The following is a 72,089-nucleotide window of genomic DNA, read 5'->3' as shown; positions in this document are numbered from 1 at the left end:
TAATGATAAATAAACTGTACAAATGTCAAATAGGCGAAAAATTTGCAGTTTGGGGATAAAAAATGAATATCTAAAATAATTATTTCAGAGAGTAATCACAAAAGCCCCTGCGGGATTGTTTACATGCCAGAAATTTTCGCATGGTTCGCGAGAGTCTCGTCGTTGCGAATATTTCTCGCTGCGAACCAATCTCAAATACGTTCTAGATGATCTACATCTTGATAGCGAAAATTAGTCGCCGCACTTCTGATTATCTGTGGTAACTCGCGAAATTAAATCGTCGCGAATAAAAAATTGGCTTACAATAATTCTGTATAATGACCTACGGACACTACGGTGACACCTATATAATGTGAGATCGATTAAAATTGTTTGTCTTTTAAGTATTTTGTATTTAAGATTTTCCGACTTTGTTTTGAGATTATAAATTAGTCATCAACGTTTAATTCATTTTTCAAATACTGTAGGTAATACCATGTCATTCAAACATTCAAATTAATACATTGAATTATTTTAAGTGTAATAAAACTTTCTTGGGTTATATGCCATGGCATGGCTAATGGTATGCTGGTAGCATTGCCAAAATAATTCAAAATATGTATGGATGTATAGATTAAAGTTTTCTTTGGATAAATGAGTCATGAATGTGAATTTAATTTTTCAGAATGGACAGCAAAGCAATGCAGGATGCATAATAAGAGTTGAAGAACTTCATGAATTAATACAGAATGATAAATTAGATAAAACTAGATTTTGACCCGTGCGTGCATGGGTTGACATTGCATATAATATCGGACATTTACGAAATAGATACATCGACACACGTATTGTTGACATGTACATAACCAAGCTTTAAGATTACAAAAATACTATTTATTTCACTACACTCTGCTTAGTTAGAGTAATCTAACTGTGTCTCGGAAAAAGGCCTTCACCACAGTTAAGATGTCTCCCATATACCCGTTATGTAGCAAAGAAAAAAATGCAGAATCGCTCCAAAAAGATTTTGAAGAAAATTTATGAGGCTTTTTTGAAAATAACAGTCAAATTTTCATCTTAAAATTTAATGAAGAATTCAACATTTTTTCACAAACGTTTTTTACTCGCTTCGAAAAATTTACACACTATGTTGACATTCGGAACTCTCGGGGTATTTCGTATTAAATGCACTGAGTTAGTCAGAGTTATCTCCCGACCCGTTTTCCTTTGATGAACAGAATATAAGACAAATTTTCAATTTACACGTACTTGTAATATCGTTTCTGAGTTTATATATGTAAATGTGATATTGTGGAAACGTAAACTAAAGAGTCTCCCGTGGTTTAGCGTGAATGTAATGCGGATGTTCAAGATTGTAAAATCGAAAAAATCCAGATAATTTCCGGGTTTTTTAAAGGAACTTCGTTGATTATTAATTGGCGAAGCTTGAGAGAAAAATAAAAACAAATTGGTAATCTTCAAATACTATTGATGTTTAAAATATATAAAACAAAAGACAGTACTTTTCCGATTTCTCGGTATTAAAGCTAAAAAAATTCGGGTCTATTATTTTAATATAGTAGTTTATCTATACTACTATAAATGAAAACGATTCGGGTCAAAATTTTTTAATTTGTTTCCCTGATATTATGCATTTTACACTGGTTTTCCAAAATTCAAAAATGCAGAATCGCTCCAAAAAGATTTTGAAGAAAATTTATGAGGCTTTTTTGAAAATAACAGTCAAATTTTCATCTTAAAATTTAATGAAGAATTCAACATTTTTTCACAAACGTTTTTTACTCGCTTCGAATTTACACACTATGTTGACATTCGGAACTCTCGGGGTATTTCGTATTAAATGCACTGAGTTAGTCAGAGTTATCTCCCGACCCGTTTTCCTTTGATGAACAGAATATAAGACAAATTTTCAATTTACACGTACTTGTAATATCGTTTCTGAGTTTATATATGTAAATGTGATATTGTGGATACGTAAACTAAAGAGTCTCCCGTGGTTTAGCGTGAATGTAATGCGGATGTTCAAGATTGTAAAATCGAAAAAATCCAGATAATTTCCGGGTTTTTTAAAGGAACTTCGTTGATTATTAATTGGCGAAGCTTGAGAGAAAAATAAAAACAAATTGGTAATCTTCAAATACTATTGATGTTTAAAATATATAAAACAAAAGACAGTACTTTTCCGATTTCTCGGTATTAAAGCTAAAAAAATTCGGGTCTATTATTTTAATATAGTAGTTTATCTATACTACTATAAATGAAAACGATTCGGGTCAAAATTTTTTAATTTGTTTCCCTGATATTATGCATTTTACACTGGTTTTCCAAAATTCAAAAATGCAGAATCGCTCCAAAAAGATTTTGAAGAAAATTTATGAGGCTTTTTTGAAAATAACAGTCAAATTTTCATCTTAAAATTTAATGAAGAATTCAACATTTTTTCACAAACGTTTTTTACTCGCTTCGAATTTACACACTATGTTGACATTCGGAACTCTCGGGGTATTTCGTATTAAATGCACTGAGTTAGTCAGAGTTATCTCCCGACCCGTTTTCCTTTGATGAACAGAATATAAGACAAATTTTCAATTCACACGTACTTGTAATATCGTTTCTGAGTTTATATATGTAAATGTGATATTGTGGAAACGTAAACTAAAGAGCCTCCCGTGGTTTAGCGTGAATGTAATGCGGATGTTCAAGATTGTAAAATCGAAAAAATCCAGATAATTTCCGGGTTTTTTAAAGGAACTTCGCTGATTATTAATTGGCGAAGCTTGAGAGAAAAATAAAAACAAATTGGTAATCTTCAAATACTATTGATGTTTAAAATATATAAAACAAAAGACAGTACTTTTCCGATTTCTCGGTATTAAAGCTAAAAAAATTCGGGTCTATTATTTTAATATAGTAGTTTATCTATACTACTATAAATGAAAACGATTCGGGTCAAAATTTTTTAATTTGTTTCCCTGATATTATGCATTTTACACTGGTTTTCCTGCACATTCTGTTAATATAGCATTTTACAGTGCAATTAAACAGACTGCTCTGAAAATGAGAACTAAATACTTTACAAATACAAACACTATTTATAATATCTTTAATAGGGAGACCATAATTAATCTTGTAGATGTTCCATTTATCAGTTTTGTTGCCAAAAGGTCCAACCTATGACGTCATGGCTTCAAGCCCCCTGGAAATTGTTTCATTGCACTATGTCGTGAGAATTCACCCCTCCAACCAACTGCCAATAAATTTCGCCTACCTACTGCCAACCTACTGCCTACCTACTGCCAACTCACTACTAAATATTTAATCATTAAATTCTCTTTATATCACACAAACCAATTTTACTATATTTGATTCGAATTTATGAAGAAAAGAAAGACAATACCAAAAAAAAAAAAAAAAAAAAAAACCACCAAAAAATCAAGACGTTATTGCTTTCGACAAGTCGAAAAATTATATTAGAAAATTAGAAATCGACGTATTTTGTATAATCAATTGTAGTTCAGTAAAATTAATCTTTTATTGCATGAATGATTGGAAAATACGAAAATTTAATCCCCACCGAAAAATCATATTTCCCTCGAGCAAAGCCCTCGGGAAATATGGTTTTTCGGGGGGGGGGGGGGGGGAATAGATCTTCATATTTCCCTCACCATCATGCAATAAATTTATAGCAGCAACCTCTAATGATACAGTATCCACTCATGATATAACATAGCATTTATTTAGTGGTCAGCCTCCTAACCATTTATGATATAATTTTAACATTAACGAACTACTCACCGTCCATTAATGATTCAAGTTCAAAATTATATCATTAAGGGTCAAAGTTCACATCAGCAAATGTCATAAGAGAAAAACCCAAAATAATTATACTCTCACTGACTATTAATGATATTTTTTTTTATTTTCATTAGTGAATGAAATTCAACCATTCATGAAAAGTGAAAATTAAATTCAGATCTTGTTTTGCATCTGTTTCATTTCTTGTAAAGATTTTTACAATTGTACGGTATTTAAATGATAATTTAAATTGGCATTTGTTAACAAAAGGGTCATTCTGAAATTCAAGTTAACATTTGAAGAGGCTGCGTGTTCAACAAATTACTCTTCAGATTTGCCTTGAAATATTTGCCATTAATTATGAACCCAAATATATTAGATTCAAAATTTGACTATTTGCATGCAGGTGTTTTCAGAGCTCTTTGCCTAAAAAAAATGAACATACTAATTAATAGTCTACAAATGGCCACCGCCATCCAGCCCGCTTAAATAATGTTTTCTTTGCAATTGGTGTTTCATGTCTGTATGAAGGTAACGTTCATGACTTAGTTTATTTATTTTTTTCTTGAATCGTCGTTTTTTTCTTGAATCATTTTAGCCAACGTTAATCGTTAATGAAGCATTGAATTGTTTATATTAACATTTTTCTCTTAGGCTTTCTTATAGAAATAATTGCATAGAGCTGTAAACGACAAGTCTCTCTAAATCAACTTTTTTTTCGCTAGAGATAAAATTCCGAGAGGTTCGCGAGAGCATCGTTGTAGCGATTACTTCTCGCTGCGAACCAGCCCTTGTCGTATGGTTGTCATATCATCACAGGTTTGTATAAGGCTTACTCGCGAAAATAAGTCGTCACGAACCAATTTACCTCCAGTAAATCGCGAAATGATGTCGTCGCGAATAAAAAGTGATTTATAGTAGTTAAAAACGCTTAAATAATTGTTATTGTAGATAAGTACGTTTTAAAGAAGGAACAGTCAATTGTTCCAGAAATGGAAAATTGCAGTTTTAAAGAAGCTACAGTAAAATATGAGTTATATAGTACAAAATCGATACGTAGTGTTATCACAGGCAAAGACACTGAAGAATGTAACAAGTTGCTGTCCTTTAAAAAACGTTGCGTTACGTATACATGTATGTATAGCCCTGACTTCTAAAACAATTATGATCTATATATGAATGAAGTTTGCATGTATAGTATCAGGCATTCAGTAAATTCTACTATATTTACATCATCCAGTGTGTTTGTCTGTGATAACACTACATATCGATTTTGTACTATATAACCCATAATACAAATGACGCCAAATTGAGGCGCCGGCGGGGTTTGCTTATTTATAGTTAAGGTTTTAATTGTACGATGGCTTAAAATTATATAAATGTAAGTAATAAGGAATCATTCTTTGAATATTATGAGGTGTTAATTTCGGTCGGGGCGTGATCAAATCTATCATAAAGCCCTTCGGGCTTTATTGGATCTGATCACGCCCCGACCAAAATTATGAGGTGATAATTTCGGTCGGGGCGTGATCAAATCTATCATAAAGCCCTTCCGGCTTAATTGGATTTGATCACGCACCGATCAAAATTATCACCTCATAATACTCAAAGAATGATACCTTATTCCTTATATAATTTGCGCACACATTACGATTTGCACTACTTTGTTAACTAACGTTATGCAGTGAAGGCTTTGTGTAAATTAAAAATTTCATATTTTGATGCATTTTTCTTGAGATTTAAACTTTTATACAGTGACATAATTATTCATTCATACTTAAATGCTTAAAAAAGTTTAATCGAGAAGTTCTCTAGCCTTGCCTACTATAAAAGTAAAGTTACATGTGTATAAGGAAAACAACAAAACATTGCAAAGTATATGTTATTTGATGCATGTTGTAGTTTCGGCATAACATGTTTCTGTACTGTTTACCGACAACTTTACAATTACAGCGCCTTTGAACTTATGTGTGCATATGGCACGGAATCCCGATCCCGATTCAGATAAACGTGTGCTAGCATGGTTCCCTGAGCTACCCATTACGCACAGGAACCAGGCTAGCTCATGTGCAGGCCAAATTTTCCCCATAGCATCCGGTTTGACCTCGCTTATATATTTTCTGCGTGGACACCAGGGTCCACGCAAAAACGCTTAAATCATTGTTATTGTAGATAAGTACGTTTTAAAGAAGGAACAGTCAATTGTTCCAGAAATGGATATTGTCAATGTAACGAAGTTTAATCGATTATCAGTCTTCTTTAATAATATTTAATTAAACACGCCAAGATGAAAGTTTTGATGCAGAATGAAAACGAAGTGATGATATATAATTTGTTTCTAATATTAAATTTTTGTTTATTTAATATGATTTGCTTTTTTACATATAAAGTTATATTGTTCATGAATTGAGACAAAAGATTTTTTCTAGTTGAAATGGTTAGATTATAGTCTTGCTCATTGTGTAAGCAAAAAAAAAATTGTGGTTTGTTTTACCGTATACGGACTAGACATTCGATGGAATTGCGATTTTTAAAGCGAGGAAATTTTTGTATTTACATAGTAATTTTGTCATTAAGTTTCATATTCGATATTGAAACACAAATACTTATAGGGATCTTGTACCAAAGTTTGCGAAAGGTGTCAAACAACAGATAACGTAAACACGGTGATTCTATATTCTGGAAGAACACCTTCCGCGTAAATGCGCACAATGCGCATGTAATTACATCAGAACTAACAGGGGAAGTGTATCACAATCAATCCGAGCACTCATGAATCTCAGCCAGTGTCATATAATGAACAGACGGGTATCAGCGATTCAATCAGACAGGTATGCTCAAGGTGTGGTTTTACCCTCTATGACGTGTCACTATCCCCATGAACACTCACAAAACTCAGGTAGTTGTATTTAATGCATAGATAGGTATCATCAATTCAACGAACCTCGTGTGACAAAATTATGGTTCTCCACTCTCATAAGTCGAGAAGAACGCGATGATTAGCAAACAGTTCAGTTATAATTATTATATCTTTAAATGAATACTATAATATTTTTTCATATATGATTCAAAGGATAAAAGAGAACTAGATTTTAAATACATACAGACTGTACACTTGTAGATGACAAACTAAACAATAGGATACTTATTGATCTTTCTTGAAAACTGCAGTTATCAGCGGAGTTTTGTTTGCCAGAGTGTCCTCTTTATGACAAAAAAACAAATTAGAAAGACTTGGATGAAGTCGTTTACTTTAAACACATAGAGAAACATAGCAGCAAAACATTTTCATTTGCTTAAAGTAAGAAAAGGGGTTTGTCATACTGATATGAATAAATAATTTGCTTTAGAAAGATTGTTGACTGGTTCAAAATTTTGGACATCAAGTTTATCAAATGAGCATCAAGTGAAAAAGTTTACATCTCGTTTCTCACTTGGAGCCCTAGCGGTATTTGATAAGCAAATAACAACATTCGGTCTTGGTCAGATTGTATTAAGCCCATACGTTCAATCTTCAAGATATATTTTGTAATTCAATACATATATAGCAACATTTGTACGTACAAGTAGCTTGACATCAGGTAGTTGATTTTTAACAGTGATAAACCTTATCGAAAAGAAATAGAAAAGATCGGCAATCAATACACGTTTCAGGTACTTGAAATGTCAATTTGTCTATTCCTCATACAGCATTTTGGCTTTTTAACGGTCACAATGAACACCAAAGGAAAGATGATTGCGTGAAGGACGCTAAAAAGTGAGATGACAACATCTATCGAAGGATTCATAAAATTTGGATCGAAGTATTCTCCCGTCTGTAGCCCCAGCATTGGTATGGATGGAATGACGGTCGTTAAAATGGCGGATCGAAGCATTTTCAATGTCCTTGGCTTCCACTTTCCACCTTGTTTTTGAGTTCTTGATTCGTGGTTTGGTTGCTTACACGTAGTTTCGGAATTGACCGTTGGTTTTTGGTCGATTTGACGATTTGTTGCACGAGAGTTTGCTGTTAAGAAAATATTTGAATTTTCTGGAAAAGCTTTCATTTTTCGGCCCGGTCCTTTTGAAACTGTCTTTGAATTACTTGAGTTATCTGATTGTAACGGTTTCACTTTGACAATGAAAGGCCGAGAATGGCTTATAGCTGGCTTAGGAACATTTAAAGTTGTAATTGTACGGATTTTCTTTACTATGAAAAGGTATATCCCTAGCATGGAAACAATTTCTATAAGAAAAACTGTTCTGAAATATCGCAGCACAAACCTAGCATTATTTTCAAACATCGTTTCTGGTCCGCAGGAATAAGGATCTTTAACACTATTAATGAAAATAGGTGGTGCGGTAATGAGAGCTGATATCGTAATAGAGAATAAGAACACAATTGACCTCCCTTTTAAAGTTATCATCTTACGAAAAATGTTGTTAAGAGTCACAATTAGGGCAAAGCATCTTTCAATACAGAGACTGAGAAGATGAACATGGATGTTTTCCCTACCTAGAGCATACAGAAAAATGACAACCTGACAAAAGTACTCCACACCTCCGTCTCTCCAATATAGAAGGACGATATACAACGCGTCAATAAATGCCTCTGTCAACGAAATATTGATGTACACGAAAAATTGGTTATGTTTCCTCAATTCCTTATTTCTCATCATTACCAGACAGTTGGTAATATTAAGTAAAATCGCCAGGGACATGACCATTCCCAAACACGAATAAACAATAGTCCTGTTCTCTCCTAAAGGATCCACAAAAGATGTATTGGAGATTATCATTGTTCAACCTCTTCTTCCTTTTTTTTTTTAGATCGTTGCCGATTATATGCAGCCTCCCTGAACACAAAACGTTGACAATGAACGATGTTGTATATTGTGATTTTAATACCGTTAGTATAGAAGCAAACACGCCTACAAGAGGAATCTATTGGATAAAAATTCAAAACAATGATAACGAGGAAATAAGAGATTTAGAGTTCAGCAGGCATGTTCACGAAGCTGTCTTAGGACTATGGTGTGTCCTAAGTACGTCTTAGGATACGTCTTAGTCTTAAATCCTCCTAAATTTAGGAACAGCCATAACTTTGTCCAAACTTTAGGACATCACCTACCTTGTCCTAAGACCATCCTAAAACTATAAAATCACGTTTTTGGGGATGTTGGGATGTTGTGAAGCCTTTTCTTAAGACCGGTAGAATAGAGCAATATTTTCCACAGTTCCAGCATTTTCGACATCAAATTCCTAATCCGGGAAGGGGGGGGCATAGTCATTTATTCTATCATGTATGTTCATTTTAACGAAATGATGTGGAGGAGGACCCCGAACTCTCACCACTTCCCTGTTGCTACATGCCTGTCTTTGAGCTGACAAAGTAAGATTTTTTTTTCGCAAATACTATCTCTGTTTGACGAATGAAAATTATTCACTAATTTTTTTTAATCTACACTTTACATTAAATGAGTTACATTCATTGTTTTGATTATAATATTTTTTGATAACAATTATTTAAATGTCCTTTGCTAAAAAGTAAATTTACATCGGGTTATATAAGCCGTGCGTGATCATTCCTAATTTTTATCCCTTTATTCTAAAAAAATAATCTTTAAAAAATTTGTAATGTTGAATGAACTGTATTTATATATTTTCGAGATATATTACAACTTATTTCTTATTCAACATGTTCGTGTATTCTATATATTGCAGATTATAAGGAAATTGGTTGTGTTTGTACGAGTACATGTGTTTCCTCATGTAACGGTCAAATTCTATGAAAATCGCATGTTTATGTTCTACATATACTTGAATGACAAGATTCTCAAATGTTAATTATCAAATGACAATACACACGTGTTGTTGACATAATTATCTGCTTGGAAGCCAGTTCTGTCCTACAACATATTTTCTTTTTTAAAAAAGAACAGTTATTTGAATTTATGGGGGCGTGGTTTTAGGCCTATTGTGTTAACTACCGAGACGTACAATTTTCTCTGGCAAAAAGTTTAATGATTCATCCCTACACAAGTCTCTCAAATTCGATGTGAATGAGTAAATGTGAAAAATAAAAATGGTTGTAGAAGGTTTTGATATCTTAACTTAAGATGTTCCTAAGTAACCGTCGAGCTACATCTTAAGACGTTTCCTAAGTTGATCTTAGGATGTTCCTAACTTTTTTCCTAAGTCATATCCTAGAAACGCACTTAGGGCATATCTTATGAAAGTTTCGTGAACATGCCTGCAGGACTGCATATTACAAAAGAACTTACGACAAAGTCGAAATGTTTTCAGTCTTATGGAATGATATTAAAAGAACAAATTTAAACCATATTTAAACAACTATTCTGGTATTCATAATTATATTTTACTGCCATGAGAACAAAATATTAGTTTGTGATTAATTAACATTCATATATTTGATTGCAAGTCATTAGTTCTTTTGTAAAACGCAGCCCAGTTCCGTAATTATCATGATAAGCATAATAAACACGACGTCATTGATTGTTTTTTTTGTAACACGATAGTACATACAAGTAGTAGTATTTAGAGTCGTTTTTAGCAAATTAATTTTAGGATACCTGTTTAGGGAGCGAAGTTCCAATACTCGTGTCGGTAAAGAAATATTCAAAAGTTACAGTAACTGTAAGTATTTTCTGTCATTGCGTCATAGATATTATATCATAATTTAGCCAATAAACACTTGATCTAGGTGCACATCAGTACAATATGGCCGATATTCTCGCTCTGTGACAAACATTTCAAAATTGGGTAAAATAGTAAATACTTAAACACATGACAATTTTTGTGTTGAATGAAGTTTTAACTTTGTAGATTTGGCTTTAGTCAGAATTCTCTTTAGATTTCTTGTCCGTCTTCTGTTATTTATCTTTTGCGAATTCATGGTTATGGGTTTCAAACTTTACATATTTTATAACAAATAAAACTCTCCTGGTTATCTTCTTTGAATATAATAGGAATGACAATGGTGTTGAAAATTCCCACATTTATACGTTTCTTTCGATAATGTTGTCGTTTAAGGTATTATTTCCTTGGCCTTGAATTTTTATCGTAGAAAATCGTCATATTTTGTTGTAAACACTAGGTTTCTTTATTTCGATGCAGCACGGAATATATAGTTTAATTTAGAACGGATGACAAGAACGGAAAGCAACATATTGGTGTGAATTTGTTCTTGGATTATATTGGTTTCATCTTTGATAATGAGGATATCCGGAACTAGTAATCTGTTCTCACTTTTTTTAGTAATCTATATCGATTTTTGTACACAGGTAACTAAATAAACACAGTGTACCATTGTCGTATTTTCTCTTCATGTTAATTCAAAACATCACTAATTATAAGGCTTCTACTTTTTCCGTTTTGGCGAATATATTCTGCAAAATTTTCTTTTTGCATCTTGTAAAATTTTCAATCATTTTTTTATTGAACGCAATTATAATCCATCAGCAGGGTTACAAAGGTCGTTGCAATTTACTAAGTCCTTTAATTTGAAATTAAAATTTCCCAGCAAAATGTGTGGGGTGTTTTTCAAATCACTTAAGACGCAGGAGTTTCAAGTTTAAAGTCCCAAGAAAACATTAAATATTTCCAGAATGGAGCTGTGGAGAAAATTGCCCTTACCTAAATTTGTTAAGATAACTACATCAATTGCAAATACTTTACACAGCTAAAAAAACGGGTTTTGCAGTTACTTTGCTGTTAGGCTGTATGTTGACCTGTTAGATATCCTTATTTAGATGTTTTTATGAAAATTTACATTGTAGAAGGCAATCGTTGGTAACTTCTGCCATTGTGCGTTATTTGTCACTATTCAGCTCAGTGCATCATGCAGTCAATGACACTCCGTTTATCAGCAAAGATCCCACTTGATCAGAATTTATGATATAATTTTAACATTAACGAACTACTCACCGTCCAGTATTGCTGGTTTATATGTATTAACTATTCTGATAGTTACTTAAACCTATTTCCTGTTTGTTACATTACCTGGTCTTACGAGTTACCATTATCCCCCCCCTCCCCCGTCTGAAAGCTTGAAAATGATTTTTACATTTATAATATATGAACATAAATGAACAATTATAACAAATAGCAAGGTATACAATAAATCGTCACGGTAAAATTCCACAGTGTGAGATAAACAACTGTGTAAGTGTAGTGAATATTGCTTTTGATCACTAGTATGTAAATAAGGAAATCAGAGTCAATTATATAAGTTTAATCATCAGCTATTCCTCGGGTGTGGTAAACTGTTTCATACGTGTTGAAGACCCTGAGGTGAGTGAGCAGAATTGCTGAAAGGTATACATGTAACAAGGTAAGAAATTAGGTCAGCGGAAATATAGATTAGAGTTCAGGTATAATTTTTTCTTCCCTCTTTTACAATCAAGATTTCTAAAAATGGCAATTCGCTTTCGTTGATTTTTATTGTGAATTGTATGCTGTCATGTAGGCGATTCCGTATGTTTTAAAAATCTTGAAAATCTTTTAATGATTTTATCCAAAATATAAAGCAATCGCCCAAATAACTTTACCAGGGTTTTTATGTATACAGACTAAATTCTTCTCCAAAAATGTATTAAATTCTGAAAGCAGTTTCTCCTAAAGGAATCATAAAACTCATGTGGCGTAAGTGGGGCGACCTTTGTTCCATTTGTTTGAAGAAAATATTTGGTTGTAAAAATAAACTATTTTCTAAAACTTTTTTATTCCTTCCAGGATAAATTACTAAGAAAATCTCGATTGCAATACATCTTCATATTTATCAATCTAGAAAGAAATCGCTTCTATATCAAAGCTATATGGGATGTCTATGTATAAACTGGTAACATCAAAACTCTTCAACTTTGTACTTTCGTCCACGATATTTGGAATGTGGTTCAAGATATCCATGGCGTATCGAATATAGCTTGGGATTAATTTGCAGATGGGTTTCAGTATAATATTTGAAATATTCCTAACTAACAAGAAGGACCAGCTACAATCGGGTGCAGTTTTAAATCAGTATGGCGAAGTAATTAAATTTACGATTCACACATTTTCTGCATTCCATTGAGTTTTTGTGTAGACTTGTGCATTTTTGTTAGTCCGTGAAAATTACTAGTGTTTACCTCAAAGTTGAGTAAAAAATCGACTTCTTTTTCTGTTTAATTATCGGAAAACTTTGAAATATATATGCCTTATTCTGGACATTGTTTTATTATCTTCATTTGAAGGTTGTTCCTGGTAGAAATTGATATCCTCTGTTATTGTACCATTACCTTATAATGATCTTCCTCAGTGATTACTTTTGCTCCTCTTTTGTCGGCCTCCTTTATCATGTTGGTCTCATCGTAACTTAAATTTTTTAATGCTGTTTATTCATCTTTTGAGATTTTATCTCGAACACGGATATCAAAATTATTGTTGGCTTATTATAACCTTAGTTTCCTACCAAGGGTTCGTAACTTTTATTAGAGTTTTAAAAATATTCCCTCAGTCTGAATTTTCTACAAAATTCCTCTGTGTCCTTGATAACATTTACGTAGTTTTTTTAGGGATTGGTGTGAATTTAAGACCTTTCTTGAGTAGTTCTAGTTGATTGTTGTTACTTGGTGTTCTCCAATGCCCTCCATAGTTGTTGATTCGCGTTTTTCTTCCGTGTGATATCTGGTTGCTGCGAGTTTTAAAGTGCTGAATTTTACATATTTCACTCTGATGTTTTGGTACATGTTCTGTTTTATTCCAGTTAAAATGACCAGGAAAAAATGCAGTGTTACATAGATGAGGAGTCTATGAGGGTTTTTTTAATGCTCGATTCTAAACAGACCAAACTTTTAAAAAATTGTTCACCGGTTTAATTTTGATTTGCAAAATATTTTTGAAATCTGATCTCCTTTATTCATAGCGAATGTCAAGTAAAACAATAAAAATGCCCCGACGTCGGTGCGAATCTTATAAGAAGCGAAATAACGCGGCGCTCTTTTTTAAAAGTTTGCTTTGTGAACAAATTTTTTACATCATTTTCTTAATAAAATATTGCTTTATTGACCAGAAAAACTATTGCAATGCCGATTAGTATACACATATTAAACAAAACTTTCATTTAAAACGCAGTAAATACAAACCTATATAAAACCGGACTAAACAGCTTTAACATTCGTCAACTTATTCAAATCGTGATACTGTAATCATCATCACAAATCACGGATTACATAATAAGATCCTCTCCGTTTAACCGTGACATAGTTCGTTAAAGCAATGACCAAAACGATTAAAACATTGCCGGAGATATACATTTGATGTGACTTTTACCACCCAATCGCAGTTTTCATAAAACATGTTGCTAACTACTTGTGCGGTAACAGCACACTATTTGTAGAATTATAATAGGATATAACCTGACATATGAAATTAGGCGATGAATTCAAATTCGCAAAATACATAAAGTAATTCAATACAAATAAATGCTTAATCATACAGTTTACTGATCTGGAGCTTTTCATTTGACAAAGATCAACAACATTAATAAACTATTGTAATAAAGATTATTTATACTAAAATTTTATATAAACAGACAAAAGAAAAGCAATTTACTTTAAATGTCCATTCGAACACTCTTCCGCCAACATTTTGGCTGTTTTACAGTCACAATGAATACCGCAGGAAATAGTAATGCATGTAGTAGATTAAACAGAGATATGATAACGTCTAATTTAGCGTTCATAAACGTGGAATCAAAATAATCCGCTATCTGAAGTACAAGTACAGGAATGGAAGGTATTACAGTTGTCAGAATGGCGGATCGAAGCATTTTTAAGGTCCTTGGCTTCCACTTCCCTCCTTGTTTCTTAATTTCTTTTCGGTGCTGTGGATGGTTGGGAACACTTACAATTTCATTGGCTTTCTCGTCCTTGCAGATTTGAGAACTCGATTGAAAACACTTCTTCTCTACACAATCTTCCGTTTTTTCTCTGAGAACTTCCTCTTTTTTGCCAGAATCGGTCAACTTTGTCTTTGAGATATTCTCTGCCTCCGAAGACTGTACTTTGATAATGAAAATTCTAGAATTATTGACAGCACAAGTATTTGGAGCAGTAAGGGTACGAATTTTCTTTATTATGTATAGGTATATCCCTAGCATGGATACGATTTGCAATAGCAAAACGGTTCGGAAATATCGAAGCACAAACCTAACATTATTTCCAAACAGAATTTCTGGTCTGCAGGCAAGTGAATCTTTTACAGCATAAATGAAAATAGGTGGCGCGGAAATAACAACAGATATCATTGTAGATATTGAAAACGTAATTAACCTCCCTTCTAGAGTAGTCATTTTACGAAATATGTTGTTAAAAGTCACGGTAAACGCGAAACATCTTTCAATACAGAGTGTAAGTAAAAGAAGATGGATGTTCTCCCTACCAAGACAATAGAGAAATAAGACACACGCGCAAAAGTACTCCACATCTTCCTGTTTCCCAAAATATATAAAGAAATACAACACGTCGACAAATGCCTCAGTCAACGAAATAGTGATGTACACAAAAAACTGGTTATGTTTCCTTAAATCCTTGTTTTTTAACATTACAAAACAGTTGATGATATTAAGTAAAATCGCCACAGATACAACTATTCCTGAAAAAGGATACACAGTATCGTTGCTTTCTTCAAAATTGTCCTCAAATGATGTATTATTCATTTTCAGTTTCTAATCCTTTTGATTTTAATTTGGTTCTTTACGTTTAAGATACACTATTTCACTTCAGAAGCAACATGTCCGATCGGAAGGCGTTGACACTGTGCTGTCTAATGCCACTGAATCCGTCTCAATATCTAACGTATGAATCTATTGGGTATTCATATATCATGTCATTAACACCTATTATATATCAAGCGATAGATGGTGTATCCGGTTTGATGTTAGATTAGATTTATTACTGTAATAATTTGAGGGAGATCGTGTCTCGAAAACGTTGTTTTCAGAAATTTTCAAATGAGCTATATCTCTCAAGCTGTCTTCTCCAGCTAGGTTAAAAATACACATGTAATTAGACCTGGAAAGTTGAACCGAATTATTATGTAACAAAATGACTTTTGAGTTTGATAATGCAAGGAAATCATTTACATTTTCTTGCTCTAAAAGATGGTTTAAAAAAAAGATGTATTAATACAATAGTTTTAATTAATGGATATTCTATAAACATAACGGAATAAATAATCTAATATCTGGTTATGAATCTACAATTTTTTATTTTGTTAGAAAATTTGAGTCGTTTTGTTCTTAAATATGTTCTATTGATACATGTATGTAGCATGAGAAGACTTAAAAAATACCTTGCGAAAAGTTCTAACCTCCGACCTGAAGAAAAGTGGAAAAACTTAAGGAGAGGCAAAAACATCGCAAAAGACAGAGGGAGATGGAAAGTCACTAGCTGCCCTATGTCTCCGATAGAACGCAGTGGATTAGGTAGTCCAGTCAAATCCTTACAATTTACAGAGTCCTGTTTCTCATGATTTATACCCTACACAAGTAAAGGTGCTCTACACCCGATGACTTTTTATGACATAATGTTCGTACATGGTTATTGCATTTATTAAAATTAAATAGCATTGTATTGCCGAAAATACAAATGTATGGCATCAGCCTACCGACCAATATATACATGTGCCCATATATACCTAGTTTGAATACGGCTGGGATTTATGAATACATCTGTGTTGCAATTATTTTGAAAATTATGTTTTCAAAACTTTCAGTCGTTTTCAGATCTTTCAATCAAATCTTTTAATATAATTGCTAATCTGTGCTTGTTTGACAAACTTATCCAATAGGATCAACTAATTTAAACAAAATTGAATTGATTAAAACTCAATTTAATCCATAAACGCGAGGTGGGAGCATTGGAATAAAAAAAGGCAATTTATTTATAAATTCATATCTTGATATCCCGACAAAGTTTAAATTAATCGACATACGTGTACATTTGAAAATATAAATTATCTTTATTTTGAATCATATTTACTCAGTGTATTGTGATTATTTACCTATCAGTCCTAGAAAGTATAACTTACTTTAGTATTTTGTTTTTGATACAAAGAAACTATTCAAAAAAGATCATCTTTCTTTGTCAGTTATTTTTAACTGAATCAAAACACATAATAAATGAATGAAGGATACCATGCTTTAAAAGTTAATCAGATTATTTTTCGATATCTTATAAATGGACTGAAACCCTTATTCAAGTCTTACTAGTCTTCCATATCCTCCTTATGGTACCATCATTTCTACAACAAAACCAAGCCAGAGACAAAAATCCTTTAATGCAGGCTTTTCTCGTCATTCGTTACTTTGAAACTCTCCTAAAGTAATCCGTTAAATAAGTGCATGTTGTTGTAAAAAATATTTTACTTCATAAACTTTGTTTTATCAGTACTACGTTAGAATATACAACAAGAGGCCAATAGGCCTTTACAGTCACCTGAGTAGCATTTTACCCATACACAAACTTGTCGAGGGGTCTCATATATGCATTTTATTAGCTTTCATTCTGGAGAAAAAAAAAATTATAAATTTGTAATGACGACCACATCCTTGCCTGAAATCTTTCAAAAAGAACTATGAAACCTATAATTTTGGCGATAAACGTAAAGATTTTGTCTACAAAATCATGAATTCAGTTTTTCTTTCAGGTGTAAGGGAGTAAAGAAGATAATTTTTAAACATTTCATATGCATTAACACCTATACATCCATTTTGGCCCTGATCTAGAGTCAAAACCAATACTCCAGGGGACATGAAATTAAAAATTTTAGTAGAGGACATAATTATGAAGTCAGTTTTTCATACAGATGTATGAGAATAAAGAAGATTTTTATACATTTATGTATTACCACTATATGACCATATTAGCCCCACCCTAGAGCCTGAACCCCAAACCCAGGGGGCATGAATTTCACAATTTTGGTAGAGGGCTTCATGGACATCATAACCATGCAACCAATTAGAGAGGAAGCCTTTTTTTTATTTTGTTTTTTTTTTTGCATATTTGGCACTACCTGTGGCGCCCTGGGGTTGGTAGAGCCATGAATTTCACAATTTAGATTCCTCTTACCATAGAGATGCCTCACACCAAATATGGTAACAATTAGCCTTGTAGTTTTTAAGAAGAAGTTAAAAATGTCAAATTGTTAACGCAAGATAGACGCACTACGACGGATGAAAACAGATAGCAATAGGTCACCTGAGTTTACTTAGGTGACCTAAAATAGTATGAAACATTTAGAGTCTAATGACGTGGGAAGAAATACATATTGAGGATTAGAACTCAGGATGCATTAAGTGAGCGCTAATTATTATAATATAATATTTGCTCTAGAAACAAACAACGACATATCTTTATGTTTTATGTTCCATTTTCCATTACTTTTTGATTAATATTTTTATTATTAAGACTATTTCTTTAATAACCATATAGGATGATGAATTTTTTTAACGAATTTTCCATCCCACGATCACATTTTTGGACGATGTAATTAAATAGAGGGGGAAAGTTTACGTACAACTTCAATACTTACTAAAGAGTGCAAGGTAATACGATTAAAGAACGTTCATTTTGATAAAGTCGACTTGTTTGTTTATGCTGTCGAGACTGAATATACTCAGTCTTTCTTACTCTGTCTGTCTGTCCGTCCATCTCTCTCTCTCTCTCATTTTAGTATGTCAGGCTGTACACTAAGCTTATAAAGCACTCATAGAGCCTCCCTCTCTCTTTCCCTCATTGCTACTTAATGAAACTAAAAAAGACAATATTCAGTCAAACCCTTTTTGTTTTGCAGACATGATCATGTTTCTGATAAAGAAATACTCTGCTGAAGAAATGTTGAGGTAACATGATAAGTTTGTGTTTAGATTAACTTAAAAATTAAAAAGAGAAAACATATTTTGGTTAATTCAACATTATTATAATCATAACTTAATCATATTCAGCAATAAGATTTAAACATCAGTGTATTTACTTATTACTGTGTGTACTTCTTATGATATTTGTTATATTTTTAGAAATGTTTGTTTTAAGACAACATCTGAGCTTGTGTAAAACTGGTGGATTTAATTTTAAATCTGCAGTAGATATATAATAAAAATTAAGTATTTCCATTATTAATTCTTTAGCAGACGATGTACATCCCAAGTTCTATAAAAATAAAAATTCAATTGAAAATGTAATACCAGCAATTTTAACATGAATGTGTCCCAGAGCAGATATCTAGGATTACTGTGACAGGGGTCCGTTTGATCTATAAATGATAGACACATTCGGATTCGTTGTTGTATAATTTATTAGCTTTTGATTTTATTTACAATACAAAACAAAAGTATGAAGATTCATAATAGTTTATCTAAACATTCCGGCAGAGAAAGATGACACTTGGATAGTTAAAACACATATAGGTAAACAACAGTCATACAAAAAATCACGTATTAATCATAAAGTATTGCACAAAAATGCCTCAGTCACCCATGTATAAGTAGAGAGACTTGCTTGATTGAAGAATCCTCATGGAAGAATCTTCCCGATGTATGATACATCGCCAAAATGAAAATTGTTGAACAAAGCAAGACAGAGTTGGAAGATCCACATGGTAGAAATTCCCAAGTACGTGTGTACTGCAACAACGGAAGTTGTTAACTCTGCTATGAAATGCACAACTATGCAAGTTTTAGCTGATTATAAATTCTTAGTGTGGAAATTATGACAATAATAAGGCCAAAACTCAGGAACGATTAGTAAACATGAGTGACTGAGTGCCCCATTAGTATTTATAACATTTACGCCATGGTAATACATACGAATAAAACAAAGACTTCGCGAGATATATACAGTACTAGTGCATGTATTACAGTATAAAAACAAGAATTTAAACAAGTAAAGTAATAATGGTATAACGCATTCAACCGTGTAAAAGTATTTTAGTATTTAAACACTGGGAAAGTGTTTGTAAAGAAAATGTTATATGAACAGATGACACTAGCAAAATTAAGAGTTTACCATTTACAATATTATACATATTCTTGAAGATGCGTAATAACACGGCTTACATGTTCAGGCACTATTAAAGTCAGATGACACGGATCATTGACCGTTGAGCATGTTTAATAGCAGAGTCTGGTGTTTCAATATATCGCACGTAGGAATCGGAAGGGATTTGATGAGATGATCTTCAAAACACGCTTTTGCTGCAGATGTGGCAGCACCGATACGGAATGAATGTCCAATGATGTGGCTGTCGGCATGGTTTGTGCGCTTTATAATTTCTCATAACATAGTAAAAAAGTTACACCTATTGAGGGCACTTCGATTCTCTGTTATTAATAGGGGGATATGCACTTTTGGGTCGAAAATGATGTTTCTTGCAGACAAGTAGCTCTTTAGTTGTTCAAATGAACACAAATTGGTATTATATCTAAACAACTTGATTGCAACTCCTTTTCGAAAAGGATCGGTCTTGGATTATTTAAGAAAAAAAAAAGCATGGTCAATGTAAAATTGCACATCATTTACGCACAGATTCAAAAAAGGGTCAAAAGATGTTTTGTATGTTAATTCTGCACATCCAAGAAAACTGGTACTATGACACAAGAAGCAAAGTTCAAATGCCCTAAGAGTTGCAAAAGTTCTCGTTAAGTACAACTTTGCTTTGCACAGAAAGTTTCTAGCACTTCTCGTATTCTATGAACTTTATCTAAAGGAAGTCGAGCTAATATGATTCCGAGGTACTCCACGACGGTATCCGGGCCAGTAGTTTTATGTTGAGCAATTGGAACATTTAACTTCATGAAGATCATAGTCAGGATGGCCATGGGCCTATCGGCATGGAAATCTGGTTTGTCTATGGTCTATGGTCAGGAAATCGTCGAGCAAATGAAGAATAGGTTTGATTTTATTATTGTTTTGTGCTATCCGACAAATTGCTTGAGAAAACTGATCAAAGATCTTTGGACTTGATCTTCATCCGAACGAAAAAACTAGTATAGTAATAGTATGAATTCCTCCAGTTCACACAAAAGAGATGATACTGGGACGGTAGTATAGGAACAAGTTTCAGTCTTGCACATCAGGGCACCTTGCCCACATTGGACGATAATTTTGATAGCATCATTTATTTTTACATAAGACAGAGAGCATTCCTGTTTATCAATGAGTTCCTTTATACTAGGGTGTGTTTCGTTGTTGTGAGGACCAGAAAGGTCCACGATGAGCCTTTAATTTTTTGAATACTTGTGTTCGGCAATTCCAAGAGGGGACACGCAATATCTTTAAAAAGAAGGAGCTTCATAAATTCCTGCAAGAAATCCCTTCTCAACTTCTTTTGATGAAAGTTCGTCAACTGTATCCACGTTATATAAAGCTGACCTCAAATGTCTGCATTCTCTTATTTTCAAGTCTGTTTTCTGTACTTTCGTATCGAATCCATTACCAAACTCTTTCTGCCATGCCAATCTATATTGGCAGGTTGGAAGGTATTTTCTTCAGAACTGATTTGCAGTTGCGGACAGAACTTGGTGTTGTGGGAAACTTCTGCACAAATGGAGCAGGATTTGGATCTCGCAGATATCAATTGTACGAGATCTCTGTCTCTCACGGACCAATCTACTTTTATCCTGTGGACTGCCAAAGCATTCGCGCTTCTTAAGCAAGGAGTCTATGATACTCATAGAAACGTTCTCCATATGCATTGTACAGATCTGCTATGATTGCTACAAGGTCAGCCTTCTAGGTTTTGCTTCCTTATGGAGTTCAAAATTAGTTCCATTTGGGGCAGGTCTTCAGGTGTGTTCCGAATTTCCTCGATCTATGACTGATTTCGTTCGACAAATAGTACTCCTGTTCGTTAAATGCAGGAAAACCTTAAAGGTTGGTTTCTTTAGTCATGATCAGGGAAGTTAGACTAGAAACCATCGTTTGTAGACTCTGATCTGGGTGTAATAAAGACTCGATAACTGCTGGGGAACTAGAGTCAGTTGTTGATGGGTTTTGGGAACCGGAAGTCGAATTGTGTTGGTAAGTCGTACGTATACCTAAAGTCGTATTGTCAGTAGAGTCTTGTTCGGCTAATAACATTGAGCTGATGAACTTGGCTGTTCGGCAAATTGCGTTGAGCTTGATGAACTTTGCTGATTTGACGATGGAAGGTTCGATTGAACAGAATTGTCTGTAGAAACAGCAGAGACGGTCCGGATTTCATCTGTAGAATAAGACGCTTTCCCTAATACATTATCCACATACAAATTCCTTAAAACAGATATAGGGAAGTTTGAAGCGGCACTAAAATTCACTTCAGACAGTTTTTCTCTTAGGATACCGGCAGGCCAATTTAATTAATTACTCATGTCGATAGAATAGCCTTAAGTTTTCTGTCTCTTAGAACTTTTTCTGGTCGCAATTGTTCTTAATAAAACGATCGATTAAATTCCGTACTTCACAAACAATAGAAAGTCATCGTCCAAAATAACATCCATAATAGTAGCATTAAAGTTCAATGGAAGTATATGCACGATCAAAAAATCCGGATAATCGATATTTACAGAGAAATCCTATTGATAACAAAAGGTAAATAATTATATAATAGCTCGGTACTGACGCTGTCCGGGACCATCGAAAGATAAGGGGTCTAGTAGCCTATTTACTAATGACCAATGGACAGTCATTATTGCATAACTATTGCATAATATTAAGAACAACAACATACAGACGTAAAAGGGGCCTAGAATTAAGAGAACTGTATGAAATAAACTACGTAAAAAATTTTAAATGGAATAGTTTAAGTTACAATTAAAACTCACACTGGAAATGTCCATAAAAAAAATTAATTACATAATAATTCAGACAGGATGAATGACCATCTTTAAGTTCTCCTTAAAGATAGCTTAAAGATGCTTAAAGGTAGCTTAAAGACGATCTTTAAGCCACCTTTAAGCTATATGTGTTGCTTAAAGATGACTTAAAGAAAGCATAAAGCTGGCTTAAAGGCAGCTTAAAGACTATCTTTAAGCCACCTTTAAGCCACCTTTAATAACAGCTTATAGGTCCTTAATGTCCAAACTTCTTTAAGTCACCTTTAAGCTACCTTTAAGCCACCTTTAAGCCACCTTTAAGCCATTAAAAAAATCTTTTAATTCAATATTGTGCTTAATTTACCAACAAAATATATTAACTATAATTTTGATAATGATAGAAAAGGTATTAAAAACGGTTTTTGTTCTAGAAAATAAAATGAAAAAAAAAAAATAACCAAAACGCCCAAGACAAGGATTGAACCTGGGACCCTTCGTTTACCAGCATCACCTCACTACCTCTGCGCCATGGCAAGTTAGATATATAGTGAGGTTTTTATATCCTATATATCAGTGGATATTGAATCAATGTATTCAATGTGTATTTTTTACTTGAAAAGATTTTGACTTCCATTCAAATTGTAACAATCAATCATATCTAATTTATAAATTACATGCATGCATATATTTAGAATGAAATACGGAACTTGGTCTTCAGTGAAAATAAAAAATATATTATACCTTACCATTAGGCTTACTTAGTAAATAAGTTTAAACAGAGTAGATAAACGTTCATCTAATTCATAGCTAAATGAAATGCAAGGAAGAAGATGAAATCATTTCTTTTATCAAATGCATTGAATCTATTAGCCTGAAGGTATTAGTTCTACGCAATTTTCCCGGTTTTCATGATCACGGCGCTGTTCCAGTATGTTTAAAGATTTAATTGTATACATGATTTTTAGACTATCAATTCCATAACAAACAATATTACCAATTACGGGTGACGTATTTACTGCATGTGGCAATTGTAAATGATGTATACATATACTTGTACATCAATTGTATGATGTACCAGGCCGGGTATGTGACATTTTTACTCTTATACATATATTTAAACAATTAACCCCTATTTATGATCACCGGTACAGGAATAAATTAGCCTCTAGATTTTACTCTTACATACATGTATCTTTAATTTGTAGACATAACATTTTTTAAACCCAGAGTTAGGAAATAATACTTTGAAAATGAATAACAAATGTAAATAAACTTTTATTCACTAGACTTATCGTATACACGTACATACGAAGATTTCAACGCCTTTAGAAACCCTGACTTGCACCTGGGCACACGACACACCTGTTGTGTATATCTTGTATATTCTGTGTTAGTTCCAGGGGTTTTCTTAAGTTGGACAAACAATAGACTCTAATTAGATATACACAAACGTGCACCTGGGCACACGACACAACTGTTGTGTATATCTTGTATATTCTGTGTTAGTTCCAGGGGTTTTCATAAGTTGGACAAACAATAGACTCTAATTAGATATACACAAACGAACAAAACTTTGTCTAGACAAACAAAGCAGTAATATCCTGCACGATATAACAAAGGCAGTTGATAGTCTTTTCATCTTTAACATGTATCTAGCAGATCTAGAATAAGACCTAGAAATAATTAAAATTGAAAAAAATACATACCTTCAACCGATTATTAAATCATGCAGTTTTGGTTCATTATTTTTATTTTGTTTAATTACCGGATGAACTAAGAGAGAGAGAGAGAGAGAGAGAGAGAGAGAGAGAGAGAGAGAGAGAGAGAGAGAGAGAGAGAGAGAGAGAGAGAGATATTTCACCGATTAATTCATAATAGGAAACAAACATACTTAAATATAATTTCATGCACAAATTTAGACACAGAGACTGTGCTCACCCCTACAATAATTTTGAATAATTTTGAAACAAAAAAAAATTATAAAGAATTTTATAATGGCAATCTGTGTCCATCGGAGCGTTGTTGATGATAGCGATATGTGTTTAATGGAACGAGAATTAAAACCGCCTGAAACACCCCCCCCCCCTTGGAAATTATATCATCACTCGGATCACCCCCTCCCCTCCCTAGAAAAGAGCTTTTGCATTTAATATATGTTTTTATTGTTCAGTTTGATCAAACTTGACTTAAAGGGAACTTAAAGATGGTTTAAAGACAACTTAAAGGGAGCGTAAATGCCACTTAAAGATGCTTGAAGGTAGCTTAAAGATGGCTTAAAGGTGACTTAAAGAAGTTTGGACATTAATGACCTATAAGCTCAGCTTAAAGGTGACTTAAAGGTGGCTTAAAGATTGTATATCCGTTAAGCCACCTTTACGCCACCTTTAAGCCACCTTTAAGGACTTGCTTAAAGATTGTTTTTCGCCCTGTGTCATATGATATAATTTATTTCACATACATAAAATATGCATTATATTTCAATGCAATACTAATCACCGAATTGTGCACGGATTTTTCCGTTTTTCCGATTACGACAAAGAGCAGAAGATGCTCACTCCTCCATGGCACCTGATCCTGCCTCTACATTTTGTAAAGGTCCGTGTTTGCTTTGTTCCTGTTTTGTATTTTTCCTTTGGACTTTTGATTTAAAACACTGTTCGTTATTGTCACATTTCATTCATTGAAGAGTTATTTCCCATGGCACAGGATTTTACATGTCTAACACAATGAATCTTTACATGATAAAAAGAAATCTATACATGCTCAGATTTAACATTCATTATCATTATTATGCCACCCTTCGAAGAAGGGAGGGCATATTGCATGATTTGCTGCTGTCGGTCGGTCCACCAACAGTTTCCGTTCATTTTTTTCGCAGAGGAAGACCGAATTGAAATGAAATTTGATATAAGGTTTATCATGTTAATATCTAGGTCAAGTTCGATATTGGGTACGATCAAGCCATTTGGACGTAGTAAAATTCCAGTTATTTGCAGTCCCGCTCATTTTCTTCGCAGAGGATGAACATATTGAAATGAAATTTGGTATACACACCCCTGCGAATGTTATTGTCATTCAAATTTTAGACCACGTGGTTTTATTTGACCCTTTCAGTTTCGCAGTAAGAATCGTACCTCCTGTATAAAGTCTATTTCACAGTACATGTATCTAGGTTCTTAATATAGTAGTCAAATATAAAATCTAGAGGTTTATTGATTTTAAACTTTATCTTCATTAATTGGTGAATAAAATGTGTTCTAGAAATAAACGTGACTATACAAAAATTAGTTTTTGTCTGCTGTTGCAACAACTAACATGCTTAAAAGAGATCCCTCCTGAGGATTAATTTTCGATCCGCGCCTGACCTAGTAATAACATCAATAGTGAAACAGACTATACCATTTTATGCAGAATGTTCCTTGAAAATGGCTCGATATACTAATTTTTAATACAAAGCAGACACTCATTATTTTTTTAAAACATGGTATTGCACACCACAAGCATCAAACATGGCTATGATTTTATTAAGCAACTCAACCACTCTACACGTGTTTGAACACGAACGATAACTCTGTTCTGAATATCATCGTTTAATATAAATAACTGCTAGATGGTAAAATAAGACATACATCTTGAAAGCTTTTCCCGTTTTAACATAAATCACAGTAGGATATGATATGAAAAACGACCAGTACTTACGTATTTTGAGAATATTATCCGAACACTTATACTTCCGCTCGAAATTTCACAGGAAGTGAACAAATATCGGTGAAGTCTCGTGAACTTTCATTCGAGCACCTCTGGATTTATTACTTACTTAGCAACGATAAAGAAAACATTCCGAACACATTCGCAGGGGTGATACAGGTTTATCATGATAATATCTAGGTCAAGTTCGATATTGGGTACGATCGAGCCATTTTCGACAGAGTTATGCCCCTTGGACCTTTACGTTAAGGGTTTTCACTATTTCATGAAGTACATAAATTTGAGAATAAGGATTCATGATGTGTTAATCACTGATTAAGGAATATTAATTAATGCAGTGTAAAACTGAATGTATTTTTCAAATTCAATGTATTTGTGTGTTTTCAGTAAGTATTAACTAACATTTTCTTCTTAAACTGTTAGTTAACTTGGTAGGATAATAACTTTCAAGCATGTTGTACATATTTGAATAAATAAGCAGTGCACAAGAGTGAAATAATACATTTCATTTACATGTTTTAATGCTATGTTTGGACAATTTACTTGGACAGTGTTATTTTGTATAATAATACTGCTAAATGGTGTCAGTTTTCGCATGTTATCAGTAGATACTGTTAAACTAATTAATATATTTAATTATATTTACTCAAGTTTTTGAGATCTATTTACATACAAATTAACTTGGCTAGTATAAATTTCTTTGATTCATAGTATGACAAACAACCTTAATAGATGAGATGAACATATCAAACTAATAAGAACATTAAAATTAAATTAGTTATCTTAGAAAGTGTGTAGTAGTAATTTGGAATAATAAAACAGAGAATAAACCAATGCAAGATAACAATTTATTGAGCATTAAAATGCTAAATAATAACATGTACATACAGTGCATGATGCATGAAGACAAGTTCATTCAACTTCTCTTTCTCTCTCTCTCATGTGGTCAATCCGGCAAACTTCCAAGCATGTATGCATCCTTTATTCACTGAAGATAAATTATCTTCAATGAAATTTGTAATAAAAATATTTGTTATATTAATGATAAAATACAATGAAATTTTGACAGCGGGGGCTAAAAAAAATACTTCGTTGAAGCCGTAAATTTGCTATAACTCTGTTTGTTATACTTCTGACTTGCTAGGATTTCGCCCACAGCTTTTCGATTGTGTTAATTTGCCAAGGGTAATGTCAATTCACTGAGAAAAGAGAAAAATGATATTTAATTAACTTTTCCTTTCGATTGCTATATATTTAAAACCATGACACAAACAAAATAAACAACATATTTGGAGTGAATATATTCGTATGAACAATCATGACACCGACATTCCAACGGCTTTGGTTCTTTTCTCGATGATTTTTTTTGTGTGTGCCAATTTTAAGGTTTTTTTTTACATTTGAAACTATTACTTAATACCATTTTCAATCGCAAAAAGTTGCCTATTATATTATGCGTGCACAAATAATAGCCAATTTCTTGTTTGGACGTTTCATCACGTGTCCAATAAAAGAAATGTTATTTCATCCCGTCTAACAAATTTGATATTGACCGATCTACGAACTAACTCTTTCAAGGAATCGCCAATACAGTGTGTCTGTTGGGGCGTGCACATTTGTGGTCAAACAGATTATAATGTAATGCTCAAATTAGTTTATATAAAGTAAGGGCGTGTTAACATTCGCGACGGAATTAGGTCAAACTTTAAATTCCACTTTAAAGGGGCATGGTCACGGTTTTGGTCAATGTTTCTATTCCATTTTTATTGTTTACAATGCATCAGTAAGGCATTTCAGACAATCAACCAAAATTTGAGTGTCAGCTGTCGACTTACTAGCTCGATACAGGCCTCAAAGTTCTTTGCAATGAAAACAAAATAAAGGTGTATTGAGCCAGAGTATACAAAACATGGCACGTGTCTTGTTTACATAACAAAACACTGTATGCTCTGCATCTTGCTTATACAATGCACATGTGATTCTACGACTGACACTCAAATTAATGACTGTATTCATACCCTGGATCAGGACGGGCAGTTCATTCGTTATATTGAGATTTGTCATTCAAAATGTCCGTAGTACTTATGTCTTGACACCAGAGACAACTTCTTTGTGGCCGAGTGGAACATTGGTATAGTAAAGAAAATACTATACTACATCTAAAGCATTGCAATCAGTAAATCAATGTTTATATGTATTATATGTTGACACATTGAAGTGTATATGCTAGAAATAGACTCAATAGACATGCAAAAAGCTAAGCATGTACCTTAATTAGTCTTAACTTGTCAACATTATTTTTCTTTTTATATCACTTTGTACGTATTAAAAGCAAACAAATTCTTTCAATGAAAAAATGACAATAACAAATTAAACCGTGAACCATCTCAAACATCCATAAAACGAAATACAAATTCAAAGCAGAGCAACACGGACCTCCAACAAGATAGAGGTAGGATCAGGTGCCTAGGAGGAGTAAGCATTCTCTTCTGACTGATCACACCCGACGGGCGCCCAATGTCATATCAGTAAAAATTTCATTATTGCATGAATAACCAAAGAAAACATTTTATTGATGAAATACCAATGCATTCAAACGAGATTTTACAAATGATATGCAAGAAACCGGATAGTGGCATTAAAAATCAAAGTACTGAAGTACTGAAAGCCGGGCTCTTTTGTTGTGTCTTATGCATATTGTGTAGTAAAGACTGAATATCTCTCTCTCTCTCTCGTTCGCTCTCTCGTTCGCTCTCTCGTTCGCTCTCTCTCTCTCTCTCTCTCTCTCTCTCTCTCTCTCTCAAGTGCTAGTCTTGTTTTTAAAACACGTTATTAATAAGAAAATTCAAAACAGACAATTCTCTAAAAAAAACCCCAAAAAACCAAAACAAAACAAAATGCCAAAACATTTGACCAAACGTGGCTCTTTGTGTAACTATTTGGTATAGCGGAAACTTTTAATTTGACGCTGTTTGTTTTTTTGTTTACTTTTGAAGTTGTGCTAAATATATTTATAGTAACATTAGCGATTTGTCTGCCTACAGCCAGGACTCTGCTTTCAGCAGAGCCCGGCTAAAAATGACGCCAGGTGCTCCAAGTTACTTCTGGATGGAAAAAAATTTAAAGTGTTAGATTTCCCCAATATATATCTCCAATTTAGTTAAAATGAATTTTCTGGAGAAAAAGTGTGTTATTAAAAAGGTCCCTTTAATAATTTTTTTTAATTTCTACAGTACATATATGTGCATATTTGTCATAAGTCTACAAAACGTGAGGGAAATGGTGAATTGGGACGGATTTAAATGTGATATCTGTCGTTTGAGGAACGAATTAGATAGAAATCAATTTCTACATGGTAATTGTTATGAATGTGGTTTTCTAAAAAATAGTTTGTTAAAGTCAGCGTAGGACGACACGCATAACTGGAAACACGTATACAATTTGAAAATATTTTAGTTTAATGTCCATCATGTAACCTTATGTTGATATTTAAAAGTATATATATATCGGTATATACATTAAAGCTCCTGCGTGTCTTTGCTAGTCCATTTAAATTGTTGTTGTTTTTTCTACTGATCTCGTATCGGAAATGAATGGGTTTTTAAAAAGGAACAACATTCTTCAGTGTCTCTTAAAATGATTACCCTTTCAAATTATTTGATATATTAAGGCGTCTAAAAATACATTTTTTACAGATGAAATACATCTATTTATTTCTATCCATGTTTCCATCATTTACAGTTTGAACCATTTACATTAAAATGGGGCGAAACCAGTTGGCACAAAATCTATGTGCCAACATATTACCGGGGCGAAACCACCCGTGACCTCTGATACTATTGAGTCTACCAACATGCCGACGGTGGAAGTGTAAGGTCTCTGAATGAAAAGGTACAGAAGTCTATACGTCAGTTGATTTTTATTTCATACACAAACTAAAGACGCTTTTAGGGAATCGTTAATATTTTGTACGTTGTGACTGTTTGGGGCAAGTGCAATGGAAGTCAGAACATATTACGATACAGTCTGTTGAAATTTGTTTATAAAAATGGCAGCACGTTTACCCTCGCGACTGGATTAGTCCGAGCTTTAAACTCAAGATATGATATTTTGAATGATTTAAACTTGTTAATGAGAACTAGCTGGTATGCATGTAGGTACATAAGGTCTGTATATATTAAAACGAAATTGCTGCCAAGATGCGTTGAATTGAACCCAGGATGTTTTGCACCTTTTCTGATCTTTTGCACCGAGCTGTCTAATGTTAATATTGTGGCAAAACATATGATGAATTTTGGTATATTTTTTGTCAATATGTAAATCAATTTTAGTCATAAAATATTTCTTAATGCAAAGTTCATAATCCTGAATACTGAAATAGAGACACATCTTTCTGTGAATATCGATTATTTGGCTCAGATCAAGCTCGAGTATTTGTAATTTCATTTTTGTAAGTTTTATTTGAATTTAGGACCCTAACACATTTACGAGGAAACTTGATATATAGTTGGAAAAATATGAAAAAGCTATATAAAACAGGATGTTTGAGAGGCATCATTTGCTTTTTTTCTTTTGATTTGCTTGTTTTTTTTAAAATTATTTTAATGGGGAGAGAGATATTTGCAAAACGTTATAATCTTTGTTTAAATTTTGACAAAGTGTATTTGATATTGTACTTCAAATGTTTGAATCTAAACCTGTTTTTAAGGCTTCGAGCTATGCTCGACATCCTTCCATCAATCGCCAAGACTTATATTTCTTCTACGTAGAAGATTTATCCTTCTGTAATTTTAGCTAATTATTTCAAACTTAGTTTATTTGACTTCTGTTTCATGTGGAATTATCTTTTTCCGAAGCCATACAAGATTAAAATTGCAAAAAGAAACATTATGTATTAACCAGCATATTATGTACCGTCTCCAAAATTTAGGTGGATATTTTTATTTTCATTAAGCTATAATAAATAACATTATAATAGTACAGTAATTGTTAAGTATAATTACTTAATTCAATTTATTTCATTGTTTGACTTATAAAGAGCTGTATATAAACATATAGTAAACTGTTTTAATTTTAAACCAAGAGCTTTTTTTTTTTACAAAAAATAATCCATGGACATAAGTGTCATAAAAGAATTAAGACACTAAGAACTAAGACACCGGCGCCCACTAAAATTGTCAAAATAGCAACAGTTTGAAATACAGCGAGGATGTCGTCAGGGTGACCCTGTAGCCCCATATCTTTTCATTCTTTGTGCTGAAATATTGGCTATACTAATTAAACAAAATAAAGATATTAGAGGCATCTTTGTGTATGATAGAGAACATAAAATATCCCAGTATGCAGATGATACATCCCTTATTCTTGACGGTTCTGCTTCATCTTTATTTAATGCTCTTGAAACTTTAGAATTATTTTCAAAAATATCGGGGTTGAAAGTTAATAGCTCAAAAACAAAAATTATATGGTTTGGCTCAAAAAAATTTTCATCTGAAGTCTTTCATCACTCTAGATGGAAATTAGATTGGGGAGCCACTGAATTTGTATTATTAGGTATTCATTTTTCTGTTGACTTGGAACAAATTCCAGAATTAAATTATAATATTCAAATTCCAAAAATCTCTGCACTCATCCAACAATGGGAAAGGCGAATTCTTACTCCCATAGGAAGACTTACTGTACTTAAGAGTCTTATTATTCCAAAAATAAACCATTTACTTATTTCATTACCAAATCCAAGAAAAGAAACAATTAATTTTTTGAACAATGATTTTTTTAGATTTATTTGGAAATCCAAGTGTGATAAAATTAAACGCTCAGTCGTGACACAAAACCTCTTTGCAGGAGGCTTGAATATGGTGAACTTGAATAATTTTATAATTTCTTTAAAGTGTTCCTGGATACAAAGACTAGTGCAGGGGGGACAATCTTGGTTGAGTATTTTTAACGCAGTGTTTGGAGATATTGTGTCTGGATTTTTGGATTTTGGTGATGCTTTTATTGAAAATCTTTTGAACAACTGTACCAACACTTTTTGGAGAGATGTTCTGAAGTCATGGCTTATTGTATTGAATACACATTTTAACCAAAGTCGAATTTTAAATGATAACATAACATATGCTCCAGTTTGGTTTAATTCTAAAATTAAGGTGGATAAAAAGCCTGTGTTTTATAAAGAATGGTACAGAAGAGGTGTTAAAATTGTGAAAGACTTTTTATATGAAAATGGATCATTTCTATCAAAATCTGATTTTGAAAAGAAATTCAATTTTGAAATATGTTTTATGCAATACAACAGTATGATTAGTGCTGTAGCAAAGTTTGTAAAAGGTTCAAAGTTCTGTAAGGAAACCTACAGCCATAGCATTGGTCCTTTTGTTCCTTATCATTGTGTTGAAATTCTTTTATACAAGAAATGTACCAAGCATATTTACAAATTAATTAATACTAATACAGTAGGTATTTTACCAACATCAATTAGAAGATGGAATTCCACTATTGTACAAAGAGGATATCCTGAATTAATTTTACAGGATGTGTTTAAAATATGTTTCAAGGTCACTAAAGACTCTTCTATACAATGGTTACAATATAGAACATTACATAGACTTCTCCCAGTTAAAGCTTACTTGAAAAAGTTAAAATTAGTTGATAATGACACTTGTACTTTCTGCAAGAGTGAAGTTGAAACCATTGAACATATTTTCACATCTTGTCCTACTGTACTTGCTATCTGGAATAGTTTGAGTATGCATATTTACAATACTGTCTCAAAGAGAGTTGGTTTTAATGTAATCAATGTATTATTCGGAGAGGCTCCTCTCTCAAAGTCAAATTTAGTCATTAATTTTCTAATTTTATTTACCAAACAGTATATTTTTCAATGTCTTTGTAATACAAAAACCCCAAACATTGCTGGACTAATGTGTCATTTACTTTATAGATATGAAATTGAAAGTTGTCTAGCAATTAGAAATTCTTCTTTTTACAAACATAATACAATATGGTCTGAATGGAAAAATCTTTTCTGTGATGTTTAATATATACAAGATCTAGAGCAGAAGTCATATAGTTTTTTTTTCCTGATTGTATCAACTTTATAGTATAATTACTTATAATCTATGGTATGTGTGTTTGTGTATGTATGAATGTGAAAAATGTAATTACAAAAAATTGCAAATAAAAAAAAAAAAAAAATTGTCAAAATAAAGTTGAATCATTCTTCTTGTGGCAAAGAAATGTCTTCTTGCGAGTTTTTTTTTTTATCAACGTTTTGGAAACTCATGGGATTTCTCTACATTAGATTAATTTCAACGGTGAATATAAATAAAACACATAGAACAAATTGTGTAACATACTGTAAAATGAGAAAATTTGGCGCATACATATTTTAGCGCAAATGCAAGTGCCAGTACATTAGCGCAATTATATTTTAGCGCATGCATCTTTTCTTTAAAAAAAGAAAACGAAATTGTTGTTGTTTGATAAACGATCACGCCCAAAATTTAGTTCTGTGTTCACTCAAGCATGTGAACACAACGACTTTGATTTTTATCTCGCACGCACGGTAAACTGTCGTTGAGAACAATACACTTACTTTTGTGTAAATCGTCAGTAGATAGATATGAAAACTTCGATTATTGGCGATAATGTGTAATTTTTGTTGGTAAACAAATTTGAGTTATCGGACTTTGAATTTAACGTGTCGACTTGGATAACACTAGAAGAGTCCCAAAACTAAAAGTGAAATCGAATGCAACATTTACCATGAGTGTCGATCACCATGAGAGAATCTTTTTCACAGTAATTTTACATTTAAAAAACACACAAGAAATAGGTATCGTCTTGTTATCTTTATATCCACTAATCAGAGATCATAGAAATTATGATCAATCATGTATTGTCAGCGTCAACGATCGCCACGCTTAATCACATTTTTACCTCGAGGCACTAAATGGAAGTGGCATGGGGAGACGCCCAATTTTCAAGGTGCTAATGAGAGATATTAAAAAGCAATTCAAACTGAATAAATTAATCCATGTTTAGGCACTTACACCCGATAACCCATACCATTTACCTGTGTAATTGTTTAAACAAACAGAACCGACAGTATCTGATATTTAAATGAACACTTCTATATAGCCTTAAAAATAGAATGACGTTATTGTTTTGCAACTTGAAGAAATTTAATACATATAAAAAATCGTTGGCGCACTATTAATTTTAGCGCTCAGAGGCAGTTGCGCCATAGGCGCTAAAATTTGTAGTGCACCATATTTTCTCGTTTTACAGTACTTAAAGAGCCCACTAGCTACACTCCCCTTGGGTACAAATGTCACCTCTCACTTAAATTTAAATAAATGGTTCTTCTAACTTTTCCATATTTATTATGATACAAGCTGGCATTGTTATCTTTTTAAAAACTTCATTTACATCGTCCTATTAAACTTTTTAAACTAATTAGGTTACACCCGTTCGTGAAAACAAAATGTAAAGGAAATTTTTCTTATATTTCTCATGGCGGATTGTTTCGATGGGATTTTTTCGAGTATTAAAATATATTTAATTGTTTTACTTTTCATTTTACTCACGAGAAGATATATCAAAAAATCTACATTTGAAGACTTCATTTTTACCCTACTACATTTCCAAAATTCAGAAGCTTCCGGGGGCTTAGCCTCCGGAACCCAATCTGGACTTTGCTCTGGACCAACTAGGGTCAGATATCGAAGTTGAAATTCTTTGTTTTTGTAAACAATGCTCAAGTCTTGTAACCGTGTCCATGTGTACTACATTGCTATAAGTTTCTAATAAATGATGCTTTCTTTTGTTGATAATATTACTTTAGAACACATTAAATCAAGTCATTGTTAATGCCTCTAGTCATTTTTCATATGTATGGTATATTCCTTACTTAATTATATTACAGCGTCTGTAAACAAATATAAGACTTGGGCTTTGTTTACTTTACAATGAATTCTTACCTCTGTGATTCTCTTATGACTTGACTTCTAACATTCAAATTTCGGTAAATTATTCAAAATGCACAATTAAAGCACCTCATATTATAGATATCAAAGTTATTACTTTATATATTTAGGTGTGAAAAAGACAAATCGTTCAGAATTGTTAAAATTACCGAGATTTTATGTTTACAATAAACCAAGCGACAAGCTATAAGCGTGTCCAATGACCATTGTGACGTCATGAAAAAGTTTTTACAGAATTGAACGTTTTCGCTATTCTGTAAGTTTATATAAGGAAACATATTTGCAAAGGTAAATATTTATTGATGAAATCACATTTCATAAGTGACAGGTTGGTATTTACTTTTAAAGTTAAATAAATTTTCCTCAAACGATTAAACTGCTATTCGATTCAAGATAAAGGTACAGTGTTTACAAGGAATCGATAATTTGTTGTATGCTATTCAATGAGTATTTAATTTTCATCAAATTGTTTTTTTAGATTTTGATTAGAAGTATCTGACCTGATGGATCAGCGTTGGGCCCAGGATGTGTTACGGTGTCATCTCTGTGAGACTCCAGCTCCCTCTATGTACTGTGACATTTGTCACATACATCTGTGTAAAGCCTGTGTGGGAGAACATCTCTCCGATGAATCCCAAGATCACAAAGTTGTGTCATTTAAAAAGAGAGGATCTACGACTAAATGTCCAAAACATTCTTCAAACATAAGCGTACTTTACTGTCAACAGTGTGACATTCCTATTTGTACAACATGTGCTTCATCTGAAGAGCATCATGGTCATAAATTTATTGAATTAATGGAAAACAAGAGAGAAGTCATTCAAAAAGATTTACAGAAATTAGAAAAACTTATTTATCCTCAATATCAAGAGATTGCATCAGAAATTCCAATACATGTCGCTGATCTGTATAAAAACTCACAGGAATTGACAACAGCTATCAACAAGCATCAAGATGACTTATACAAAGAAATAGACACCATGGCTAAGACACTTAAATCTTATCTTGCTAAAATGGACTCCGAACACCTGGCTGTACTACACAAGCAGAAAGATGAAATTAAACACACAGTTTCTGAAATCACTCAGAGCATCGCTGATCTAAAGAAGTTACTAGACTCTAATGATGCCAGCCTTGTCGCTGCTTACAAATCAAGAAATGCCGAATTCAGAAAATTGCCTCCTCAACTCAAAGTTTCCTTACCACGTTTTATTCCTCGAGGAATCACCAAAGAACTGTTTGGTTCTCTGACAGCGTTATCTTTAATAAAAGCAGAACGTTGTATCATAATTGATTCTCCTGTTGCTCAGTCTTCTCCCTTGGACAAACCGCTCATTAATGTACCGCGTATCATCGCAACTATAAAGACGGAGGTTAAATTTTTAGGTAGTGTGGCCTGTCTAAGTGATAATGATATGTGGACGTGTGGTGACGACAGTATCATGCGACTGTTCAATATCCATGGAGATCTAGTGCAGTCAATCCATTCCAAGTCTGGGAACAATCCATGGGACATAGCAGTGACAAAGACTGGGGATCTTGTTTATACTGATGACAAAGATAGAAGTGTGAACATACTTAAGAAAACAAAGATAAAGAAATTGATCAAAACAAGGGATTGGATACCTCGCAATATATGTAGTACCTTCTCTGGTGACCTCTTAGTTGTTATGACCAGTGATGATCAACCAACAAAAGTTGTGTGTTACTCTGGCCCCACAGAGAAACAAAGTATTCAGTTCGACGACAAAGGACAATCTCTCTATTCATCTGGGTACGTGAAATACATCAGTGAGAACAAAAATTTAGATATTTGTCTGTCAGATTATGGAGCTAATGCAGTAGTGGTAGTTAATCAGGCTGGGAAACTCCGGTTTACCTACACTGGTCCTCCCACTACTAAGAGACGATCATTTGATCCACTCGGCATAGCTACAGACAGCCAGGGCCTGATACTTGTTGCAAATATTAATACCAGTTGTATCCACATCCTGGATCAGGACGGACAGTTTATCCGGTACATTAGAAACTGTGCTTTTCAGAATCCACGAGGTTTTAGTGTGGACACCAGCGACAACCTATTTGTTGCTGAGTACTATTCTTATCAATTGAAGAAAATAAAATATTATATGTAGAAGAAGTTATGTCTCTTCGCTAGTGTTTGTATGTATTGCTTGTTGACAAACTGAAAGTGTATTTATAGTATAGAAGTATGTGTATGAAAGATGAGTACCTGTATTAAATAAGAAAAATATTCAAATACCATATACCTTCATTTGATTATTATTTCAAGTATTTCATGTCAAAGGGTTATACACTGTTCATGTACATCATGACAAAAACTCATTTTGTTAATCTCTTACCGGTATCACATGAGGGGACTAGAGCTCTCTTCATCATCCGTCAGTCTTTTAGGCTGGCTGTTCCACTTCAATCGGGTCTATAGATAAGGTTTGTTGCACGGCAAGGAAAATGCCCCCCCCCCCATAAATGTGGTTTAAATCACTTCTTTTCTTCCGGGATAAAGTTTAAATTATGTTCTAAAAAAAATTTCTTCAAATTCAAATTCAACCATTTAAACGTAACACTGGATGAAAAATCAAGTTTCAGCAAAACTGAAACTATATGGAAACTTTGCTGAAACTTGAAGTTGAAGTTTCATGTATAGTTTCCGCAATGCGGAAACCATTATATCGATTCAGCAAGTATCCGTTAGGTTTCAGTCAGCAGAAACTTTAGTCTAAGATTCCTGATGGTTTCCGCAATGCGGAAACTAAATTTAAATCGTGTGAAAAGTTGTGTAAATTATTATGGAAATATCAATCAGTTTCAGAACATTTCCGCTAGGTTTCAGTATGCTGAAACTTTAAGTTAAGATTCCAAATGGTTTACGCATTGCTGAAACTATTTCTAAAATTGATTTGAGTTTAATAGTGATATCATTTATTTTAAACAGGTTTAAGTTTAATTCTAGCCTAATGATAATGAATCCGTACATACTAAAATGTATAGTAAGGTTTCAGCGTGACTGAAACTATATGTATACATGTAACTATCTTCAAATGTGGAAAATAAGGCGATTAAGAACCTTACTAAGTAATTAATTGAATTTGAAAAGAAAAACTGATGTCCGATCTTGTTTAATGCATATGATGAAATCATTAATCTTAGGTACTCGGGCACGTGTATACATGTGTATACATTCTTTGTCCAGGTGACCTCCTCTGTGATTTTCCTGTATATTCTGTGTGGATTGCAGGGGGTTTTCTGTCAGGAGTGGACAGAAGACTGTTACATAACATATACACAGTACGAAGCGTGAGTTTATAACTGGAGCCCGGCAGGATTTTTTTTTCAATTGGTGTGTACCTGAGTTAGTAAAACTGATAAGTTAATTATAATTATTTAGTAAAAAAAATCTAGCTAGTTGTATATCGCAAACAGTGTATGAGGACGAATTTTACTTAGTGCACTCAATAAATTAAGATACCTATTTTGTAAGACTCCTTCTTAACTCCTTTAGTTATCATTTGAATGAACCTTTAGGTACAGTAACTAATTAAGCAAACAAATTAAGGTAAAGTCGTTGTAAATTTTTACAAATCATACCAAATATTCGTACAACCTGAAGTTTAGAGCTAATCCATTTCTTTTTTAATACCACGCCAACACATGTACACAGGATTTTTTTTTTTAATTCTACAGTTGATAATAACAAGTAAAACCCACTTGGAGTTTGGGTCTAATATAATAATTGTTTAATTATTTACATGCATTTCAGTCTTTACTACATGTATGACTGTATCATGATTCACTGGCGTCGGAAGCAAATTGAAAGTGGGGGGGGGGGGGGCTAGACTAATCCTCAGAAATATTGAGGAAAAACCCGAATTCCCAAAATCATGAAAATCCTAATCCGTGGGGGGGGGGGGGGGGGGTATACCTATACTATATACTTCCGAAAATAAATTTCCCTACCCAAAATGTTTTTTTTACCAAAATCATGAAATTCCTAATCCGTGTCGGGGGGGGGGGGGGGGGGTTGGGGGGCTACTATGCCTATTACTCCAACTTCTCAATCTTTCAAGGTAAATTTAGGAACAATTACATTTCCGGCTAGAAAAAGTTTGGGGGGGGGGCTATGTGCCTAATGGTTAAGTCTAACTTTGCACTAAGCCCCCCCCCCCCCTAGCCCCCCCCCCCCCCCCCCCCGGTCCGACGCCTATGTGATTCGTGCATATCTATACTTCGTATTTACTTTCTGTACTGTAAACACAGATATTGATACATGTTTATGAAACATGCACATGTTTCTGTTATAAGATATAATAAGCATTATTTATAATTTTACTGAAGTTATACGTTATATTACAAAATCAGTTTAAAATCCAGCACTAGCCATGTGGTGCACGTGATTTTAATCCCATTTTTAAAATTTGATTATTCATTCGTATACATTTGATGTAGAAAGTATACCAAATAATAAGAAATATATTTTGTTTATATATCAGTCCGACGTGTACGTCTTACTTCCCGGCTTGTTTAACGCGTTTGTATTTTAATTTCATAAGTATTCTTAACGTACTGTTCATCGTATGACTATATTCTCTTTTGAGAAGTGGACAGGCATAGCTATGCCTGTCCACTTCTCAAAAGAGAATACGTATGACTAATGAGTGCACATGTGTAACTGTAAAATAATTGCCAATAATTCATCGTATTTGTAAATTCACCATACGGGTGAACGCTGTTAATCGGACCCCGTTAATTGATTGGCATCTAATTATATTTATGATTTCTGTGTGTTCATGCAGAATCTGCTCTGTGATGAACATAATATTTTCACACCTCTATATTTTGAATAAGAATATGACCGTGCTTAGAATCGCGGTGAAAATTGACAAGTCAAGACTAACTTGTCAGTAAACTATATATGGCTCTATCATATTTAGTTTGGCAAAATCATCAGTACATGTAAATAAAATATAGTTAAAGACAAAATCTGATACATATGTCTCATTAGAATTTGTTTACATGGTTTAATTTCATTAGACATTTGTAAACAAACGGTCGGCCATTTTTTTTTTGTTAATCACGTGTTACGAATACAATTGTAACAAACACACGCCAATACTTTGTCGTATTTAACCAGGAAATACTGACTCCGACAGTTCTTATTTAAAATAAATATACATGTAAAAAGTATACTATTCGGTAAAAAATGATAATTTTGATTAAACATTATTCATCTTAAACTATCCCAAGATGCACTTTTCCAAGATTTAGCGGGTTCTGATTGGTCAGTATTGGCGCACTTTATGATTCCGAGCGAAGGTTAAAATGGACAAGATGGTGCTGTTGTAAAATGGAGAATTGAGAAGCATAAATAGCCTCTACAACAAGGAGATAATGCAGGAACGAAGAACTCATGTTAAGGTAACTTAAATCACAATATAGATACTCCCAATAACATTTTCAAGGCTCTAATTTATCTGTCATTTGTAAACGAGATCTCGCGCCATCAAATCAAGATGGCGTCATTTTTTCAAACTTGGTTCGGCATTTTAATTTTGATTACCGTATCTTTTTAAAATATACGTTTTGACCAAGTTAACCATTAACCATCTTTATATGCATGATAATCAAGATTATCCAGGGTATACACATATGATATATAATTATATAAACGTCCCTAATATATGAATGCTTGGTTGGTAAACAAGACGAACAATGAATCTTTCGCACATTATACAATTTACAAACTCTAAATGTAACGTAAATATTTTTAAAAAAAATTATTAATTAAACCCGGAAAATGAAATCTTTCACGTTTTTCTTTTTCAGCATTGACAGCATACAGGGTCAATGTTTCCTCTGATTAGTTGCATCCTCTGTTCGGTGATTCGGGGATTCGGGTGAATGTTTTGACCAGCTGGACGATGTGAACGCTATGTATTGCTTTGAAATTGATTATTTTCACCATTAACTTATACATGTGTTGGATGTTTATAATTTACTGTAGTAATTTTTGGGAAATCTAGGTCTAAGTTCTTGAAAAGGAGGTTGATTGGGGGGGGGGGGGTGGTGAAACACACTTATTGTTGATAATTTTTTCCATTCTTCAACAAACAATAGTTGAATCAAAATGAAAATAACATTGCTTCAAATATAAAATGAAACATTTTAGACCAGATACTACTGTAGTCATTGTATTACATAGTTTAAACAGCAACTGGCAACTGTATGGTAGCTTCTGTATTCAGAATTTTATTCAGAATGCTTTTATTACATGTTAGGCTAAATGTTTATTGTTTAAAAATCTAAATGAAACTTTATTATTCTTGTTTAAGATAAATAGAACAGACATAAAGTACAGCCCAGTGAAAGGAACAAGTTCATCGCAAGAAGAAGAATTTTAATGCTACCACTGTCCAGAACTACTAAGTCTGCTGTAACCATGATGTGATCATATGAGTGCTTCACAGGTCTGGACATTGCTCGAAAAACCCCCCAAAAGGCCTATTTCCATAAACTACGACTCAGGTTACATCAACAACAGCCAAGGACACTCCTTATTGATTCGAATGGACACATCTCTTCGACCCAACTAAACCTCTGCAGAACAAGACTTTTTAACTGTAAAGTATTCTCATTTCAAAAAACCTATAAACTATAAAAGTACTTTTTTTATATGATCAAATACCAGTATATTACAATGTCAGTCTGTAAGCTAGAATCTTAGAAAATCACATGGTTTTGACTTATTAAATGATTGATTAGACCTTGCAGATATTAACTTTCATTTTCAATCTTAAATAATTTGAAATATTGCATAAAATATTAGACTCCATGTAACATATATCCTCACACCTCCAAGTTGATAAGTGTTAACTACTTTTTTTTCCCATTTTCTTTGTTTAAACATTTATTGATAACTTAATGCAGCAATATATGAAAAATTAAGAAACCAATCTTAAATGTAAAAAAACTGCATTAGGAGATGAATGCATGGGTCATAGAAATGATAAAATACACCAAACAATATTCAATTATGTCGTATATGAAAATATATAAAGACAACATATACCCCATGTATTACAATTTTTATATAACAAAATTACTTGCATGGAAAGTTGTTTCCATGTGGGTTTTTATTTTAATCTGTGTTATGTAACTAATATTGGAATTAGCTTTTATATCATAAGTAAAATGCTGGTATTGATGAGAATTGTAAGGTGAATGATCTGTGTGATACTTTGTACTTTATACATTCATGCTACAAAAAGCAAGTACATGTACATGTAGTAATACTTGACATATATAAACAATGTATATTTTACTTCATGTCTTGGATTTAAAAATATTAATGTAGGTACAGTAGTGAAATGTAGGAAGGTAAACCGTGTAAAGAAGATTATTCATCAGGAATGAAGTGTGTTGCAATCAGCATAATTAATTAAATGTGTACATCATATTTTTGCACATGATTTGACAGACTGCTCCATTGTTAGCTTTTTATTGGCCAACAAGCTTTTCATATCTCCCTCTGGGTCATCTATTAAATACTGACAGGCTTATGATATTAAAATCTGATCAGTTGTTACATCATGGGTGGAAATGAGAAGTTCACTTTGGACATAATGGATTATCAAAAAATGATATCAAATCCTGTTCTATTGTAAAACATTAGATTATATTACTAACAAAGAAAAGGTTTATCCCAACTTGTAAGTGGGTCACTTTGACCTCATTTTGGAATTTATTGACATACATATTCAAATCAAATCTGGGTCATACCTCAATAGTCAACTACTATCTTGTAGTGTATTTTTTTTTTTTTAAAGATGGATACTTTAAACTTTCAAAAATATTTTACAGTGTACATATTCATTGTAGTTCAAAACAAATTGAGACAAGTGTATCATGTTCATGTAACAGTGAAGTTTTCTTTGTTTATTCATGTACATGCAGTTATTTTGTAAATTGCATTCATATTTTTAAAAAAGTAAGATGTTTGTTGCATTTTTAAAGGGAGATTTGACAGGCATTTAATCGAGATGAAAAAAAATACAAGTGTAAAGATTTCTATGGGAGTTTTTTTTTTCTTGTGCAATTTTATCATTTTTTAAATAAAAGTCCCTAATAAGAGAATTGCCATATGGATGTTTCTCCATTATTGTATCTTGGCTGTATTTTATTTATTAGTGGAAACAATTTCAGATTTTTGAACAAAATAAATTTGGAACTGTTTGAAATTGTTTTGTTTTTACATAAAGTAGAAACCTTGCTCAGCTTTTGTGAAAGCAAAAATATAAAAAGTTTCAGTAAGTTTCAGTTGCGGAAATCCTTTGTAAACAATATGTATCCCAACTGTATATGGAGGTTGAAACTATGCAGAAACTTCAAGTTTCAGCAAGTTTCCGTCGCGGAAACCATTTGTAAACAATATGGATCCCAAATGTATATGGAGATTGAAACTATGCAGAAACTTGAAGTTTCAGTAAGTTTCCGTTGCGGAAACCATTTGGATTCATGGACAGCCTAAGTTTCAGCACTGCGGAAACTTAATGAAACTTGAAGTTTCCGTGCTGAAACCTGTCAGAAACTTAAAGTAACCTTAAGTTTCCGCAGAGTTTCCAAAGGGTTTCCGCAGTGCTGAAACCAGATATTTCATCCAGTGTAAAAATTGCAATTCGTCAATTATGATTAATTAAAAGAAAAAAACGACTTCGGTTATTACCAGGATTACACGGGGATCACCTAATGAGAAACCAATAATCCACTGGATGAAAAATCAAGTTTCAGCAAAACTGAAACTATATGGAAACCTTGCTGAAACTTGAAGTTGAAGTTTCATGTATAGTTTCTGCAATGCGGAAACCATTATATCGATTCAGCAAGTATCCGTTAGGTTTCAGTCAGCAGAAACTTTAGTCTAAGATTCCTGATGGTTTCCGCAATGCGGAAACTAAATTTGAATCATGTGAAAAGTTGTGTAAATTATTATAGAAATATCAATCAGTTTCAGAACATTTCCGCTAGGTTTCAGTATGCTGAAACTTTAAGTTAAGATTCCAAATGGTTTACGCATTGCTGAAACTATTACTAAAATTGATTTGAGTTTAATAGTGATATCATTTATTTTCAACAGGTTTAAGTTTAATTCTAGCCTAATGACAATGAATCCACACATACTAAAATGTATAGTAAGGTTTCAGCGTGACTGAAACTATATGTATACATGTAACTATCTTCAAATGTGGCAAATAAGGCGATTAAGAACCTTACTAAGTAATTAATTGAATTTGAAAAGAAAAACTGATGTCTGATCTTGTTTAATGCATATGATGAAATCATTAATCTTTGGTACTCGGGCACGTGTATACATGTGTATACATTCTTTGTCCAGGTGACCTCCTCTGTGATTTTCCTGTATATTCTGTGTGGATTGCAGGGGTTTTTCTGTCAGGAGTGAACAAAAGACTGTTACATAACATATACACAGTACGAAGCGTGAGTTTATAACTGGAGCCCGGCAGGATTTTTTTTCCAATTTGTGTGTACCTGAGTTAATAAAACTGATAAGTAAATTATAATTATTTAGTAAAATAAATTAATATTCCTATTTTGTAAGACTCCTTCTTTAATCATTTAGTTATCATTTGAATGAACCTTGAGGTACAGTAACTAATTAAGCAAACAAATTAAGGTAAAGTCGTTGTAAATGTTTACAAATCGTACCAAATATTCGTACAACCTGAAGTTTAGAGCTAATTCATTTCTTTTTTAATACCACGCCAACACATGTTTTAAATTCTACAGTTGATAATAACGAGTAAAACCCACTTGGAGTTTGAGTCTAATATAATAATTGTTTAATTATTTACATGCATTTCAGACTTTACTACATGTATGACTGTATCATGAATCACTGGCGTCGGAAGCAAATTGAAAGTGGGGGTGGGGGGGGGGGGCTAGGCTAATCCTCAGAAATATTGAGGAAAAACCCTAATTCCCAAAATCATGAAAATCCTAATCCGGGGGGGGGGGGGGGGGGATACCTATACTATATACTTCCGAATATAAATTTACCCACCCAAATTTTTTTTCCCAAAATCATGAAATTCCTAATCCGTGTCGGGGGGGGGGGGGGGGGCTAGTATGCCTATTACTCCAACTTCTCAATCTTTCAAGGTACATTTAGGAACAATTACATTTCCGGTGAGAAAAAGTGTGTGGGGGGGGGGGGGGGGCTATATGCCTATTGGTTAAGTCTAACTTTGCACTAAGCAACCCCCCCCCCTAGCCCCCCCCCCCCCCCCGGTTCGACGCCTATGTGATTCGTGCATTTCTATACTTTGTATTTACTTTCTGTACTGTAAACACAGATATTGATACACGTTTATGAAACATGCACATGGTTCTGTTATAAGATATAATAAGCATTATTTATAATTTTACTGAAGTTATACGTTATATTACAAAATCAGTTTAAAATCCAGCACTAGCCATGTGGTGCACGTGATTTTAATCCCATTTTTAAAATTTGATTATACATTCGTATACATTTGATGTAGAAAGTATACCAAATAATTAAAATTATATTTTGTTTATATATCAGTCCGACGTGTCTTACTTCCCGGCTTGTTTAACGCGTTTGTATTTTAATTTCATAAGTATTCTTAACGTACTGTTCATCGCATGACCAACCAGTGCACATGTGTAACTGTAAAATAATTGCCATCAATTCATCGTAGTTGTAAATTCACCGTACGGGTGAACGCTGTTAACCGGACCCCGTTAATTCATTATTGATCGGCATCTAATTATATTTGTGATTTCTGTGAGTTCATGCAGAACCTGCTCTGTGATGACCATAATATTTTCACACCTCTATATTTTGAATAAGAATATGACCGTGCTTAGAATCGCGATGAAAATTGGACAAGTCAAGACTAACTTGTCAGTAAACTATATATGGCTCTATCATATTTAGTTTGGCAAAATCATCAGTACATGTAAATAAAATATAGTTAAAGAAAAATCTGATACATATGTATCATTAAAACTTGTTAAATTTCATTAGACATTTGTAAACAAACGGTCGGCCATTTTTTTTGGTTAATCACGTGTTACAAATACAATTGTAACAAACACACGCCAATACTTTGTCGTATTTAAAATAAATATACATGTAAAAAGTGTACTTTTCGGTAAAAAAATGATAATTTTGATTAAACATTATTCATTTTAAACTATCCCAAGATGCACTTTTCCAAGATTTAGCGGGTTCTGATTGGTCAATATTGGCGCACTTTATGATTCCGAGCGAAGGTTAAAATGGACAAGAAAGTGCTGTTGTAAAATGGAGAATTGAGAAGCATTAATAGCCTCTTCAACAAGGAGATAATGCAGGAACGAAGAACTCATGTCAAGGTAACTTAATTAATTCACAATATAGATACTCCCAATAACATTTTCAAGGCTCTAATTTATCTCTCATTTGTAAACGAGATCTCGCGCCATCAAATCAAGATGGTGTCATTTTTTCAAACTTGGTTCGGCATTTTAATTTTTATTACCGTATCTCTTTTAAATATACGTTTTGACCAAGTTAACCATTAACCAACTTTATATGCATGATAATCAAGATTATCCAGGGTATACACATATATAATTATATAAACGTCCCTAATATATGAATGCTTGGTTGGTAAACAAGACGAACAATGAATCTTTCGCACATTATACAACTTACAAACTCTAAATGTAACGAAAAATTTTTATTAATTAAATCCGGAAAATGAAATCTTTCACGTTTTTCTTTTTCAGCATTGACAGGAGCATTCAAAGTCAATGTTTCCGGTGATTAGTTGCATCCTCTGTTCGGTGATTCGGGTGAATGTTTTGACCAGCTGGACGATGTGAACGCAAGGTATTGCTTTGAAATTGATTATTTTTACCATTAACTTATACATGTGTTGGATGTTTATAATTTACTGTAGTAATTATTGGGAAATCTAGGTCTAAGTTCTTGAAAAGGAGGTTGATGGGTGGGGGGGGGTGAAACACACTTATTGTTGATTAGTTTTTCCATTGTTCAACAAACAATGATTGAATCAAAATGAAAATAACATAGCTTCAAACATAAAATGAAACATTTTAGACCAGTTACTACTGTAGTCATTATATGACATAGTTTAAACAGCAACTGGCAACTGCATAGTAGCTTCTGTATTCAGAATTTTATTCAGAATGCTTTTATTACATGTTAGGCTGAATGACTTATGTTTATTGTTTACAAATCTAAATGAAACTTTATTATTCATGTTTAAGATAAATAGAACAGACATAAAGTACAGCCCAGTGAAAGGAACAAGTTCATCACAAGAAGAAGAATTTTAATGCTACCACTGTCCAGAACTACTAAGTCTGCTGTAGCCATGATGTGATCATATGAGTGCTTCACCTGTCTGGACAATGCTCGAAAGTCCCCCAAAAAGGCCTATTTCCATAAACTACGACTCGGGTTACATCAACAACAGCCAAGGACACCCCTTATTGATTCGAATGGACACATCTCTACGACCCGACTAAACCTCTGCAGAACAAGACTTTTTAACTGTAAAGTATTCTCATTTCAAAAAACCTATAAACTATAAAAGTACTTTTTTTATATGATCAAATACCAGTATATTACAATGTCTGTCTGTAAGCTAGAATCTTAGAAAATCACATGGTTTTGACTTATTTAATGATTGATTTGACCTTGCAGATATTAACTTTCATTTTCTTAAATAATTTGTTATATTTGCAAATATTGCATAAAATATTAGAATCCATGTAACATATATCCTCACACCTCCAAGTTGATAAGTGTTAACTACTTTTTTTTTTTCCATTTTCTTTGTTTAAACATTTATTGATAACTTAGTTTTTATTTGCAGCAATATATGAAAAATTAAGAAACCAATCTTAAATGTAAAAACACTGCATTAGGAGATGAATGCATGGGTCATAGAAATGACAAAATACACCAAACAATATTCAATTATGTCGTATATGAAAATATATAAAGACAACATATACCCCATGTATGACAATTTTTATATAACAAAATTACTTGGATGGAAAGTTGTTTCCATGTGGGTTTTATTTTAATCTGTGTTATGTAACTAATATATAATTGGAATTAGCTTTTATATCATAAGTAAAATGCTGGTATTGATGAGAATTGTAAGGTGAATGATCTGTGTGATACTTTGTATTTTATACATTCATGCTACAAAAAGCAAGTACATGTAGTAATACTTGTCATATATAAACAATGTATATTTTACTTCATGTCTGCGATTTAAAAATATTAATGTAGGTAAAGTAGTGAAATGTAGGAAGGTAAACCGTGTGTAAAGAAGAATATTCATCAGGAATGTTGCAATCAGCATAATTAATTAAATGTGTACATCATATTTTTGCACATGATTTGACAGACTGCTCCATTGTTAGCTTTTATTGGCCAACAAGCTTTTCATATCTCCCTCTGGGTCATCTATTAAATACTGACAGGCTTATGATTTTAAAATCTGATCAGTTGGTACATCATGGGTGGAAATGAAAAGTTCACTTTGGACTTAATGGATTATCAAATAAATAATATCAAATCCTGTTCTATTGTAAAACATTAGATTATATTACTAATTAACAAAGAAAAGGTTTATCCCAACTTGTAAGTGGGTCACTTTGACCTCATTTTGGAATTTATTGACATATTCAAATCAAATCTGGGTCATACCTCTATAGTCAATTACTATCTTGAAGTGTATTTTTTTTTTTTAAAGATTGATACTTTAGACTTTTCAAAAATATTTTATGGTGTACATATTCATTGTAGTTCAAAACAAATTGAGACAAGTGTATCATGTTCATGTAACAATGAAGTTTTCTTTGTTTATTCATGTACGTGCAGTTATTTTGTAAATTGCATTCATATTTTTAAAAAAGTAAGATCTTTGTTGCATTTTTAAAGGGAGATTTGATAGGCATTTAATCGAGATGAAAAAAATACAAATGTAAAGATTTCTATGGGAGGTTTTTTTCTTGTGCAATTTTATCATTTTTTAAATAAAAGTCCCCAATAAGGGAATTGCCATATGGATGTTTCTCCATTATTGTATCTTGGCTGTATTTTATTTATTATTGGAAACAGTTTCAGATTTTTGAACAAAATAAATTTGGAACTGTTTGAAATTGTTTTGTTTTTACTTAAAGTAGAAACCTTGCTCAGCTTTTGTGAAAGCAAAAATATAAAAAGTTTCAGTTGCGGAAACCCTTTGTAAACAATATGTTTCCCAATTGTATATGGAGGTTGAAACTATGCAGAAACTTCAAGTTTCAGTAAGTTTCCGTTGCGGAAACCATTTGTAAACAATATGTATCCCAAACGTATATGGAGATTGAAACTATGCAGAAACTTCAAGTTTCAGTAAGTTTCCGTTGCGGAAACCATTTGGATTCATGGACAGCCTAAGTTTCAGCACTGCGGAAACTTAATGAAACTTGAAGTTTCCGTGCTGAAACCTGTCGGAAACTTAAAGTAACCTTAAGTTTCCGCAGAGTTTCCAAAGGGTTTCCGCAGCGCTGAAACCAGATATTTCATCCAGTTATCAATTCACAGGGACCGTCTCTGTGAAATTTAGGGAGAAAAAATTCTATCATATGCATAAATCAACTTTCATAAAAAATACATTTTGTATTCGATATCAAACCTATGAAAACCTTACAAATATCACAGCTTGAAAAAAATTAATATTATATAACTCTGAAAAAAAAACCCTTGAAGCACTGAAGATAAGTCGAAGATATTTTGATAATTGTTTTCGAGTATTTACAACTTCGTCCGACATGTAGCTTAAAGGTGTTTCAAGCGAAGATCTAACTTAAATTTACACATAAAAATGAATTGAAAATAAGAAAAAGAACAGTGAATAGGTATACTTGGACCATCCCCTCCCCCAAATTCTACAAGTTAAGATTTTAACGATTTTGGAATTTTTTTAAATTTTGCTTGTCAAGATTTTTTTGATTAGTCAGCCTCTCTCACTTTCGAAAAGATGCTACGTGCATTATCATTCAAATCAACGTGGATTCATAAGAAACAATTATTAAAATTTAGAGGTGATTCATTTAATTTCGAATTTCACAGATATGCGCATAATTTCATTTTTGACTCCAAAATAATAAATAAATAATTCTTATCAAATCTTAGTTATAAAAATATTTATAGCCCACTCTGATTAAAAATATTCCATAAATGTAATTTTTTTATCTACTTGAAGGCGATACATACGTTAGCATAATATCAATAATCTTGCCCTGATGCAAATTGGCGAAGGTCTTTATACATTATTACGGCATAAGGAATCTTTTAGTTTTATCAAAACTTCTCTTAAACACGGGTTTAGCTTGAACAAAATTTCTCACACAAACAAACGAACCTTTAGATTTTTTAGAAAATTATCAAACATTTTTCGATTACAAATTCAGAACAGATAGTTACGTTGTTGATGTATATTAAGTTGTCAAACCAGGTTATTTATAAAATATTACCTATATTAGGTATAACGTTTTCCATATTACGCATGTTCAAATTTCAAACTTGTCTATGAAAAATAACAAATCAATTAAACGAAATTAAACCTGTACAAGGCAGGTATTTGCAACCTGGGGGTGTACAAACATTGATTTTAATCCTTCCTGGGTTTCCAATAATGATTTTAAAAAAATCTGAACAAAAAAGCGAGGAAGAAAACTTTTTATGTTACTCATAATATAGTAGCTTTTCCCCCAGGGAAATGCTCTACTACAGTCATTTACAGGAAGTTAACCTAAGCACCCTAGAAACCGGGGATAAACACTAACCTTATGTGTATTTCATGTCTAAGAAAAGGATTCTAACTTTTAAACGAGAAAGTATTTCCGGATGCACGAAAACAGTTCAATGCAAGGGACAAACTACTAATGTCCTTATTTTTATTTGTGTTTACTTGTGATGGTAATCAATTTTGGAAATTATTATATATGTACTTAATTAATGTAAAAGAAGTTCTTTGATTTAATCATTTTACTGTTGCCTAAAACGCATTATTTTCTTTTAATTACGTGTGTATGATGTAAACTCCCAGACATTTTTGAAAAAAGCATTTGCGATGAAAGAAAGTCTGTACTGATTATTACCCCTGTTGATCAGAGATCCATATATATATATAAATAAAGGGGCATAGTGGCAAATTTTGTCAAAAACTATTTTTCTGAATATAATGTTTACAATGCATTTCTAATAGGCGACTAAAATTTGAGTGTCAATCTTAGAGATATAAGCCAGTTATAGAGCTTACAATTTGTTGCTATGTAAACAAAGCTTTTGTTTACATTTTGAATGTTGAAGTGAAAATTCCAGGTTTTGACCTAAAGTAAATGCTTTAAATGTTAAGAACTGTTTATTTATGCTTAAGCCGAATTCGTAAAGAGACAAATCAGCTTGAAAAAATTAGTGTTACTGGTAAATTTGAATAATGTAAACAAAAAAAAGCATGAACCTTGTTTACATAATTCAGAATTGTTACATATAGCCCTACTTATCTTTTTTATAACTCTGCTATTAAATCAAAAATTTCATTTTGTCATCAGAAATGCATTCATAAAACATGTAAATAATAAAAAAAGAGAAAAATAGTCTTTTGATTAAAATCGTCACCATATCCTTTTAAAGGTTGAAGTAAAAAATAGTTTTCTAACATAAGTAGTCACCATTATTATAAAATCATTAGAAAACGAAAAGCTAGTTTGAATAATTTCCAGTTGGACAGGTGAAAACACTTTGAGCACCTTAATATGCAAATAAAGGGGTCAAATATCCCGCAGTACTATATATATTTAAAGAAAATAAGCTCGTCAAAAACTGTAGAAAATCAAATTGTTATATCCTTATAAATGTTCTTCTATGTAATCCTTTATAATAAAAAGCCTAATATAACGAATGTTATTTCAACCTGTCTGACGATTTCGATGTCGACCGGTCTACGAACTAACGCTTTCAAGGAATTGCCAATACAGTGTGTCTGTTGGGGCGTGCACATTTGTGGTCAAACAGATTATAATGTAATGCTGAAAATTAGTTTGTATAAAGTAGCGGCGTGTTTACATTCGCGACGGAATTAGGTTAAACTTTAAATTCCACTTTAAAAGGGGCATGGTCACGATTTTGGTCAATATTTGTATTCTATTTGTATTGTTTACAATGCATTAGTAAGACATTTCAGACAATCAACCAACATTTGAGTGTCAGTTGTCGACTTACTTGTGTTGCATTAATATTCAAAACTATTCAAATTTCATCATAAAAGAGAAAATTTTAGTTAAAATATTCAATCGGACATGACAATTATCAAGTCGCTTCAAATCAAGAACTCTTTAGTGTGAGAGTGGGGGTAAGATGTAGGATTTCACAGTGTATTAAAACTCTGTCTCTTATAAATATGGTACGCATAAGTTCCCAGAAGTCTTCAATACGTCTTCCATCGTATATTACGGAAACAAAATCATAACCCGGGTTATGCATATTTTTCTACAATGCTAGCCACCTTTTAACCTGCATGAATAACCAAAGAAAACATTTAATCATTGAAATACCAATGCATTCAAACGAGATTTTGCAAATTAAATACAAGACACCGGATAATAACATTTAAAAAAATGACGCGAGGTGCTCCAAGTTACTTCTGAATGAAAAACAAATAAAGTGTTAGATTTTCCCAATATATATCTCCAAATTAGCTAAAATGAATTATTTGGAGAAAAAGTGTGTTATAAATGTGCCATTAATCAATTTCATTTTTTTTAAAATTTCTACAAGTATATATATATATATATATATATATATATATATATATATATATATATATATATATATATATATATATATATATATATATATATATATATATATATATATATATATATAAATATATATATATATATATATATATATATATATATATATATATATATATATATATATATATATATATATATATATATATATATATATATATATGCATATCTGTCATAAGTCTACGAAAAATGAAGGAAATTGTGAATTGGGACGGATTTAAATGTGATTCCTGTCGTTTTAGGAACGAATTACACAGAAATCAATTTCTACATTGGAGTTGTAATAAATGTATTCCATAAATAGAAAGTTTTCAATTCGGATTCTTCTACAGGTATGGTTAATAGAAGCGGTTTTCTATAAAATAGTTTGTAAAAGTCAGTGTAGGACGACACGTTAGCTGGGAACACGTTTACAATTTGAAACTTTTTCAGTTTAAGGAGTCCATTATGTAACTTAATGTTGATATTTAATAATATATATTTACATTCCACATAGTTTTGGCTTGTAAAGTGTGCTGAAAGCTACGGCAGTTATAACACTGAAATGCACACAGGGTACTCAAAGGTTAAAATGACGAGTTTTATTATGACGTCACATACGTTGAATGCTGTTAACTGCAACGTCACAAGCGAAGTCAAAGTTCACGCTTGTGGCCGTTTTAGGCTCTTCCATTAGTATGAACTTACCCTTAGGATAATATAAGAAATTTTAGGTATAATCACATTTGCTGACAAGGCAAAAGTTAAAAAATATAAATACATGTATAAGCATTAAATCATGGTTTTTTGAAAGATACAGTCTCAAAACATCAGCGATATGTGCATACAAATTTTCATAACGCGCTAACGCATGTTACTTAATTTGTATGCACACACCGTTACGAGAGTGTATCTTTCAAAAGATCAGGATTCAATGCTATAATAAATCGGTATATACATTAAATATGCTGCGTGCCGTTGCTAATCCATTTAAATTATTGCTGTTTTTACTACTGATCTCGTATAAGAAATGCATTGGTTTAAATAAAAAGGAACAACATTCTTCAGTGTCTCTTAAAAAATTACCCTATGAAATCATTTGATAAATTAAGGCGTCTAAAAATACATTTATTACCGATGAAATAAATCCATTTATTTCTATTCATGTTTCCACCATTTACTTTTTGAATCATTTACATTTAAATGGGGCGAAACCACTCGACACGCAACCTCTGTGCCAACATATTACCGGGGCGAAACCACCCGTGACCTCTGATACTATTGAGTCTACCAAATGACGACGGTGGAAGTGAAAGGTCTGTGAATGAAAAGGTACAGAAGTCTATACGTCAGTTAATTTTTATTTGATACACAAACTAAAGACGCTTTTAGGGAATCGTTAATATATTGTAAGTTGTGACTGTTTGGGGCAAGTACAAGGGTAGTCAGAACATATAACGATACAGTCTGTTGAAATTTGTTTATACAAAATGGCGGCACGTTTACCTTCGCGACAGTATTAGTTCAAACTTTAAATTCAAGATATGATATTTTGAATGATTTAAACTTGTTAATGATAACTAGCTGGTATGCATGTAGGTACATAAGGCCTGTTTATGTACTAATTTAAAAACGAAATTGCTGCTCAGATGCGTTGAATTGAACCCAGGATGTTTTGCACCTTTTCTGATGTTTTGCACCGAGATGTTTAACGTTATCGTGGCAAAACATTTTATGACTTTTGGTATATTTTTTTGTCGACATGTTAATCAATTTTAGTCATAAAATATGAATTCTTTGTGCAAAATTCATAATCTTGAATCCTGAAAGAGAGTCACATATTTTTGTGAATATCGATTATTCGGCTCAGATCAAGCTCGAGTATTTGTAATTTCATTTATTTGAATTTAGGACCCTAAAACATTTATGAGGAAACTTGATATATAGTTGAAAAAATGTGAAAAAGCTATTTAAAAACAGAATGTTTGAAAAGCATCAATAGCTTTTTTTCTTTCAGTATGTTTGTTTTTGTTATTTTAAGGGGGGGAAGATTTGCAAAACATTTTCAACATTTTCAAAACATTTTTATCTTTGTTCAAATTTTCTAAAATGTATTTGATTTTATACTTCAAATGTTTGAATCTAAACCTGTTTTCAAGGCCTCGAGCTATGTTTGACATCTATCCATCAATCGCCAAGACTTGTATTACTTCTATGAAAAGATTGATCCTTCTGTAATTTTAGCTAATTATTTTAAACTTGGTTAATTTTACTTGTGTGTCATGTGGAATTACCTTTTTCCGAAGCCATACAAGATTAAAATTGCAAAAAAAAGAAACATTATGTATTAACCTGCATATTATGTACTGTCTCCAAAATTTAGGTGGATATCTTTATTGTCATCAAGATATAATAAATTACATTATAATAGTACAGTTATTGTTAAGTATAATTACTTAATTCAATTTATTACATTGTTTGACTTTTAAAGAGCTCTGTATAAATATATAGTAAACTGTTTAAATTTTAAACCAAGAGCTGAATTTTTTTTTTACACAAAATAATTCATGGACATAAGTGTCATTAAAGAACTAAGACACTAAGAACTAAGACACTAAGAACTTAGACGCCCGGGCCCCATAAAATTGTCAAAATAAAGTTTAATCATTCTTCTTGTGGCAAAGAAATGTACAACTTGCGAGTTTTATTTATCAACTTTTTGGAAACTCATGGGATTTCTCTACATTAGATTAATTTCAACGGTGAATATAATGAAAACACATAGAACAAATTGTGTAACATACTGTAAAATGAGAAAATTTGGCGCATACATATTTTAGCGCAAATGCAAGTGCCAGTACATTAGCGCAATTATATTTTAGCGCATGCATCTTTTCTTTAAAAAAAGAAAACGAAATTGTTGTTGTTTGATAAACGATCACGCCCAAAATTTAGTTCTGTGTTCACTCAAGCATGTGAACACAACGACTTTGATTTTTATCTCGCACGCACGGTAAACTGTCGTTGAGAACAATACACTTACTTTTGTGTAAATCGTCAGTAGATAGATATGAAAACTTCGATTATTGGCGATAATGTGTAATTTTTGTTGGTAAACAAATTTGAGTTATCGGACTTTGAATTTAACGTGTCGACTTGGAAAACACTAGAAGAGTCCCAAAACTAAAAGTGAAATCGAATGCTACATTTACCATGAGTTTCGATCACCATGAGAGAATCTTTTTCACAGTAATTTTACATTAAAAAAACACACAAAAAATAGGTATCGTCTTCTTATCTTTATATCCACTAATCAGAGATCATAGAAATTATGATCAATCATGTATTGTCAGCGTTAACGATCGCCACGCTTAATCACATTTTTACCTCGAGGCGCTAAATGGAAGTGGCATGGGGAGAAGCCCAATTTTCAAGGTGCTAATGAGAGATATTAAAAAGCAATTCAAACTGAATAAATTAATCCATGTTTAGGCACTTACACCCGATAACCCATACCATTTACCTGTGTAATTGTTTAAACAAACAGAACCGACAGTATCTGATATTTAAATGAACACTTCTATATAGCCTTAAAAATAGAATGACGGTATTGTTTTGCAACTTGAAGAAATTTAATACATATAAAAAATCGTTGGTGCACTATTAATTTTAGCGCTCAGAGGCAGTTGCGCCAAATGCGCTAAAATTTGTAGTGCGCCATATTTTCTCGTTTTACAGTACTTAAAGAGCCAACTAGCTACACTCCCCTTGGGTTCAAATGTCACCTCTCACTTAAATTTAAATAAATGGTTCTTCTAACTTGTTTTTTTTATAGACTTTTCCATATTTATTATGATACAAGCTGGCATTGTTATCTTTTTAAAAACTTCATTTACATCGTCCTATTAAACTTTTTAAACTAATTAGGTTACACCCGTTCGTAAAAACAAAATGTATAGGAAATTTTTCTCATATTTCTCATGGCGGATTGTTTCGATGGGATTTTTTCGAGTATTAAAATATATTTAATTGTTTTACTTTTCATTTTACTCACGAGAAGATATATCAAAAAATCTACATTTGAAGACTTCATTTTTACCCTACTACATTTCCAAAATTCAGAAGCTTCCGGGGGCTTAGCCTCCTGAACCCAATCTGGACTTTGCTCTGGACCAACTAGGGTCAGATATCGAAGTTGAAATTCTTTGTTTTTGTAAACAATGCTCAAGTCTTGTAACCGTTTCCATGTGTACTACATTGCTATAAGTTTCTAATAAATGATGCTTTCTTTTGTTGATAATATTACTTTAGAACACATTAAATCAAGTTATTGTTAATGCCTCTAGTCATTTTTATATGTATGGTATATTCCTTACTTAATTATATTACAGCGTCTGTAAACAAATATAAGACTTGGGCTTTGTTTACTTTACAATGAATTCTTACCTCTGTATTTCTCTTATGACTTGAATTCTAACATTCAAATTTCGGTAAATTATTCAAAATGCACAATTAAAGCACCTCATACTATAAATATTAAAGTTATTACTGAATATATTTAGGTTTGAAAAAGACAAAGAGTTCAGAATTGTTAAAATTACCGAGATTTTATGTTTACAATAAACCAAGCGACAAGCTATAAGCGTGTGCTATGATCATTGTGACGTCATGAAAAAATTCTTACAGAATTGAACGATTTCGCTATTCTGTAGGTTTATATAAGGAAACATATTTGCAAAGGTAACTATTGATGAAATCACATTTCATAAGAGACAGCTTGGTATTTACTTTTAAAGTTTACTAAATTTTCCTCAAACGATTAAACTGCTATTTGATTCAAAATAAAGGTACAATGTTTACAAAGAATCGATAATTTGTTGTATGCTATTCAATGAGTATTTAATTTTCATCAAATTCTTTTTTTTTTAGATTTTGATAAGAAGTATCTGACCTGATGGATCAGCGTTGGGCCCAGGATGTGTTACGGTGTCATCTCTGTGAGACTCCAGCTCCCTCTATGTACTGTGACATTTGTCACATACATCTGTGTAAAGCCTGTGTGGGAGAACATCTCTCCGATGAATCCCAAGATCACAAAGTTGTGTCATTTAAAAAGAGAGGATCTACAACTAAATGTCCAAAACATTCTTCAAACATAAGCGTACTTTACTGTCAACAGTGTGACATTCCTATTTGTACAACATGTGCCTCATCTGAAGAGCATCATGGTCATAAATTTATTGAATTAATGGAAAACAAGAGAGAAGTCATTCAAAAAGATTTACAGGAATTAGAAAAACTTATTTATCCTCAATATCAAGAGATTGCATCAGAAATTCCAATACATGTCGCTGATCTGTATAAAAACTCACGGGAATTGACAACAGCTATCAACCAGCATCAAGATGACTTATACAAAGAAATAGACACCATGGCTAAGACACTGAAATCTTATCTTGCTAAAATGGACTCCGAACACCTGGCTGTACTACACAAGCAGGAAGATGAAATTAAACACACTGTTTCTGAAATCACTCAGAACATTGCTGATCTAAGGAAGTTACTAGACTCTAATGATGCCAGCCTTGTCGCTGCCTACAAATCGAGAAATGCCGAATTCAGAAGATTGCCTCCTCAACTCAAAGTTTCCTTACCACGTTTTATTCCTCGAGGAATCACCAAAGAACTGTTTGGTTCTCTGACAGCGTTATCTTTAATAAAAGCAGAACGCTGTATCATAATTGATTCTCCCGTTGCTGAGTCATCTCCCTTGGACAAACCGCTCATTAATGTACCGCGGATCATCGCAAATATAAGGACGGAGGTTAAATTTTTAGGTAGTGTGGCCTGTCTAAGTGATAATGATATGTGGACGTGTGGTGACGACAGTATCATGCGACTGTTCAATATCCATGGAGATCTAGTGCAGTCAATCCATTCCAAGTCTGGGAACAATCCATGGGACATAGCAGTGACAAAGACTGGGGATCTTGTTTATACTGATGACAAAGATAGAAGTGTGAACATACTTAAGAAAAAAAAGATAAAGAAATTGATCAAAACCAGGGATTGGACACCTCGCAATATATGTAGTACCTTCTCTGGTGACCTCTTAGTTGTTATGACCAGTGATGATCAACCAACAAAAGTTGTGTGTTACTCTGGTCCCATAGAGAAACAAAGTATTCAGTACGACGACAAAGGACGACCTCTCTATTCATCTGGGTACGTGAAATACATCAGCGAGAACAGAAATCTAGATATTTGTCTGTCAGATTCTGGAGCTAATGCAGTAGTGGTAGTTAATCAGGCCGGGAAACTCCGGTTTACCTACACTGGCCCTCCCTCTACTAAGAAACGATCATTTGATCCACTCGGCTTAACTACAGACAGCCAGGGACTAATACTTGTTGCAAATATTAACACCAGTTGTATCCACATCCTGGATCAGGACGGACAGTTTATCCGGTACATTAGAAACTGTGCTTTTCAGAATCCACGAGGTTTTAGTGTGGACACCAGCGACAACCTATTTGTGGCTGAGTACTATTCTTATCAATTGAAGAAAATAAAATATTATATGTAGAAGAAAATATGTCTCTTTGATAGTGTTTGTATATATTGCTTGTTGACAAACTGAAAGTCTATATATAGTATAGAAGTATGTGTATGAAAGATGAGTACCTGTATTAAATAAGAAAAATATTAAAATACCATATACCTTCATTTAATTATTATTTCAAGTATTTCATGTCAAAGGGTTATACACTGTACATGTACATCATGACAAAAACTCATTTTTTAATCCCTTATCGGTATCACATGAGGGGACTAGAGCTCTCTTCATCATCCGTCAGTCTTTCAGGCTCTGTTCCACTTCAATCGGGTATACACATAAGGTTTGTTGCACGGCAAGGAAAATGCCACCCATAAATGTGGTTTAAATCACTTCTTTTCTTCCGGGATAAAGTTTTCATTATGTTCTAAAGAAAATTTCTTCAAATTCAACCATTTAAACGTAAAAAATAGCAATTCATCAATTATGATTAATTAAAAGAAAAAAAACGACTTCGGTTATTACCAGGATTACACGGGGATCACCTAATGAGAAACCAATAATCAATTCACAGGGACCGTCGCTGTGAAATTTAAGGAGAAAAAAATCTATCATATATATAAATCAACTTTCATACAAAATACATTTTGTATTCAATATCAAACCTATAAATATCACAGCTTGAAAAATATTAATATTATATAACTCTGAAGAAAAAAACCCTTGAAGCACTGAAGATAAGTCGAAGATATTTTGATAATTGTTTTTGTGTATTTACAACTTCGTCCGGCACGTAGCTTAAAGGTGTTTCAAGCGAAGATCTTTCTTAAAATAACGAATAAAAAATGAACTGAAAATAAGAAAAAGAACAGTGAATATGTATACTAGGACCCCCCACCTCCCTTTTCCACCAGTTAGGATTTTAACGATTTTGGAATATTTTTTAAAATTTTGCTTGTCAAGATTTTTTGGATTAGTCTGCCTCTTTCACTTTCGAAAAGATGCTACGTGCATTATCATTCAATTCAACGTGGATTCATAAGAAACAATTATTAAAATTTAAAGGTGATTCATTAGATTTCGAATTTCACAGATATGCGCATAATTTCATTTTCACTCAAAAATATTAAATAAATAATTCTTATCAAATTTTAGTTATAAAAATATTTCTAGGGCACTCTGATTAAAAAGATTCCATAAATGTCATTTTTTTTATCAACTTGAAAGCGATACATACTTTAGCATAATATCAACCATCTTGCCCTGATGAAAATTGGTGAAGGTCTTAATACACTATTACGGCATAAGGAATCTTTTAGTTTTATCAAAAATTTTCTTAAACATGGGTTTAGCTTGAACAAAATTACCCACACAAACAGACGAACCATTAGATTTTTTTTTAGAAAATTATCAAAAAATTTTCGATTACAAATTCAGAACAGATAGTTACGTGTTTGATGTATATTAAGTTGTCAAACCAGGTTATTTATAAAATATTTACCCATATAAGGTTCTACGTTTTCCATGATACGCATGTTCAAATTTTAAACTTGTCTATGAAAAATAATAAATCGGTTAAACGAATTTAAACCTGTACAAGGCAGGTATTTGCAACCTGGGGGTGTACAAACATTGATTTTAATCCTTACTGGGTTTCCATTTATGATTTTAATAAAATCTGAACAAAAAAAGCGAGAAAGAAACCTTTTTATGTTACTCATAATGTAGTAGCTTTTCCCGCAGGGAAATGCTTTAGTACAGGCATTTTCAGGGAGTTAACCTGTGATGAAAATATGTCAAATCCAGGGAGAGTCAATGACATTTCATCTAAACACCCTAGAAACCGGGGATAAACACTAACCTCAGCGTATTTCATGTCTAAGAAAAGGATTCTAACTTTTAAACGTGACAAAGTATTTCCGGAAGCACGAAAACAGTTCAATGCAAGGGACAAACTACTAATGTCCTTATTTTTATGTGTGTTTACTTGTGATGGTAATCAATTTTTGAAATTATTATATATGTACTCAATTAATGTAAAAGAAGTTCTTTGATTTAATCATTTTACTGATGCCCAAAACGCATTATTTTCTTTTAAATATGATGTAAACTCCCAGAAATTTTTCAAAAAAGCATCTGCGATGGAAGAAAGTCTGTACTGATTATTACCCCTGTTGATCAGAGATCTATATATATATAATTAAAGGGGCATAGTGGCAAATTTTGTCAAAAATTATTTTTCTGAATTTAATGTTTACAATGCATTTCTAATAGGCAACTAAAATTTGAGTGTCAATCTTAGAGATATAAGCAAGTTATAGAGCTTACAATTCGTTGCTATGTAAACAAAGCTTTTGTTTACATTTTGAATGTTGTAGTGAAAATTCAAGTTTTTGACCTAAAGTAAATGCTTGTAATGTTAAGAACTGTTTATTTATGCTTAAGCCAAATTCGTAAAGAGACAAATCAGCTTGAAAAAATTAGTGTTACTAGGAAATTTGACCTATGTAAACAAAAACAAAGCATGAACCTTGTTTACATAATTCAGAATTGTTACATATAGCCCTTCTTATTTTTTTTATAACTCTGCTATTAAATCAAAAATTTTATTTTGTCATCAGAAATGCATTCATAAAACATGTAAATAATAAAAAGAGAAAAATAGTCTTTGATTAAAATCGCCACCATGTCCTTTTAAAGGTTGAAGTAAAAAATAGTTTTCTAACATAAGTAGTCACCATTATTATAAAATCATTAGAAAACGAAAAGCTAGTTTGAATAATTTCCAGTTGGACAGGTGCAAACACTTTGAGCACCTTAATATGCAAGTAAAGGGGTCAAATATCCCACAGTACTATATATATATTTAAAGAAAACAAGCTCGCAAAAAACAGTAGAAAATCAAATTGTTATATCCTTATAAATGTTCTTCTATGTAATCCTCTCTAATAAAAAGTCTAATAAAACGAATGTTTTTTCAACCTGTCTGACGATTTCGATGTCGACCGGTCTACGAACTAACGCTTTCAAGGAATTGCCAATACAGTGTGTCTGTTGGGGCATGCACATTTGTGGTCAAACAGATTATAATGTAATGCTGAAAATTAGTTTGTATAAAGTCGCGGCGTGTCTACATTCGCGACGGAATTAGGTCAAACTTTAAATTCCACTTTAAAAGGGGCATGGTCACGATTTTGGTCAATATTTGTATTCCATTGGTATTGTTTACAATGCATTAGCAAGGCATTTCAGACAATCAACCAACATTTGAGTGTCAGTTGTCGACTTACTTGTGTTGCATTAATATTTTATTATTCAAATTTCATCATAAAAGAGCAAATTTTAGTTAAAATATTCAATCGGACATGACAATTATCAAGTCGCTTCAAACCAAGAACTCTTTAGTTTGAGAGTGGGGGTAAGGTGTAGGATTTCACACGGATTTTAAATTCTGTCTCTTATAAATATGGTACGCATAAGTTCCCAGAAGTCTTCAATACGTCTTCCATCGTATATTACGGAAATAAAATTATAACCCGGGTTACGTATATTTTTCTACAATGCTAGCCACCTTTTAACCTGCATGAATAACCAAAGAAAACATTTAATCAGTGGTATGGTTAATAGAAGCAGTTTTTTATAAAATAGTTTGTAAAAGTCAGTGTAGGACGACACGTTAGCTGGAAACACGTTTACAATTTGAAACTTTTTCAGTTTAATGAGTCCATTATGTAACTTAATGTTGATATCTAATAATATATATTTACATTCCACATAGTTTTGGCTTGTAAAGTGTGCTGAAAGCTACGGCAGTTATAACACTGAAATGCACACAGGGTACTCAAAGGTTAAAATGACGAGTTTTATTATGACATCACATACGTTGAATGCTGTTAACTGCAACGTCACAAGCGAAGTCAAAGTTCACGCTTGTGGCCGTTTATGGCTCTTCCATTAATATGAACTTACCCTTAGGATAATATAAGAAATTTTAGGTATAATCACATTTGCAGACAAGGCAAAAGTTAAAAAATATAAATACATGTATAAGCATTTAATCATGATTTTTTGAAAGATACAGTCTCTAAACATCAGCGATATGTGCATACAAATTTTCATAACGCGCTAACGCACGTTACTTAATTTGTATGCACACACCGTTACGAGAGGGTATCTTTCAAAAGATCATGATTCAATGCTATAATAAATCGGTATATACATTAAATATGCTGCGTGCCGTTGCTAATCCATTTAAATTATTGCTGTTTTTACTACTGATCTCGTATAAGAAATGCATGGGTTTAAAAAAAAGGAACAACATTCTTAAGTGTCTCTTAAAATAATTACCCTATGAAATCATTTGATAAATTAAGGTGTCTAAAAATACATTTATTACCGATGAAAAAAATCCATTTATTTCTATCCATGTTTCCACCATTTACTTTTTGAATCATTAACATTTAAATGGGGCGAAACCACTCGACACGAAACCTCTGTGCCAACATATTACCGGGGCGAAACCACCCGTGACCTCTGATACAATTGAGTCTACCAAATGACGACGGTGGAAGTGAAAGGTCTGTGAATGAAAAGGTACAGAAGTCTATACGTCAGTTTATTTTTATTTCATACAAAAACTAAAGACGCTTTTGGGGAATCGTTAATATATTGTACGTTGTGACTGTTTGGGGCAGGTACAATGGTAGTCAGAACATATAACGATACAGTCTGTTGAAATTTGTGTATACAAAATGGCGGCACGTTTACCTTCGCGACAGTATTAGTCCAAACTTTAAATTCAAGATATGATATTTTGAATGATTTAAACTTGTTAATGATAACTAGCTGGTATGCATGTAGGTACATAAGGCCTGTATTTACTAAAACGAATTACTGCTCAGATGCGTTGAATTGAACACAGTTCAATCGTCAAGACTTGTATTACTTCTATGAGAAGATTGATCCGTCAGTAGTTTTAGCTTATGATTTTAAACTTGGTTTATTTTAGTTCTGTTTCATGTGGAATTACCCTTTTCCGAAGCCAAACAAGATTAAAATTACAAAAAGAAACATTATGTATTAACCTGCATATTATGTACCGTCTCTAAAATTTAGGTGGACATCTTAATTTTCATCAAGCTATAATAAATAACATTATAATAGTACAGTAATTGTTAAGTATAATTACTTAATTCAATTTATTACATTGTTTGACTTCTAAAGAGCTGTATATAAACATATAGTAAACTGTTTTAATTTTAAACCAAGAGCTTTTTTTTTTACAAAAAATAATCCATGGACATAAGTGTCCTTAAAGACCTAAGACACTAAGAACTAAGACACCTGCGCCCACTAAAGTTGTCAAAATAAAGTGAAATCATTCTTCTTGTGGCAAAGAAATGTACAACTTGCGAGTTTTATTTATCAACTTTTTGAAAACTCATGGGATTTCTCTACATTAGACTAATTTCAACGGTGAATATAATGAAAACACATAAAACAAATTGTGTAACATACTTGAAAAGCCCACTAGTTAAGCTCCCCTTGGGTTCAAATGTCACCTGTCACCGAACTTTAAATAAATGGTTCTACTAACTTGTGTTTTAAAGACTTTTCCATGTTTATTATGATACAGGCTGGCATCGTTATCTTTTTAAAAACTTTATTTACATCGTCCCAATTAATTTTTTAAAATGATTAGTTTACAGTCGTTTGTAAGAAAAAAACACCGAAAATTTCTTTTTTTTCTCATGGCGGATTATTTCGATGGGATTTTTTGGAGTCTGAAAATATAATAAATTGTTTTACTTTTCAGTATACTCACGAGGAGAAATATCAAAGAGGTATAAATTTGAATATTTAATTTTACCCTACTAAATCTCCGGAATTCAGGAGTTTCCCTGGGCTTAGCCTCCGGAACCCCAACAGGACTTTGCTATGGACCCACTAGGGGCCTCAAGGTGGTAACAGATCCCCTGCCTAAAACTGGCGCCTAACCTTAAATCCTGGATCCACCACTGCTTCCTCAAAATTTGAAAGCCAGATACCGAATTTGAAATTCTTTTATTTGTAAACAATGCTCAAGTTAAGTAACTGTTTTCGTGTGTACTGCATTGCAGTAAGCTTTTATTAAATAGTGCTTTCTTTTGTTGATAATAATACTTTAGAACACATTAAATCAAATTATCGTTTATGCATCTAGTCATTTTTTTCAAAGATATGGTAATTTCCTTCCATAATTATATTACAGTGTCTGTAAACTAATTTAAGACTTGATCTTTGTTTACATTACAATGAATTCTTACCTCTGTATTTCTCCAATGATTAACACTCGCATTTCGATAACTTATTCAAAATTAAGCCACCTTATACAATAAATTTAAAAAAATTAAATTTTGATCTCAAATAGTGTCAAGAATGAACCACTTTCATTGAACTGAAATTCTATATCAATGTTATGAGCAGAAAACAACGTGGGACCCTTAATGTCATATCTGTTGTTTATTTATTGAAATCACATTTCATAAGAGACATCTTATAAATATCTTTTTGAGTGAAATGTTGATGTTTCAATAAATTTTCCTTAAACGATTAAACTGCTATTTTATTCAAGATAAAGGTACAATGTTTACAAGGAATCGATAATTTGTTGTATGCTATTTAGTGAGTATTTAATTTTCATCAAATTCTTTTTTTAGATTGATTAGAAGTATCTGACCTGATGGATCAGCGTTGGGCCCAGGATGTGTTACGGTGTCATCTCTGTGAGACTCCATCTTCCTCTATGTACTGTGACATTTGTCACATATATCTGTGTAAAGCCTGTGTGGGAGAACATCTCTCCGATGAATCCCAAGATCACAAAGTTGTGTCACTTAAAAAGAGAGGATCTACAACTAAATGTCCAAAACATTCTTCAAACATAAGCGTACTTTATTGTCAACAGTGTGACATTCCTATTTGTACAACATGTGCTTCATCTGAAGAGCATCATGGTCATAAATTTATTGAATTAATGGAAAACAAGAGAGAAGTCATTCAAAAAGATTTACAGGAATTAGAAAAACTTATTTATCCTCAATATCAAGAGATTGCATCAGAAATTCCAATTCATTTCGCTGATCTGAATACAAACTCACAGGAATTGACAACAGCTATCAACCAACATCAAGATGACTTATTCAGCGAAATAGACACCATGACTAAGACACTGAAATCTTATCTTGCTAAAATGGACTCCAAACACCTGGCTGTACTACACAAGCAGGAAGATGAAATTAAACACACTATTTCTGAAATCACCCAGAGCATTGCTGATCTGAAAAAGTTACTAGACACTAATGATGCAAGCCTTGTCGCTGCCTACAAATCAAGAAATGCCAAATTCAGAAGATTGCCTCCTAAACTTAAGGTTTCATTACCACGTTTTATTCCTCGGGGATTCAACAAAGAACTGTTTGGTTCTCTGACAGCGTTATCTTTAATAAAAGAAGAACGTTGTAGCATAATTAATTCTCCTGTTGCTGGGTCATCTATCCTGGACAAACTGCTCATTGATGCACCACGGATCATCGCAAAAGTAAAAACGGAGGTTAAATTTTTGGGCAGTGTGGCCTGTCTAAGTGATAATGATATGTGGACGTGTGGTGAAGACAATATCATGCGACTTTACAACCTCCAGGGAGAACTAGTGCAGTCAATCCATTCCAAGTCAGGAAAAAATCCATGGGACATAGCAGTGACACGGACTGGGGATCTTGTTTATACTGATGACAAAGATAGAAGTGTGAACATACTTAAGAAAAAAAAGATAAAAACATTGATCAGAACAAGGGATTGGATTCCTCGCAATGTATGTAGTGCCTCATCTGGTGACTTCTTAGTTGTTATGACCAGTGATGATGAGAAACAAACAAAAGTTGTGCGTTATTCCGACGCCACAGAAAAACAAAGTATTCAGTTTGATGACAAAGGACGACCTCTCTATTCACCTGATTGCATTAAATACATCAGTGAGAACAGAAATCTAGATATTTGTCTGTCAGATTATGGGGGTCATGCAGTAGTTGTAGTAAATCAGGCCGGGAAATTCCGGTTTACCTACACTGGTCCTCCCTCTACTAAGAAACAATCATTTGATCCACTCGGCATAGCTACAGACAGCCAGGGACTGATACTTATTGCAAATATTAACACCAGCTGTATCCATGTTGTGGATCAGGACGGACAGTTTCTCCGTTACATTAAGAATTGTGCTTTACAGAATCCACGAGGTTTTAGTGTGGACACCAGCGACAACCTCTTCGTTGTTGAGTACTATTCTTATCAATTGAAGAAAATAAAATATTATATTTAGAACATAATATGCCGCTTCGACTTTCTCTGTATGTATTGCTTATTGACAAACTGAAATTGTATGTATAGTAAACATATATGTGTATAGAAAATGATTACCTGTATTTTGTAACAATATTATTCACATAAGATATACCTTCATTAAATTATTCTTTCAAGTAATTCATGTCATAGGTTTATACACTGTACATGTACATCATGACAAAAACTCATTTTTTAATCCCCTACCGGTTTCACATGAAGAGACTTGAGCTTTCTTCTGCGTTCGTCAGTCATTCCGGCTGTCTGTCCCACATCCGTTTTCCACTCTCTCCTATGCGTTTGAGGAATAATATGAAACTTGCTAAACAAGTTTAAATGTCAAACAACAGATGAAGTTTACACTTTGGTAGCTTCTGGTTGACAAATTGTCGAGAAAATTAAGTTTTTACATTCCAATGTTTTGATAATCAGGTACGTTATTGGGTTTGGTGTGTCCTGAATAAACGAGGTCAGTATGTGTATAGAAATTATATCGTGCATTACATGTATCAATACTTTTATCGTTTCTAAAGCCCCTTTTACAATTGGCGCACGAAAACTTTACAACACTTTGCGATCTGAATTTTTTTTAGATTTGAACGAGCTCTCTCATACGTTGCACGAGCTCTCGCATTCGTTGCATGCATCAAGTCTCCTAAAAACAGTGGACATGCACACTATTCAGATGCGACCGAATGCGATCCAAATCATCGCAGTGCAACGCACGAACATTAGTACAAACGTTTTACAACGTTTTGTGTACTTGCAAAAGCATCTTCGCTAGCCAAGGGTTTTCGGTCCACTTTGCTCCCCATAAACCCTTGGGTGATTTCATTACGAAAACCTGGTGAAAATATCTGTTTTATGATTGGCTGCAGCTGCGAGTAGCTGATCCAATCGCAGTGCTTGTAAATATAAACTTTAAAAGAAAACACATGTGTGATCTTTGGTAAAACATTCGGTGCTTTTAACAAATTGAGACACAAGTACAGTGCCTTCCCAACGATGGTCTAACCAGATCGCTTTAAAACCTATATATTTTACTAGGATTGACCATAGTTCTACAAACTTGTCAAGGCTCGCGTGATAGCATGGGAAGTAAACATGGCGAATGTAGAAGTTGCCTATCCCGTTAGTATATATACGTTCCTACTTATGGTTATTTTAAAGGTTCAGTGAGCTCTGTTTTATTTAATTTCTTTGGTCTGCAATATTCACGACAACGATACCTGATTTTATGGTATGAAAGCTTTCATATAAATCGGCAACTTTTTCACTCCCGGTACAGGTCCTTACATAACACTATGAATAAAACATTCCGTGCTTGCCCTAGGTTATAATTAATTCGTATTTAATAGCATCGTTAATTATGTTCCGATATTCGGTAGTCAATATGTTTTCAAGTTGTATTAATGCCGTAGTGTGTATATAACATGTTGTTTAATTCGATTAAAATGTAAATATGCAAAGGGGCGCAACTCAAGTTGCTCGCTAGATAGCGCCACCACATCACCGAGTTTTCGTAATGAAATCCGCCAAGGGTTTATGGGGAGCAAAGTGGACCGAAAACCCTTGGCTAGCGAAGATGTTGCAAGAGTGATGCACGATTTTTAACGGTGGTAATAAAAATCGCAGTTGTTTATATGTGTATTGTGCGACCATCAGACTGTTGCTCAACGCACGCACGCACGTTCGCACGCACGCACGCACGCACACACACACTCACACACCAAAATATGAAGATTTATTTCTCCGAGAAAAAGTCATATTTCCCGAAGGCATCGCCCGAGGGAAATTTGTTTTTCTGGGGGAATAAATCTTCATATTCCCTAAACATTAATGCAATAAATGTATTATTATACCGGACAACAAATGCTTAAACAAAATACGTTGATTTCCAAAAATTGTTTAACTTTTCAAAAGATATAACGTCGTGATTGCTTGATTTCCTCTGTTACTGTCTCACTTTTCTTTCATAATTTTGAATCATAAAAAGTTAAGTTGGTTTTGTGATATATAGAGAATCATAATGATTAAATATCTTTAATTTAATCATAATTGTCTTCATCATATGCTCATATCGGCTTTTTCATTCCTATGAAATCGCCCTGTCACGTGACTTCTAGACCAATCAAATATGATAAAATAATCATATTGTGGTATGATAATAAATGCTGCTGCATCTCTGTTTCTTCTTAGGCGACATGTTCTCTCACCTTCAACTAATTTTACTGAAGAGCACCGGAAATGGGCGGTATAAATGCGAATACTCGCACGAGCATTCATACCATGTAACGCATGGTCGCACGTCCAGTCGCATTGGCGCACATTCAATCGTCTGATCACCTGGTCTCCTATCGCATTATCTTTCAACAGTCGCTCACATTGTACAACAGTCGCATATAGACGCATGATATATCGCAAGATTTAATGCGTTTACACAACGCTCGCTTAGATCGTGCGAATTTCGTACAAATACTTTTATCAGATGCGATTATGTCGGCAACAGTTTACGATTCATATCTAATTTTATCGGTCACACGAATATTCAGTCGCTTCTTCTCATGCGTCAACTGTGAAAGGGGCTTAACGAACAAAGTTCTGTAAAATAATGTCAAGTATTGTTTTGTACACGTCATTTTATTCGTCATTATTTTGGTAGCATTAAAATAGGGTTCGTTTTCAGGTTTGAGCTGTTTCATATAATTGTTTGGCAGGGCTCAACACTAAAGTCCCTTTTACAATTGGCGCACGAGCAGAAGCAACAAAATAGTCGTGCGACCGAAAAAAATTAGATATGGTTCGTAAACTGTTGACAAACAATTTGTATATGAAATAGTAGTCGTGCGAAACTCGCACGATTCAGAGCGACCGTTGTGATATATAAACACAATGAATCGTGTAATGTATATCGTGTCTATAGATTTGTAAGATTATCCGATAGGATAGCATAAAAGACCAGATGATCGGACAATTGAACGTGTGCCAATGCAATAGAACGAGCTGCAGTACTCTTATCATGCGTTTCATCCTATGATTGCTTGTAAGACTCAACGGGGTTATATATACCGCCCGTGTCCGACGCTTTTTCGTGAAAATAGTTGCTTCAAAGAAAAATATCGCCTAAAATGGCAAACAAGAGCTAAAGTCAAGGTCAATTGTGGTCTGAAACAGAGTAGCTTATACAGTATAAACTGTATAAGGGAACTATTTGCCCTCTTTTTATTTTCGTTCATTTTGCTCTTTTCTTTCGGTTAGCCGATTAAGATTTTGCAAATTCCAATGTCTCACATTATCTCTCTTTTGCCACAACATTGTCGGGGCGAATTCAAAGCGAGGCAAAACCACGGGGCGAAAATAACCCCGTATCCAATATATTCTTTTGGTAAAGTATGGGAGCTGACACCGATAAATCTTGCAATTATAGTAAAACATATTGATAGATTACGTGATACACGTTGAGCAACAGTCTTATGGTCGCACAACAAACCCATTAACAGCTGCGATTTATCTTACGATCTTTAAAAATCGTGCATCGCTCTTGCAAGTACGAAAACGTTGTAAAACGTTTGTAGTAATGTTTTTCAATGCATTGCAATAATTTGGATCGCATTCGGTCGGGTCTGAATATTTTGTATTTCCACTTCTTTTAGGAGACTTGATGCGACTACAAAAACTCAAGGAACGAATGCCAGACCCCCTGCAACGTATGCGATAACTCGTGCGAAGCCTAGAAATTCCGATTGCAAATTGTTGTAAAGTGCAGCAATTGTGTCAGGGGCTTGAGGCACGTCCGACCGACTAAGTCCACTAACAGTTTAGTCTTGCCAAGTAAACACTGCATTATGATAGCCCGACTAGTACTGGTCGTGTTAAAATTCCATTCAGTGAGTTATTCAAGCAAACT

At 33.0% G+C, this 72,089-nt stretch overlaps 2 protein-coding genes across 7 annotated transcripts; both read left to right on the top strand.

The window, feature by feature from the left end:
- Positions 1-30,059: 30,059 nt before the first annotated feature.
- Positions 30,060-68,340, top strand: LOC128158390 (tripartite motif-containing protein 2-like). 6 transcript variants are annotated; one of them, XM_052821187.1, is made up of 3 exons: positions 30,185-30,223; positions 65,622-65,766; positions 66,505-68,340. In XM_052821187.1, exon 3 carries the CDS (start codon positions 66,528-66,530, stop codon positions 68,160-68,162), a length of 1,635 nt encoding a protein of 544 aa, XP_052677147.1. In that variant the 5' UTR covers positions 30,185-30,223; positions 65,622-65,766; positions 66,505-66,527; the 3' UTR covers positions 68,163-68,340. The 6 variants fall into 6 exon arrangements, with proteins under 6 accessions (XP_052677149.1, XP_052677147.1, XP_052677148.1 ...); XM_052821185.1 differs by lacking the exon at positions 30,185-30,223 and adding an exon at positions 64,290-64,399; XM_052821184.1 differs by lacking the exon at positions 30,185-30,223 and adding an exon at positions 64,298-64,399 and having other exon boundaries at positions 65,622-65,649.
- On the top strand, positions 54,523-59,966 carry LOC128158391 (tripartite motif-containing protein 2-like). Its single transcript, XM_052821191.1, has 2 exons — positions 54,523-54,582; positions 58,180-59,966. Exon 2 carries the CDS (start codon positions 58,205-58,207, stop codon positions 59,834-59,836), a length of 1,632 nt encoding a protein of 543 aa, XP_052677151.1. The 5' UTR covers positions 54,523-54,582; positions 58,180-58,204; the 3' UTR covers positions 59,837-59,966.
- Positions 68,341-72,089: the final 3,749 nt, after the last annotated feature.

This window comes from Crassostrea angulata, chromosome 8 (assembly GCF_025612915.1).
Source record: "Crassostrea angulata isolate pt1a10 chromosome 8, ASM2561291v2, whole genome shotgun sequence".
NCBI lineage: Eukaryota > Metazoa > Mollusca > Bivalvia > Ostreida > Ostreidae > Magallana > Magallana angulata.
Note: the sequence above shows the minus strand (reverse complement) of the source record. Positions and strands in the feature narration are given on the sequence as shown.

Excerpts from the sequence above, each read along its gene's own strand:
- LOC128158391 (XM_052821191.1), top strand. The coding sequence starts at position 58,205 with ATGGATCAGCGTTGGGCCCAGGATGTGTTACGGTGTCATCTCTGTGAG.
- LOC128158390 (XM_052821187.1), top strand. The coding sequence starts at position 66,528 with ATGGATCAGCGTTGGGCCCAGGATGTGTTACGGTGTCATCTCTGTGAG.